Source organism: Chanodichthys erythropterus, chromosome 10 (assembly GCF_024489055.1).
Source record: "Chanodichthys erythropterus isolate Z2021 chromosome 10, ASM2448905v1, whole genome shotgun sequence".
Lineage (NCBI taxonomy): Eukaryota > Metazoa > Chordata > Actinopteri > Cypriniformes > Xenocyprididae > Chanodichthys > Chanodichthys erythropterus.
The window spans coordinates 19,509,854-19,581,942 of NC_090230.1; the positions used below are offsets into that span (position 1 = coordinate 19,509,854).

A 72,089-nucleotide genomic window follows, 5' to 3' on the forward strand; every position below is an offset into this window, starting at 1 on the left:
TAATATTGAACCACTAATATTTTGAAGAATACGGAAAGTGGAAGCATGTGCAAGACTAGCATTTTTTCGAAAATGGCGGATCGTTTCACTATAAGACCCTTATTCCTCGTCTGGTATCGTTTAAAGCCCTTTGAAGCTGCACTGAAACTGTAATTTTGACCTTCAACTGTTTGGGCTCCATTGAAGTCCACTATAAGGAGAATAATCCTGGAATGTTTTCATCAAAAACCTCAATTTCTTTTCGACCGATGAAAGAAAGACATGAACATCTTGGATGACATGGGGGTGAGTAAATTATCAGGAAAAGTTTATTTGAAAGTGAACTAATCCTTTAAGTCTGCTGTGTGTGTGTGTATATATATATATATGTACAGTACAGTCCAAAAGTTTGGAACCACTAAGATTTTTAATGTTTTTAAAAGAAGTTTCGTCTGCTCACCAAGGCTACATTTATTTAATTAAAAATACAGTAAAAAACAGTAATATTGTGAAATATTATTACAATTTAAAATAACTGTGTACTATTTAAATATATTTGACAAAGTAATTTATTCCTGTGATGCAAAGCTGAATTTTCAGCATCGTTACTCCAGTCTTCAGTGTCACATGATCCTTCAGAAATCATTCTAATATGCTGATTTGCTGCTCAATAAACATTTTTGATTATTTTCAATGTTGAAAACAGTTATGTACTTTTTTTTTCAGGATTCCTTGATGAATAGAAAGTTCAAAAGAACAGCATTTATCTGAGATACAAAGCTTCTGTAGCATTATACACTACCGTTCAAAAGTTTGGGGTCAGTAAGAATTTTTATTTTTATTTTTTTGAAAAGAAATTAAAGAAATGAATACTTTTATTCAGCAAGGATGCATTAAATCAATCAAAAGTGGCAGTAAAGACATTTATAATGTTACAAAAGATTAGATTTCAGATAAACACTGTTCTTTTGAACTTTCTATTCATCAAATAATCCTGAAAAAAAATATTGTACACAAATATTTTGTACAATTGTACACATTAAATGTTTCTTGAGCAGCAGATCAGCATATTAGAATGATTTCTGAAGGATCATGTGACACTGAAGACTGGAGTAATGATGCTGAAAATTCAGCTTTGCATCACAGGAATAAATTACTTTGTGAAATACATTCAAATAGAAAACAGTTATTTTAAATTGTAATAATATTTCGCAATATTACTGTTTTTACTGTATTTTTAATTAAATAAATGTAGCCTTGGTGAGCAGACGAAACTTCTTTTAAAAACATTAAAAATCTTAGTGTTTCCAAACTTTTGGACTGTACTATATATATATATATATATATATATATATATATATATATATATATATATATATATATATATATATATACACTAAGTACAATAAAATATGTGTGAGTCATAGGTTACAATACTATTCTCGTCACAAAATCTGACTGGATTAGCTTCATGTAAATTTGTTTTTGTTGCCTATTTGTAAAATGTGACGATATTAGTTATGATAATCATAAACTATCCTATCACCTGATGGAGCTGTTTATTGCGAGTAAATGAGGTAAAATCAGTATATAGGTTCTGGGATTATTGCTTTAGTGTTGTTTATAGCTTTGTTCGACCATTTAGTGAGCAATAAACACGATTTGATCTTCTGCAAGCTTATGACTGACTTTATATATCAGGAGATTGTTATCTGATGAACACTTTAAGTGTCTTGCTAAAAGGGTTAAACCTATAACTTTTAAATCGGAATAAAGGCTATCTCTTTCACAGTCATTTACAAACCGTTTCTTGCATCTGTATGCACGTGAGTGCTTGACATTGTTGACAGTGCAAACATCGTGTGGATTTCCCGCGCTTCAAGAACACTGTGAAATTTCGACACCATTTCTCGTCAGCAGTTCAGCGAAAACAAGTTTTCATCTCCTTCTAAAAATTCTGAAAAAGTGGTTATGTGTAATATATTAGCTAATGTTGGTAAATAAATAAAAGGGGAGGAGGATTGAGAGACTATAGTTGTCCGGGGCAAGTTAGCACACTTTTAATCCAGTGAATAGGCCAATTCTTCAAGGTAGGTTTATTTTTGAACGTCAGTTTCTTTAGTCACAAACATAAGTCTTGACTACAAAAAGCTATTGAACATTTTTACCATTGTTGCCCGCGGGTAAACATGCTTTCTTGCAGTACGGAAATCACCATCAAAAACCTGTTATAGGCATTTCATCAGGCGGTGTCCCCTATAAAACAAGTATCCTGTGAACACCTGCAATTTTTTCAGGTCTATTAAAGTTTCAAAGCAAAGCACTAGATAAGTGTGTGTTTACAGTCCGCTTCTGTCCGGATTATGTTACGTCGTAGTTTCTCTTTGGCGACCTCGAGTTGTGCGTGATTTATGTACGCTTATTACGACTCAGTTGAAATCTTGTCAAATAAAACAATTAATCAAATTATAATAATAATGCTGAAAATAGTGAATCAATCAATGCAGAGCACATTTAAGCTAAGCAAAACTGCTCTCTATTCTATTCACGCGTGACGTTATGTTGTCCATGTCTTCGTTGTTATTACAAGAGACCCTGCGGGCTTTAAATACACAATCAGCAGTCTGGATCGACAGTGTCACGCGCACACACACACACACACACACACACACACACACACACACACACACACACACACACACACAAACACACATTTGCATGAACATGCAAAAGGGGAGTGAAAAGGTCACAGACAGGTTTTAACTCTTTAATAACCACAAGTGCACAGAGAGGTTACGATGAGGTCATATAATGGAAAACGCTTAGTTCAAACCATGTAGACAACGTTTAACACAAAACTTCCTCTCCAGTCCAGCCTGAACATTGAAACTAACCTACAAAAACAAGCATAATGGATGTTGGACCCTGTTTGCATAACACATATTTAGTATTTAGCTACTGATGAGTCTGTGTTATGCTGGTGCGGAGCTCATTTACATAGCTGCAAGTCTTGAAGGTATAAAGTGACACAAAAAGCCTCACATTGAGGACTGAAGAAAGTGTTAAATATGGTCTTAAAAAAACTAAATTACGCACGCAACCTTGTTAACATTATAAATGTATAATATTTCCTCTTTTAAAGATTAACACCTTGTGTAAGAATAATGACAACAACGTTTAAAGCTTTACACATTACCTCTTTGTTTTGATGTTAAGATTAACCATTTAAAGGGTTCATGAGAAATCAAATTTGATCTTTTGACATGTAAGACGTCATGGTACTGTAAAAACATCCTGTAAGTTTCAGAACTCAAAACTTCCTTGTTAGTCCAAAAGATCAAAGATGACTTGTTTTGGATTTTGTCACATTATGATGTAACAGTGCGACGAAAGACTTCCTCTGCAGAATCAACGCTGACTTCTACATAATCACATCTTTGGCCCCGCCCACTGGCGTGTTAGTGAGAACCGTAAGACCTTCGTTCGTCTTCGGAACACAAATTAAGATATTTTTTGATAAAATCCGATGGCTCAGTGAGGCCTCTATTGCCAGCAAGATAATTAACACTTTCAGATGTCCAAAAAGTTACTAAAAACATATTTAAATCAGTTCATGTGACTACAGTGGTTCAACCTTAATGTTATGAAGTGACGAGAATACTTTTTGTGCGCCAAAAAAACTAAATAACGACTTCATGACGTCATCTAGTAATGGGCGATTTCAAAACACTGCTTCGAAGCTTTACGAATCTTTTATTTCGAATCAGTGGTTCGGAGCCCCAAAGTCACATGATTTCAGTAAACGAGGCTTTGTTACGTCATAAATGTGACTTTGGCAGTTTGATACATGATCCGAACTACTGATTCGAAACAAAAGATTCGTAAAGCTTCATGAAGCAGTGTTTTGAAATCACCCATGACTAGATATTGTTGAAAAGTTGTTGTTTTGATTTTTGGTGCATTCTCGTTGCTTTATAATAAGAAGGTTGAACCACTGTAGTCACATGAACTGTTTTAAATGCATCTTTAGTAGCTTTCTGGGCATCTGAAAGTGTTGATTATCTTGCAATAGAGGCCTAACTGAGCCATCGGATTTTATCAAAAATATCTTAATTTGTGTTCTGAAGATGAACGAAGGTCTTACAGGTGTGAAACGACATGAGGGTGAGTAATAAATGACAGAATTTTCATTTTTGGGTGAACTAACCCTTCCAAATGATCCTAACACTAGCCACTGACTAAACGGTCAACTTCACATTGTTTCTTTTAGTAGCATGAAAATAATCTATTATTTAAATGCAGTTCATGGCCCATATTAAAATGGATTCTGATTTTATACTTATAGTAAACACAAGTCATGTGACTGAATGACAGGAATTATGGGTACTTTTTCAGTCCTGCATGTGAGTGCACAAACCACAAGTCTTATGACTGAGTGACAGGAATTATGGGTACTTTTTCAGTCCACCACAGTGGACTGTTAAAAGCAAATTTTCAACACTTCTAATGAGCTGAATCAGGGTTATTGTTCACAAGCCTGCCTGTAACCTTTGACCTCAGGCAATGAATGAACTGATCTGATGTCAGCTTAAATTTGATGCAGCTGTGAGAAACAAAATAGTAAGTGTTTAACAAATTAAAACAGTTATGAATATTGCTTATATGTTTTTATACCTAGTACTAAATACATTTTTTTATTTGATATATATTTAAAAATACAAAAGGTTTTTGTACAAGGAGTTTTAGGGTTTAGGGTATAGCAAATATAGAAAACAGTTAATGTCAATGGAAAGTCTGCACTATGAAACCAAAACAAGACAGAAAACAAGACACTTTGGTTTGAATTCAGTCAGCATGTGTCGAGGCCTCTGGAGAACAATCAGACCAGCATCTGTGTAACACCAGTGTGTGTGCGTGTGTGTGGTGAGAGTTTGAATGTGTGTGATATCTGTACAGATGAAAGTAGTGGAAGTGGCAGATGCAGTGTGTGTGTGTGTGTGTGTGTGTGTGTGTGTGTGTATATGTGCATAAGGTGAGCTTGAGGTTTCTCTGAGCTTCCTGAGTATGTGGAGTCAGTAAAAAGGAGACACAGAGGACGTGGTCTTGTGTGTGTGTGTGTGTCGGGGCACAAACTAAGACCGACAGGATGTGACATCACAACTAAGTCTTTGGTTCTGAACAGAAAAACTAAGATTTAGTGAAATAATTTATATCTAAATGGTACACATATATATGTATATAGGCTACATGCAAAAATGTATATATTATTTACACATTTAAAATAAATGATAAATTATAAACAATTTATGTTATATATTCGGATAAATTTTTATATTTATTCATGACTTTTACACATTTAATTATTTAAAATGTATTAATATTATATATAAGAAGATGGATTTTGGGGGGAAAAATAAGAACCCCCCGCACTTGAGCACTTGAGCGCGCGTCTGTTCGCTGTTTTTCCCGCTCTGACAGCAGGCGCATGTAATGACACGGTGTCGTCGAATCGGATCAAAGGGTCACGCTGACGGAGAGGTCCCGCTCGCTCTCGCGCAAGAGTGTATAATAACAAAATTATACAGCTGTCAGCGCTGTCTATAATACATTGTGGTGTGTTTCTCTGCATCACTCATTTCCCCATAAACACACATCAATCAAGCTCCCGCTCTCTTCCTGATCACACGCTCCGGCTCGGCCTGGTTCCCAAGATAAATAACGCTCCCGGAAAACCGTCAATGAAAGCGGGCAGAGACCAGCGCCGCTCTTATTCCCGAATATTCATAATTTATGCCTCTAACGACGTCTGTGTTTTATGTGATGCAAACTAAACCTCGTCTAGTGCTTTTATCTGCGTTTGTTTAGTTGACTGTTTTATTTATTAGAACGTCTTTCGGTTCTTTTACTAAATGAAAACGGTGTCGAAATTTTTCATCTTTTCTTATGAGTGATACATCGCACAAATGTATCCATTATGTATGATGTTTTTCGCCTGGCTAAAGAAAACAGCCAAAAAAACCCATAGCCTATCACTGTAACTTGAGCCAGTAAGCAATCTAGAACATGTTTGGAATAGAAACCACACAAAACATCTTCTAGGCTATAGCAATTTGATGAAAACACCTAGCTTGCAATAATGTTTTCTAATTCGAGTGGTACTGGTAGGTTTCTGCGGGAAATTCGAGCATGCTGCCGTTCATCTTTGCGTAAATACGTCTGTTTAAGTGAAGAAGGAGTCCCAGCTAGTAGGCTATATCATGTGAGGATGCTGATTGTAGCAGATCATTTATAGCCTTTTCTCACAGCAGCTGGAATAATTAAATTTATAATTTTGATTAGATTGTATGGTATGACAAATGAATGTTAATGTACAGAAATTGAAATCTGCAGGTAACACTAATACACACAGTCACGCAATTCTGATTTTGTTAATATTAACAATTTGAGAACAAAGTACAACAATAATAATAATTTGCACGGTTTGACGTGATCCAAGCCAAGCAATTGTTAGATTGAATCACCATTGGCAGTGCGATTTATTGCAATACTTTTTTTCTCAGTTGGTCAGAACAAAAGTGGCAGATGTGTTACTTACTTGTTCAGATGACATTTTCCGGTGAAAATTCTTATTTTGGTCACATTTCTAAGATGTAGAAACTGTGATTCCGAATTATTCACACCGATGTGTTAGCTGACAGCAAACATTAGATTCATTTGTGCTGAGGAGTCGAGCCGATGCACACATTGCAGTTATTTGTGGAATTATCATCTTTATGTGGTAAAGATGATAATTCCACAAATAACTGCAATTGCAGGTTTCAAACAGAGATGGCGACAAAGAGGTAACTTATGGACCGAGCTTTAATATATAGATAAGGCCAAAATTATTCATACCAGGCCAAAATTTTAATTATGATGAATTTTTATTTGACAGATCTTCTTGGCTGAAAATGACACAAAAGGTGACGAAACAATGTGTTAGAGGTTTTAGTTTTTTTTTTGTTTTTTTTTTCATTTTGACAAAACATACCATGTCCACAATTATTCATACCCTCTCAATAATCAATGACAAAGCCTTTATTTTTCATCACAGCTATCAAACGGTTTTTAGAATTGGTGACAAGTTTTTTTTTGCACATTTCCATTTTGGGCCACTCCTCTTATGCTGATCTCCAGGTCCTTGAGACGTCTTCCTTGCCATGACTCTGGTCTTCAGTTCTCTCCACAAATTCTCAGTTGGATTCCGGTCTGGACTCTGGCTTGGCCCCTCCAACGTTGATATTGGTCTCTGCCAACCATTTCTTTACCACTTTTGTTGTGTGGTTTGGATCGTTATCTTGTTGGAAGGTCCACTGCGCCCACAGGTCAAGTTTTACTTGAATCTTAATCTTATGTAGTCTTCTTTTTTCATGATGCCATTTACATTTACAAGGTTGCCTGGCCCACTGGCTGAAAAACACCCCAAAGCATTATGTTCCCAACACCATGCTTGATTGTGGGGATGGTGTTCTTAGATTTGATTGCTTCCCTTTTTTTTTTCTCCAAACAAAAGCCAAAAACAAATGTCCAGCCAACTCAATTTTTGTCTTGTCAGACCACAAAACAAAGAAGCCTTTTGGTCATTGATTCTGTGGTCTGATGAGACAAAAATTTAGTTGTAACTGTATATCTGTATATCTATATACCTATATATATATATATATATATATATATATATATATATATATATATGAAATATATAAAACTTGATATATTTTAATATATTCTAGAATATATTTTAAAATAAAAGTATATAAATCGTTATTTAATATATTTTAACACAACATCTAATATTTTTAGAATACGTTATTTTAAAATATATAATATTTGAATTTATTAAAAATAAATTGAATAACTATTTCATTATCATTTTTAACATATGGCAGAATTTGTGGGTGCAAAGTTTACGAGGTTCATAAAACAGAAAGAGCTTCCAGTGAATATGGGAACATAGCCAATCAGAGAGCTCGATTCAGGCGTGCATTGGTCGATGTTGTTGTGGTTTATTACAACAGATGTTAATGATGTCTGTTTCAGTGGTCAGTCAGTGCATCGCTAATAATAAACTTTCATCAGATCTGTCAGCGGTTGTTGTATAGCTCTTGTGATTTTTTTTCTGCTTGTGTGGATGAGATCAGTGATTACAGCGAGAAACGAACACACAAACAGACCAACACGTCCTGACCAGAGAAGTGCACGTGCTGTCAAGGATGCTGACAAATTTTCTTGCTACTGCTTTTTTTTGATTGTCATTTTTCTTACATTTCTGAAGAAACTGTGAGCACCACCAGTATTGAAAAACTCATGGGAGATTTTAAACGCATTGCTATGCAGTTGCTAAGGTGCTCTGAGTGGTTTTAAGCACGTTGCCATGTGGTTGCTAAGGTGTTTTGAACAGCCTTTAGCATGTTTCTATGCAGTTGAAGGTGTTTAGAGTAGTTTTTCCCTTTCTTTCATCTGGACATTGTTCAATTCATTCATCTGTTATAAAATTTTATCATATGGAGTTAAAAGCATTAACACCATGAAATATTATGGAGCATTCATGTATTTTTCCCATCTCGTGAACAGAACCTGCGAGAGCTCTGCAGAGATGGATGATGTAACCCGTCGTCACGGTAATGGAATCTCCCTCTGCAGACACTGATGGATCTGTTGCCGTGGCAGCCATTGCCGCCCGCTGACATTCCGGCCTGCCCCTGTCTGACGGCGGGCAGTGCCAAGCACTCTGCCTGCTGTCACAGAGTGGTGTGTGTGTATGTGTGTGTGCGAGAGTGTGTTTGTGTGTGGTCTGGGCCTCCAGCCAGAGCGCTGCCTGACAGGGCCCCCTCACGCAGCTCCACTGAGAGGACCATGCAGTGCTGGAGAATACAGAAGAGTCCTGTGAGTGAGCTCTGCTGTAGGGCAGTGGGTTCATTGTTACCCAGCCTCTACACAATCGCACACCCTGGCCTAACCAGGTTATGTGTTATGTTTAAGAATGTCGCGGTATGGCTAAACATGTTAGGTGTTACCTTACTAGAGTATCTAAAAAGAAGTGGATTTCACATACTCAAGTTTCTTACAGCAGAATGTAGTATGGACTGTATACTATGTGTAGTGTGCTAGTGTGCTATTTCAAACATAGTTAATGTGACAAGAATATATAGCATAATGCTGTTTGCAACATTTAGTGTAGCTCACTTCAAAAGGTTTAGCATGCACTGTTTAATTCAATTTTAATTCAATGTTACTAATTTTCTGTGAAACAGCTTCTACTCAGAATTTGCAAGTAAATTTCACAAATAACTCCAAAGGAAATCCTTTGGCAATTTTTTTCACTGTACTATTACATTTTTTTTGTTTGTTTTAAATCAAATAAAACACCAACGCAGCAACATAAATTCTAAATACTTGTGAATCAGGGTATATTTACACAACAACAATGTACTAAAACCGGAAAAGGTTTTTCTTCGTGTTTTTCATATACAAATGACATTGTCAAAACAGATCCATGAAAAAATGTTTAAAAACGCTGCGTTAAGGCCTGTTCACACCAAGAACGATTACTATAAAGATACACTATAACGATAAATTTGTGTCCACACCAACGAACGATAACAGTCTGTTTATCCTAAGCTCTGCACTGCGGTTTCAAAGTAGGCTACATCCAACGCTATCTCATGACCAATTCGTATGTACGATTTGTCTAACTCTAGGTTTAGGGGCGGGGTTAGGAGTAGGTCATTCGTACGAATTCATACGAATTTGGCAACTTGTAAAATATTTACAATTAAGCAAAAAACGTACTAATTCGTATGAATTTAGTCACCTCGTAAAATACGTACGGATTGCCATGAGATCGGGTTGGCTACAACATGTTTTTGCGGTTTTTGTTGCATTTACACGGCTTTAACCAGCAGATGTCCTCAGCATGCTATGTTTCGAGTGAATATAGTGTAGTGTAATCGATCTAATCTAACAGTGAATTTCGCTGACAAAGTCAATATAGAGGAATAAAAACAACGCCTAGTCTTTTTCACTGCCATGTCAAAGGAAGGAAGACAACGTTGTCGAAACTAGCGCTGGATACCTGAGGTAATTTTATGTTACACTGTTTGCTAGCCTGGCATAATGATCTCATCATTAATACTTCTCGCCATTTTTTTCGAGGGTAAGACCGATTGTTTTCCATATATCCATTTTCTTTAAAGTATCCTTGAAAAGAGGGGTTCACATGTCAAAAACTGGTGGCTTTTTCTGGACTTCTGCGATTAACTTCTCCGCAATGTTGTCTGCCATTTTAAATGCGTGATCCCTTAAATTAGAATGAATTATGATTGGCTGTCAGTGTTTTATCGTTCAACAGCTAGAAAAATTGTTCTGAAAGTGATCCCAACGATATCGTTTCTCTATATCGTTATTGTTTTAGCTGTGGTGTGGACAGTGCTATTCTTTTATATTTAGAATGATTTTTAGAACTATCTTTATTGTTATTTTTATAGTTGTCGTTCTTGGTGTGAACGGGCCTTTATTCATGCAAGGCCAGTAGATGGCGATGTCACTTTGTAAAGAATCACTATGAGCCTATAGAATGAACACGTAATTCGCATGCACATTGTCACCATTTTCACAAATGCATGTTTTTGTAATTTACACAGGATAAAGTTATCATTGCAAACTTTTGAAAAAGTGCAAGTTTTTGACATTTTCAGGCCCCCAAAATGCTGTTGTCGTGTAAATGAACAGCCAAAATTCATAAAATGTTTTCCATTTTTAGTTGAAAACGTTGTGGTGTAAACGGCCCTTTAGAGTTTCTCATTAAATGTTGATGCTCATACAGACGATTCTCGGAAAAACGGATAGTATATGTACGCACCAGCTGCTAGCATTCAGCACATGTTGCTCCTTCCCCAGGAAACATCAGTCATGAAGCCTGAAACATAAAAATAGACAAAAACGATTGACAAAAGCCTCATTGTGCATTTTAGACAAATCAGCCACCAAATAACACTGTCTCCCTGACTTTCTGGCTGTGTAGTGTGTGTTTGGATGTAATAATCACTGCACTCTTTTGGGCAGCATGCTCTAATTCATTCCCACACACACCGTGTACATTTACAGTATTCAGCAGGATTCAGTGGAGGAATGCACACAACTGACCCTCTCATTCTGTCTGGTGCTGCTCTCTAGTTGACATTTAAAGGCTAACAGCTTGCACTGACACTTTAAAACCCCATTGGACAGTTTGTCTGTCAGTCAAATTTGACCAGCCAATAAAAAAGATCTCTTCATGCCACACATAAATACAGGCTGCATGCATACTACTTTACTATATATATTACAGGCTTCATACTACTTACTGCTCAGTGTATATTGTATGTTTACAAAACCCGATTCCAAAAAGGTTTGGACACTGTACAAATTGTGAATAAAAACAGAATGCAATGATGCGGAAGTTTCAAATTTCAATATTTTATTCAGAATACAACATAGATGACATATCGCATGTTTAAACTGAGAAAATGTATAATTTTAAGGGAAAATAAGTTGATTTTAAATTTCATGGCATCAACACATCTCAAAAAAGTTGGGACAAGGCCATGTTTACCACTGTGTGGCATCCTCTCTTCTTTTTATAACAGTCTGCAAACGTCTGGGGACTGAGGAGACAAGTTGCTCAAGTTTAGGAATATGAATGTTGTCTCATTCTTGTCTAATACAGGCTTCTAGTTGCTCAACTGTCTTAGGTCTTCTTTGTCACATCTTCCTCTTTATGATGCACCAAATGTTTTCTATGGGTGAAAGATCTGGACTGCAGGCTGGCCATTTCAGTACCCGGATCCTTCTTCTACGCAGCCATGATGTTGTAATTGATGCAGTATGTGGTCTGGCATTGTCATGTTGGAAAATGCAAGGTCTTCCCTGAAAGAGCCGACGTCTGGATGGGAGCATATGTTGTTCTAGATCTTGGATATACCTTTCAGCATTGATGGTGCCTTTCCAGATGTGTAAGCTGCCCATGCCACACGCACTCATGCAACCCCATACCATCAGAGATGCAGGCTTCTGAACTGAGCGCTGATAACAACTCGGGTTGTCCTTGTTCTCTTTAGTCCGGATGACATGGCGTCCCAGTTTTCCAAACAGAACTTCAAATTTTGATCCGTCTGATCACAGAACAGTTTTCCACTTTGCCACAGTCTATTTTAAATGAGCCTTGGCCCAGTGAAAACGCCTGCGCTTCTGGATCATGTTTAGATATGGCTTCTTTTTTTACCTATAGAGTTTTAGCCGGCAACGGCGAATGGCACGGTGGATTGTGTTCACCGACAATTTTTTCTGGAAGTATTCCTGAGTCCATGTTGTGATTTCCATTACAGTAGCATTCCTGTATGTGATGCAGTGGCGTCTAAGGGCCCGAAGATCACGGGCATCCAGTATGGTTTTCCGGCCTTGACCCTTACGCACAGAGATTGTTCCAGATTCTCTGAATCTTTGGATGATATTATGCACTGTAGATGATGATAACTTCAAACTCTTTGCAATTTTTCTCTGAGAAACTCCTTTCTGATATTGCTACACTATTTTTCACCGCAGCATTGGGGGAATTGGTGATCCTCTGCCCATCTTGACTTCTGAGAGACACTGCCACTCTGAGAGGCTCTTTTTATACCCAATCATGTTGCCAATTGACCTAATAAGTTGCAAATTGGTCCTCCAGCTGTTCCTTATATGTACATTTAACTTTTCCGGCCTACTATTGCTACCTGTCCCAACTTTTTTGGAATGTGTAGCTCTTTCAACATTTGATATGTTATCTATATTCTATTGTGAATAAAATAGAAGTTTATGAGATTTGTAAATATTGCATTCCTTTTTTATTCACAATTTGTACAGTGTCCCAACTTTTTTTGAATCGGGTTTGTACATACTGCTGTGCATAGTGTGCAAATTTCCTGTATGAATGGAAGCAAAATGCCAAAATGTGCATTACACAACAAAGCACAATGGCTGTAATACTGTTTTCCACTATGCAATGTGCAAGACTTCCAGTGTGACAAATGAACAGACAGTAAAACCAACCATGATCAACCGTGATCTTTTTCTTGACTTGCTATTTCACCAGACTAACATAAAAAAAAAAAAAAAGTAAAATAACCATATTTATATCTAAAAGATAACTGGACACTACTGAAATAAATGTGTACTGTAACAATGTAGCAATACTGGGCCTGACCCAAATGGCACCCTAAACCCTCACGGTCTTCCTCTGAGTCCACACTTTCGTGAAGTAACGCTGCTTTGACTGTCAGATACAAGTCGGCTGTGTAGCTCGCAGACTTGCAGCCTTGGCAGAATTACGCATTGAGGTCACATAGCGGCCACAAAGGGGACACTCACGAGCACCCTTCTGAAACCTAAAATGACAAATAGGACACCCTATGGTCTCATGGACTTAACGGATATGCGCACACAGCGGCCATTGTAAGTCCTCAAGACCAAAAGTACACATTATGTGTGCCATTTGGGACAGGGCCACTTTTTGGAATCATAAAATAATGCATAATGTTTCACACAATACTGCTTCTTTTTAAAGAAAGTAGGCAGTAAACAGTATATACTGCACACTAAGTAGTAAGACAGCAATCCATTGAAATAGCATACTAGCATACTACTCTTATTTTTTTATATTTATGTGGCAGAAATTGTAAAGTTGTATGCTATTCTAAAGTATTGCATTATGGTTACAGTGTTTCACGTGGTGTGCTTGAACCAAACGGCAAATGTAGTAGGCCAGCTGGGTGATATATAAATCCCCACGTGGTACACATACATACATATTGCAAAAATAGTACAAGTAGTGTGCTAGTATACTATTCCAAGTAGTGAAACGGTCACCATGAGTAATATCTTTCGTGCCTCAAGAATGCACCATTGTGTGTTTGAGATTAGCCCTGTAATTCTAGCAGGGGATGGAACATTAAAGATGAACAAAAGCGCCTGACAGGTCCAGTTAAACTCTCTCTCTCTCTCTCGTGTGTGTGTGTGTGAATCAGTTGAACTCTAGACCAGTACTGCATGAAATTTGGTATAGCACTTGCCAGTGTGGTTTACCGCAGCATGTGTGTGTGTGTTAGCATGTGTGTATGTGTGTTCGCTGGCGGTAGCAGCCACACGCAAGCCTGGTATTTCCCTTGGGGAAGTTTTTCGCTGCTTGTAAGTCTCATGTCTTTGATTTTGTGTGCTCGAGGCAGAGGAAAGGAAGCAACCGAACGCTGTCTCGCTGCTTCTGTCAACTCGTGGTCCCTTGAAAGAAAGAAAGAAAGAAAGAAAGAAAGAAAGAAAGAAAGAAAGAAAGAAAGAAAGAAAGAAAGAAAGAAAGAAAGAAAGAAAGAAATTCTCCATTAAAGTCAGTTCAGGACAGACAGACAGACAGACAGACAGATAGATAGATAGATAGATAGATAGATAGATAGATAGATAGATAGATAGATAGATAGATAGATAGATAGATAGATAGATAGATAGATAGATAGATAGATAGATAGATAGATAGATTCAGTGACAATTTCTGGTATATTTGGAGAGGGTGGGTGTTTTCTGTGTTGAGCTACATGTGTGGAAGGAAATGAGCGGATTTGACGGTGCGGACGAGCAGCGTGTCCTGCCAGGAATACACACACACACACACACACACACACAAACACACACCAGATCCTGCCAACTGTTTATTTGTCTGCCTGTTCGCAGGAGCCGCAGCACGGCATGCTCTGATCCGCTGCGCCAAGAGTCGACACGCAGACAGCAAAGGAATATAGCGTGTTCCAGGAGTCTGGATCAACATCCGGCCCCCAGAACATGTTCTCTGTCTCTTCATATATATATATATATATATATATATATATATATATATATTGTAATTTAGATTGTATTTTGGTTGTAATCAAGTTTTTTCAAACAAAAGTTCTCTAATTATGTTTTTGAAACATTTAATGTCAAATGTTCAGATTATATTATTACAAACATAAACAAAACGTTCCAGAAACAGTTTGGTCTGGTTTTGGTGTTGTGGTTTTCATTTGAATTGAAGAGAGTTAACTTTGGAAATATTGTCTATTATGTAAGTGAAGCCAATCGATCAGGACACAAGCAATCAAACCTGCATCACCGACACGACACTTTAGTGTGTCACGTTGCAGCGTAAATCGCTGATTAAAGACTGTGATCTAACATAAATACACACAGATCTGCGGTTTTGCCCTGTGAAAATATGTGTGTGTGTGTAAAGACGTGTCATCTGTGTGTGCAGAGCTGGTGTGAATGACGCTGCGAGACTGCTCAGGAGGCCACAAGAGAGAAACGAGAGTGACAGAATGCGAGACAGAGATTATTAACACCAGAGTTCTGCCTGTGAGTTCTGCATGATGCTATAGGGTTTTGCCAAAACTATGCTATCCAGGTGTTCTGAGTGGTTGCTAGCTGGTTTCTTACAGGTGTAAATCAAAGTAGCCCACATATTTATGCTGTATTGTTTTGTTGCTTTATTTGATTTTTAATATTTATTTTACTAACATTCATAATATTTCTTTTTTTAAATAATATTTATTCTTTATTTTATGAGTTTGGGGCAAAACTGAGTGTCCAGAATGCTCAAATGTTCTGTACATTTTCATAATCTATTTTATTGTATCATGTTCAGAATAGTATTACTTTTATTAGCAAACAAAATCAAATAAGTAATCCTCTTCACACTCCACTTTAATACAATAAAAAAAAAAGTTTATATTTTCTAATACTTTTGCATATACAGGTCTTTTACCATGCCATTAAGGTATGTGGTTTCCCAGAAGAGACCCGATCGCGCCGACAGTTGCACTATGAGCCTCTAGGGGGGGCTGCTGTACCACCGTTCTCCGTATCGCCGGGCTCCGAAAGACGCTGCTGCCGCTCGTGTCCCTCTCTCTAATCACGCTCTGCGTCTCTCCCCCTCTCTTTATCATTCTGAGCCACCCCTCCTCCCCCAGTCACTTACCCTGCCCTTCTGAGAGAAGAATCCACGGCGTGTGCGATTTAGAGGGTGTGCGTGTATGTGTGTGCGTGTTAGTTTATGAGCCTGAGCTTCTGTTTGTGTGTGCGTAGAGGTGCTATGAAGGCCGGCGCTATTGTGTGCAGCGCAGTGTTCTGTTACCTGCGCGCGAGTGATTAGAGCGCCGTAATAAACGGAGGGAGAGATAGAGCGCGCGCGAGAGAGAGAGAGAGGGAAGGAGGGGGTGAACGAGGGATAGGTTGAGTGGAAGAGTAATAAAGACCGAGGGAGGAGATGAAATTCCAGCTGCCTGTGAAAGGCTGTTTCCTGCAGCGCTGCCACGAGATTAATGACGAGAGAAAAAAGGGAGAGAGAGAGAGAGACGGAGGCAGGAAGAGTGCCGCGCAAACGACTCAACGAAAGTATCCGGTCCGCTGCGACGGCGTCCCGTTTTAATCTGGTTAAAGTTCTCTCTTATCATTTTAATAGCGTTCTTTCACACGCACAGATCACTGTTGAGGCAGATCGGCAGATATTGCGCGCTCAGAGGGCATGCGGAGACATTCACAGTGCCAGTGCGCCGCGCGCCTGCCAGGCGTTGTTTCGCTCCGCTGCCAGGCCTCTCGCTCTGCTCTGCCTGTGCCTGAGATAAAAGCATTTCATTTTACGTCACGGTTGGACGTATAAGTGAGAAGAAAAGAGAGTTTGCTAGATTGTCCTCATCCTTCCCAGAGATCGATATGCCATTAGCACAGTTAGCTGTGGTTTTTCTGTTGCGCAACTCGTGGTATCTCTCATGGTGGCTCTGAATGTGTGAGTGAGGATGTGTTGGGTATCTCTTGAGCTAATAATTCCTCTGTGCGACTATTTAAGTATTACACTCTTAAAAATAAAGGTTACTAAAGGGGGTTTTCGACGCCAACCCTAATAAAACACACCCGAAGCTCTTCAGGATCTCTTGAAAATACAGGCAGGTGTTTTGAAGCAGGTAGGAAATAAACTTTGAAGGACAGTGTAGGATTGAAGACCTCTGCCATAGAAGAATCATTTCAGGTTCCTCTAAGAACCTTTTAGTTCTTAAAAGAGCAATTTTTATATGAAGAACTTAATCTAAAGAACCCTTTTCTTCTAAAAAGAACATTTTGTGCAATGGCCCACTGAACGGGGAATGTTCTCAACTTTGGCTAACCTGGCAAGGTTCTCTCAACGTTATGAACCAACATTATTCCAATAATGTAAATGTTCATTCTAAGTTTTTAAAGTCTTTAATAACATTCAGAGAACATTCAAATTTTTAAGAAATAATGGGAACATATTTTTTGACCTGGGGAGAAGGTTCCATGGAAGTTAAAGGTTTTTCATGGAACCACAGAAGCCAATAAAGAACCTTTATTTTTAAAAGTGTACTCTTAAAAATAAAGTCTATATATGATAGATATCTATATGACAGCTAAGGCTGGTAATTTGAAGGACAGCAAAGCTATTTCCTTGTTAACTTTGCTAACTGTGCTATCTATGTGCTAACTTTGATAACTGCGCTACCCCTGTGTTAACTTTTCTAACTGTGCTATTTCTGTTAACTTTGATAATTTTGCTACTTTCGTGCTGTCCTATTTCTGTGCTAACTTTGATAACTGTGCTACTTTCGTGCTAATTGTGCCAACTTTGATAACTCCGCTACCCTTGTGTTAACCTTTCTAACTGTGCCATTTCTGTGTTAACTTTGATAACTGTGCTACCTTCGTGTTAACTGTGCTATTTTTGGGTTAACTTTGATAACTTAACTTTTCTAACTGTTATTTCTGTGCTAACTTTGATAACTGTGCTGCTTTCGTGGTAACTGCTATTTCTGTGTTAACTTTGATAACTGTGCTACCTCTGTGCTAATTTTCTAACTGTGCTATTTCTGTGTTAACTTTGATAACTCTGCTACCTCTGTGCTATTTCTGTGCTAACTTTGATAATTATGCTGCTAACTCTGCTACCTCTGTGCTATTTCTGTGCTAACTTTGATAATTGTGCTGCTAACTCTGCTACCTCTGTGCTATTTCTGTGCTAACTTTGATAATTGTGCTGCTAACTCTGCTACCTCTGTGCTATTTCTGTGCTAACTTTGATAATTGTGCTGCTTTCGTGCTAACTGTGCTAGTTCTGTGTTAACTTTGATAACTGTGCTACTTTCGTGCTAACTGTGCTATTTTTGTGTTAACTTTGATAACTGTGCTACTTTCATGCTAACTGTGCTATTTCTGTGTTAACTTTGATAACTGTGCTACCTCTGTACTATTTCTGTGCTACATTTGATAACTGTGCTATTTCTGTGCTAACTTTGATAACTGTGCTACCTTCGTGTTAACTGTGCTATTTCTGTGTTAACTTTGATAACTTAACTTTTCTAACTGTTATTTCTGTGCTAACTTTGATAACTGTGCTACTTTCGTGGTAACTGTGCTATTTCTGTGTTAACTTTGATAACTGTGCTACCTCTGTACTATTTCTGTGCTACATTTGATAACTGTGCTATTTCTGTGCTAACTTTGATAACTGTGCTACCTTTGTGTTAACTGTGCTATTTTTGGGTTAACTTTGATAACTTAACTTTTCTAACTGTTATTTCTGTGCTAACTTTGATAACTGTGCTGTTTTCGTGGTAACTGCTATTTCTGTGTTAACTTTGATAACTGTGCTACCTCTGTGCTAATTTTCTAACTGTGCTATTTCTGTGCTAACTTTGATAATTATGCTGCTAACTCTGCTACCTCTGTGCTATTTCTGTGCTAACTTTGATAATTGTGCTGCTAACTCTGCTACCTCTGTGCTATTTCTGTGCTAACTTTGATAATTGTGCTGCTAACTCTGCTACCTCTGTGCTATTTCTGTGCTAACTTTGATAATTGTGCTGCTTTCGTGCTAACTGTGCTAGTTCTGTGTTAACTTTGATAACTGTGCTACTTTCGTGCTAACTGTGCTATTTTTGTGTTAACTTTGATAACTGTGCTACTTTCATGCTAACTGTGCTATTTCTGTGTTAACTTTGATAACTGTGCTACCTCTGTACTATTTCTGTGCTACATTTGATAACTGTGCTATTTCTGTGCTAACTTTGATAACTGTGCTATTTCTGTGCTAACTTTGATAACTGTGCTAACTGTGCTATTTCTGTGCTAACTTTGCTACTTCTGTGTTAACTTTGCTAATTGTGCTACTTCTCTGCTAAGTTTTCTAACTGTGTTATGTTACTACATTCTACATTCTCTGAGGTAGTTGTCAACTGTGTCTTGTTCTGTGAATTACCTGCATTAACTTCCTTAAGTTCTCTGAGATATTAACTATGTCAGAAGCATCATTCTTTGACTTTTGGATAGCTGTGCTATGTGCTGTGCCATCTAAGATCTACGCAAGAGAGGAAAGAGTGTGAAGCATTAAGGCTGTCTAATCCATATTAGGTTTCCTCAGAGTAGCTTGACGCATATTAAATGCACAGCCATTTAGCCTGTGCTAATGAGTGAAATACTTTACAAACGGTGCAGCCCAATTACTTAATATTGCCTTTAATGTTTGTCTTTCTCAACTTTTTTGAGAGGATGTTTTTGAATCTTACCATGTCGGCCCTCGCTTGTGCGCTACGATCTGTTTTCTATATTTACAGAAATGATCGCAGGGACAAAGCGGAGCGAGCGGTAGAAGTCTACGGCTGCGGGATTTCTCCGGGGAACATCTTGCCGTCACGCTCCACTGCTGTCTGAAGAGCGCCAGGGAAACCCTGACTGCAGAAGCGGGACGAGAGCTGAGACGAGAAAAGAGACAGAGCGTGAGGGAATGAACGCAGTGGCGCGTGTGTGTGCGAGGCTCTGTGGGAGAGAAACAGGTGCTTCCTGTGCTTTTGAAATGCGAGTATGTGTGTGCGCAAGTAGCGCTGCCTGAAAAGCGTGTGCTGTTTGCATGCGATTACCGGCCCTGCTCTGTGTGTGTGTGTGTGTGCGTGTGTGAGATTGTGTGGCAGCTTGCGGTGTGTGTATGTGTGTGTGCGTACCTGGCTCACGCTGAGACAGGACCATTAATCCTGCTTACTGGCCGTTGAGCAGCGTAGAGCAGCGCAGAGATAAAGAGCCAAATCCCTCTCTCTCTCTCTCTCTCTCTCCCTCTCTCTCGCTCGCTCCAGGCGTGATGACTGACTCGGCCTGTCTGTCGTCACCTGTAACGAGCCGACGTGATTTAATTCAATTGCGTTCGATTCAGTGACTCAACTGTAATGTCATAAACTGCGATATGATAATTGTATTGATGATGCGCTTCCTGCGGGTTGAATAGCTCATCCATGACCAGACGTGTTCTGCAGTTGCGTGTGAAATCATTACTAGTGAGGTCAGATCAACACTGACCTGGAGTCACGGGCAGAGAGAGAGAGGGCTGTGTGTCGGGTCAGAGCGCTGGTCACACTTTCTGTAATACACGCGTTCGTCAATAACTGCCTGATCGATACTCTTAACTGTGCATTGATGACCGATACACAGGCCTGCTGGAATAATACACACACAGTTTTTCCCTGCACGGCTTCTCAGACTCTCACCTGCCTCTCTTTCAGCCTGTCTGTCTCTCGGTCTGCCTTTCTTGCTGTCTATATAAGGGGCTTTTGCACCAAATAGTTCTAGGAACTCAGTTATAAGAACTGGCCACTAGGATAGTTCCCCGAGAACTAATTTCTCCCCCGGACTATGTTCCTGGTTGCATTATATCGGTCTACCTCTTTGTATCTTTCTACCAGTCTTTTTTGTCTAATACCTGTCTGTCTTTCCTTTCTATCTATCATTCTCTAACTTTGTCCTTCTCTGTGCCTATCTATGTAGCTGTCTCTCTCTCTCTCTCTCTCTCTCTCTCTCTCTCTCTTGTCAACAGCGACATATTAATAGTTCCAGCCGCCGAGACCCAATTCCCAGAGCCGTGTAAGAATTCATCCTGTCTCTCTCTCTCTCTCTCCAGCGGGAAGGCTGACTCTTACGCATTTGGAAATTTGGCCTGTAAGTACCCTTCAGCTGGGGATCAAAGCTGTACGCGGCACACACTCCGCCTGAGAACGGACGTATGGGCCCATAACGGGAGGAGTGTGTGTGTGAGCAAGGTCAGCAAGCGGTGACTCAGTCTTGAATGCTGCACAATCTCCAGACGGCGATCCCCACCGCACAGGATTGGACCGTGTTTGTGTGGATCCAGGCACTGAGAAACACAGCTTGACATGCCAAATTTCCACACTGCGCTTAAGGGAATAAACTCACCCAGGACGACTGTGGGACTTGTACTGGTTCAAGTTTATTCCCCTGAACCCTTGAATATTTCCACACTGACCTGCAGTCAGTCCTTCCCACAGCTAGTTGCGTCTGATCTGGAATCAGTTCATGACATCACTGTGCTGATCCAAGGGGTCAGGGATTAGCTGGCTAGCATTTAGCCTCTGCTAGTAGATGCCGTAACTACACCACTCTGCGGATAGAAAACTTGTTTTAGCATAACATAAGATGCTATTTAAATGTACATTTAAAAAATAAAGATTCTTAAAAGTGTGAAATGGATCAGTGTTGTCATAACGTAACATTTCCTGTGGTTCATATTCTACAAAACATCACAGAAATGAAGTGACTTAACAAGTTTTTAATTGGTCTTTTATCTAATTAAATGTCTATAATTTATTGTTTATCGTACGTGTTTATCTATATTGAGTTTTTACCCTATATTATGTTATGTACAGCACATTGGTCAACAGCTGTTGTTTTAATTATGCTCTATACATAAAGTGACATCGACATAATTCCTTCAAACAAGATCGCTATCATTACCTGAGAAGTAACAAGGCATGAGATATTATTAATTGTTTTTATATATATTGACACTTTGAATAGAAGCATATTTTGTCTTATTGCACTGGCAGATATTTAATACCCGTTTTCAACTTGTTTCTATTACAAACACACTGTAAAACCCCACTCAGACATAACGGAAACACTTTTAAATTCCAATATAACAACATTAAACCATAACAGATCACCCCAAATATTAATATTGAGCAAAAACACATAAGATAAGGCTTAATTAATGCTGGGAACTAAACATCTGCTGTGACTCATTCCATTTTAGTTCTGCTTAATATAATCAGTTATTGAGTTCACATAACTTTTTTTATATTAACTGAAATGAACTAAGTAATATTTGAGTATAATTAGCTTGTTTCATTCAATAAATTTGATTTAGGTTTCTGCAGTGCATAATGTCATAAGGGGCCCCCAACTGCACTATGGGTCCTGTACATCATTGACTGCATTTTCTAGTTGAGAAAAGGCTGTTCTAGAATCCTCCGTAGACAGACATTCGGGTTTAATAAACGTGCTGTCTGAGGTAACTGGCAGGTAAGACGAGCGCGCTGCTTTGGGAGACAGTCACGGAACGCTTGTGAGTCACGGCGCCCTTCCGCCGGCAAAACCCATTTGATTCTCTCTCTCTCTCTCTCTCTCTCCGTTTGCTCGCTCGTCTCTGCCAGATCTGACGCTTCCTTTAATTCTCTCTCACGCTCGCTTGCCTCTCTCTCTTTATCAGATTCCTTCCCGCGCCCGTGTCTGCCGTCGCACCTATTAAAGACGCTCTGCAAATGGAATTCCTCAATATCGCACTCGGCTCCGCTTTGATGTGGAAGAGAGAGACAGAGAGATGGGGGGGATGTGAGGTGGTAGCATGAAAAAAAGCTGCCAATTGCGTGCTCGTTTTATCAAATGCGGGCTGATGTTTGTCACCGAACGGCTAGGACTCCACAGAGTATTTCAATTAATGCGGAGAAAACGCCGCTGCAGACTCGTTTGCGGTTTACCATGTGATTTATTCCTAATTCTGCTGAAACATGTTCATGAAATATGTTTTCTGTGTTCTCCAAAGTCAAGTCATTTCCAACAGATAAAAAAAAAAACTACCTGTCGCAGCAGGTCGCTTAAATTCACGGGGCCCAGAACCAAAACTTTTCTTAATTTTTTACAAATATTTAACCCTCTATGGTACAGAGTTGCCATATGGCAGCAATTAATTTCTACTCATTTCCTTGTTATTCAGAAAAAAATACAATATATTGTACTTTGGAAATTAAAAGGATAGGCCTTAAGGTTGCCAATGATGTGCTGTTTTTAATTCCCATGACATCTGAATGTCCCTGTAATACTCTCTTTCTCACTGTCACCCTCACACGGAAGACACCTGTTGAAGTGCTCCAGAAATTACTCTATTTACCTCATTTTTAAACATCTCTTCTCAATGGGGATTTTTTTGCAGCATCTTTGATAAAATAAATTAGAACGTTTTATTCACAAATCAACTTTGTCTAACATAGTTTTACTGTAAATTTGGAAAATATCTAGGTTGCCATATGGCAACTCTGTACCATAGTGGAACTGCAGTAATGTATTTCCCCATTGGGATTTTTTATAGATAGTAGCATATGATTGTGGTTATTTATTTATTTTGAATTGTTTATTGTAGTATAGTTGTATTTATGTATAAATAACAAAGTTATTTCTTCTTTTCTGAAAATGAATATAGCAATATTTTATGGAAAGGGCAATGGGAAGAGTGCAGAGTTAGCTCTTCCATGTGATGAGTGTGAGGATGAATAATGATAGGGATCTACTTATTTTTGGTTTGCATGAGTTCCAAGTATATACATCTATCAATTTCTAAAACAAATTTGCATTTAAATAGAAAAGAAAATCATAATTTTATAGAAAAACTACTTTTTTGACCATTTTCCATTGTGGTACAGAGTTGTCATATGGCATCGTTCCCCTAAGTACCCCCCAAAAATCTTTTTTCAAAAATCTTTTTTGATTTGCATAATTGAAGCTATTTCATGTAATAAAAACTTATTTGAAATAATGCGTACCATAGAGGGTTAACCAGTAGGTCATAACTCACAGGTCTGTTCTAATTATATGCAACTAATTCCAAGTACACACTGCACTAGTGTTTTCAAAAGTACCAAGTAACTAGTACCAAGTTGGTACTAAAATTAAAATAAAATGTGAGGCTTTGAGCGCTGTTGAGCGGATTCATAAACACCTCTGATTGGCCATTGTGCTCACACGCTCGACATATATGTCTGCGATTGGCTACAACGATCAACGCACGGGAGAATTTGAAAACACTAAAGTGTTGGGAGCGGGAGCGTTTGAAAGCAACTGTCTCTCAGTGGACCGGTCCGTGTGTATGTAAGCGCTATAGGTGAAGAGCGTCATTGATGTCTATTTACAACATGTTTTTGAGGTGTTGATCTTTGTAGCCAATCACAGACATACCTGATGAGCACGTGAACACAATGGCCAATCAGAGGTGTTTAAGCATCACATTTTTTAAATTTCAGTACCAACATGGTACCGAAGTCGGTACTTTTGACAACACTACACTGTGCGATTTTCATTGACGTCACAAGCACGATTTTCTCACACTACACGACTGTCTGGGGCATCATTTAGTTGCTGTTGTGTGCACATTACATGATGGATCAGTGACGAGTTACACATTACACAACATTTTAATAGGAAGAATCGGCGACAAATCTGTCTGGTCTACAAAGTGTTTCACAACCAAACATATACGCAAGAAGTTATACAGGAAATAACGTAAAATCATGCATGAGAAAGGAGTTCTCACGGTTGAAATCGGTGCCCGCGCGAGACTTGTTATCCAAGTAGTCTGTGTGCTGATTTACAGCGAAAAAGAATATGAAGGAGAGATTGGTTGCTCGCAGAATCCATGCTTGCTGATGTTCTGTTGCAAGTCTATGACTCCTCCCCCTGAACTTTCCCTTGCCCTGCATCTTGCGCTCCCATTGGCTGTTGGTCTTCGCCAATGTAATTTCCAGTTAGTGTTGGCAAATCTGCGTTTTTTTCCGTGGAATTGGGCTACTTTTACAATGTTGTCGCGGGTGGGTTTTTTTGGTCTGTGGGTTGAAGCAACGCATCCCCCGCCTCTGTTTCCAGTCAAAACACATTTCACACTGAATGACTCTGAGTCCCAGACAGATATTTAGAATGTTAAATATTTCACGGGCGTCGTCCATGATCATACACACTATACGATTGTCACTTATGTAGATGAGCACCCACAGATTTTTGGCATTTGAGTGCTAATCGGGGCAAAAATTGTGCAGTGTGTACTCGCATAACCATGTAATCTTGTAAAGTTAAAATAGTAAATGGAAGATAAAAACATATCTTGTTGATGTCAAAAGCTGACAAATCCAATTCTACAGTATTTTGCAGCAATTTCATCTGACGCTTGGCAGAAGTCAAATTAGCCAGATATCAACAGGCATGGGCATGACATGTCACCATCCTCGAAAACCAGCAATAAAACTTTGTAAGATAAAAGAACATGTGACTCAAGTAAATTCTCTTTCTGTCCTATACTAAAAATTCTGACATTTGCATTGGCCTGTCTGCAGGGCACTGATGGCTGACGTGGGCACTGTTGCATTGGCAGGCTGGCACTGATAAGCTGGCATTCACTCAAGCACACTGATCTAATGCAGTGGAAACATTTAGAATACTTCCCTACTGAGACACTCAGTAGTTTGTGGTGCATCAGAGTCTAAAAGCTTTATGTATTTGTATGTGTCAATACTTGGGTTTCTTATCCTAAACACTTAAGTGAAGTCTTATGCATGAAATCTGAGAAATGGAAAAGCAAAAGTGCACCAACAAGATCTAGACTATAATCACAGGAAATTACACATTTCCCAGGATTCCAGTGAGATGTGGCACTCTGTTGTCACCTGTGCATCATTTTCTGTATAGTCATTTTCACTTTTATCTAAGTAAGGCTCCATACTGAAATGGAACCTCTAGTTATTTTAGTGATTTTTTTCTTTCCCACAAGTGGGAAATGTTTTGTAAATTTATGACATTTTTTGCTAGTCATAATACTAGATGACCCTGAGATACTTAGTCCCCCTGTGGTGAAAATCATTTTTTTTTATGTTGTTTATATGTCTATGTGGAGTTTTAATATGCTTTAAAACAAACCCTGTGCAAATCCATAAGTCAACACCATTAATAAATATTTTCCCTTTAAAACTGCAGTGATCTAAAAAAATGCGGTTTGAAATCGCTGGTGTTTGTGACTTCACAAACTACCATGTAACCAATCACTTCAACATGCTGGAGGGCTTTGGCATATCATTACTCTGCTGTGAAGCAAGAGAGTCTCAAGAGAAGCCAGGTTATATTCTGGTATTTTTTTGTTGATATTAAAAATCATGTAGATTTAGCAATATAGTGTTGTGTGATGTATATTACAATGTTATGATAAGCTACATGCCTTTCTCCACTGATGTTCTGAGTTGTTCAAAGCATTTCTAAGGATACTGATTGTTAGAAAGCAGCTGTCTGACTCTGAGCTGGCAAACGGGAACATGGTTTGTGTAACAGTAGCAAAATATTATTAGCTGTTTAATAATGTCAACCAAAAGGCTAATCATATTAATTATCGTTATGTGTCCAACGTTGTAAAGAGCGATACCATTGTGTGCGTTTACCAGCGTTTACCTCTTAGTAAGTTGACTGAGTGAATCTCTGAGCTGGTGTGAGCGAGTGGAGGCGGGGCCAATATGCATATTCATATACCTACGTATATGAAATGAAGCAAGGGTGTAGAGTTACATTCAAGATATTTTAAGGCATGAAGAATTTTGGTGAACAAAGATGAGTTTCAAGGGATTAAGTTTCTAAGTATATTAAGTATAAATCCTGTACTAACTAGAGCACTGCTATTGTACGTTTGACTAAACTGCTTGTGTTTATTTCCTATTTTACTTCTTATACTTTTATGATGGCTATTGTTAATTTAACTACTATTGTTCAACAAATAATATTTTATATAAATAGCATGCTGTATTTTTTGGTATTGAGAAAAAGTCCGTTAGTGATTTTGACTTCAATGAAAGTTACATTAATACGCAATTAGATGGTGGCGAATACTGTCTTTATGAGTGAGTCAGTCAGTCGCAAAGACTTTTATATTGAAATGGACTAAAACAAGGAAACAAGGACGTTGTATTTACTTTAAACAACATCTTACGAGAAGTAACTGACAAATGCATTGACTAGCGCTGTCATGGGAAATCCTCTTGAATGTTATAAGGACAAAGACAAAGATGTCACTTTCCTCAGCAGACATTCAAACTGATTTTTCCATTATGAATATAAGATTGACCTGAAGAATATCAGCTAGATGCAGGTAATGCACTCACTCGGCATCTCTCTCTCATAATTCTCTACATGTTGCAATGAGTTTCAATGAAGCGACTCAACGTTCCTTGAGGTTTTAGAATTAGTAACGGAGGCTTGGACTCAACTTTTAAACTGTCAACTTGACATTTGAATCTGTGGAAGGAAGTAGTTCCTCACAAAAGAGGGTTTTAAAGACAATCCGTTGTTGTTTCTTATTTATATTGATATGTCGCATGGCACGGCTACTTGTGTGAACAAGTATACATCAAGTGTTCCATTAGAACCGGGCCAATGATTCTTTTCTGGTCGTATAAGTTCTCAGTGAATCTTAAAGTGTTTAATTACAGCGAAGGAAAAGAAGCATTAACAGACAACTAGGGGAAAAACAACACAATGAAAATGAGACTGATAGATATTGAAAGGGCGGCCCATGCAGTGGGGACATCTGCCAGCCGACTGACCTCTGCCATTTGTAATGATCAGCCGTGGAAAACACACACGTGCACACAAACGAGAGGATGGACGTGGCCAAAATTAGGGCTAAAAAAGACTTGGCAGAAAGTGAAAGAGAATGTGTGTGTGCGTGTGCCCGGCTTGCCAAGGTTGGCAGGGTCTTTGATTCGCTCTGACAGTCTTTGATGCCCTCCCAGTGCCCGCTGCACCTCTCTACACACGCGCACGCACACACACACACTATGTGCCAGGATCAGACATAGCAGAACAAGGCTGACGTAACGCAGAGGAAAAGATGAGAGCGGGCTGGGAATGAGGCATGAAATGCAGAGGGGAAAAAAGAGGAACGTTGTTGTCATCCTCCGTTAGTGGTCGTACTGAGATTTTTCCCTGGCACGCTTCCCACCGTGAGCTGCAGAACAAGAGCCTGCTGAATGCGAAAACAGGAGCAGATAGTCGAGAACACCAGCAGAGACAGAGCAGTCTGTTAACGTTAGACAGGTACAGACGTGTCCTGCCTCTCGCTCATTTCCTCTAGCAGAGCTAAAGCGCTCCTGTTTTGAGAGTTGAAAGTAATCCTAATCTGAACCTTCATACAGACTCAAACCCTAAAAATTTTATATTTTTTAGATTCCAAAAAGAATTTTAAGAACCAAAACAGTCCTTCTATAAAGACGGTTTCCTTTTCAAGTTTTGAAAATCTCCAGAGACTACCAGGCCGCTGCGGGAAACTCGCATATACACCTGAGCGATTATACAAGTACAGTGTGTTGAGCACTTTAACAAACAACACATCAACGTCTCCTCTGCACATGGGAATAACAGCTCAAAGAAAAAATATGCAGGACATATAACAAGGTCGTCCCTGACGTCAACGCGCTTCAAGACACCGTGCTGACGTCAAACACATCAGAACATTCAGGTATTTGTTGAAACCTTTTTTTCCTGACAATCTTTACATGTTGCATACATTATTAGATGAATTCTGTGTTGTTTATAAATGCTGTTTTTATTTAGATTAATTATTAATAGTTAGTCATATATTCTATAAATGTGGCCATTGAGACAGCTGAAAGAAATCAGGTTTTTGGGGCAGACGGCATCTTAATAAATAGCAAGCAGATTCATAGAAACTGATTCTCACAAACTGTGAATCAAGATTGTTAAGTTTAGTACTTAAGACTTAAGTTTAAACCTTAATGAGTTAAGTTTAAGCTAAACAAAATAATGGATTTTCCTAATTTACAAACTCAAAGTTATACATTAAAAAAATATGTGTTTTGAACAAATTGGTTTAGTCAATGATTCAATGACTCACCCATAAAAAAACAGGCACTTCCTAAAGGAATCTGAGTGTTTGAATAAATTGGTTAAATGAATGACATAATGACTCACTTGTTCAGTTTAGTGTTTTGAACAAATCAGTTTAGTGAATGACTTACTCATGAAGACTATCAGGCTGCATCCGAAATCCCATACTTACCTACTATATACAATCCCCAGAGTTAAATCAACTCTGCTCAGAGTACATATGGTCCCTCTCAAAATAGTGTTAAAGTAACACTGAAGCAGAGTTAAAGTTAATGAGATAATTAAGCAATTAATAAGGCTGTGACTGAAGTCAGTTGTAGTTCTTGTGTTTCTCTTTTCTTCAGTGGTTCTGCTTGTTAACAGCAGGTGTTCATCAGTAATGCACAATCATCACTTAATTAATTGTTTAATTATCTCATTAACTTTAACTCTGCTTCAGTGTTATTGTAACACTATTTAGAGAGGGACCATATGTACTCTGAGCAGAGTTTGATTTAACTCTGGAGATTTTGCTGTCTAGGTGAAAAACAGTATGTGACAAAAGAAGTATGTCTGAATTCACAGTACTCATAAAAGAGTAGGCAAAAAGTAGATGGCCTTCTACTTCCAGCAAGATTCTGAAGTTTGCTTTTTTGATGGAAAAAGCCATGGGAGATGATTTGTGAATGGCAGTGAAGCGACAAAACTGACGCCGGTAGGTCACATGATAATGATGGCAATGGCAAATGTAGCATGTCTGGATTACATTCATATTACACACATTCATACTATGTAGAACATACTTTTTTAGTGGTTGTGAAGTAAATACAAAATAACTACCTTCTCAAGAGATTATGGGATTTCAAGCGCAGCCTCATTAAGTTAGTCACTTGTTCATTTCCTGAATATGTCGCTGCATCCGAAAAAAACCCTCATGAGTAGGTACTTATTTTGAATAAGTAATTACTTTGCACCCACTAAAACGGTATGTTCTATATGGTATGAGTGTGTGTGATATGAATGTAATCTGTACATACTACATTTGCAATGATGTCATTGCCATGTGACCTACCAGCATCAGTTACATCACTGCCATTCATAAATCTTCTCCAAGCGGCAACCTCCCCCTTTCTCTCGTGAAGCCAATGCGGAAGTAACTTAAACTGCGATTCATCGACTGGCCGCTAGGGACAGGCTCCAAAAGAGAGCAGAATCTCATAGAGTCCCATGTTAAATTGGCCAAGTTTATAGCAGAAAAAAACATGTTTACAAGTTGGTACAAATTGTGGTTTTGGTCTATACTGCTATTTTTGCCCTTCATGACAACTGTGAGGGGGATGAATTTTTTTATAACTTATCCGTTTAAATTATATTAAGCCTTAAAGTTCTGCATAATTAAGGGCGTGGTCACTTGAGTGACAGGTAGATTGCGCTGCTGTCTGTGAGCCGTCACTTTACCTCAGCTGCCGCTGAATTTGGCATCTCAGCCGTTTTTGTGCTTTTTTTTCTCGATTATTTTATACAATTATAAAATATGGCTTGCTGCATAATATTCGAGACTGATGTGTGTCTGTGTAGATGTGCATGCATGCGGAAGAGACAGAACACACGTTGTTGGATCGTGGCATTGGCTGAAAGTTTTGATTGCGAGATTTAACGTTACTACAATGACAAAACCAGGAGGATATACAACTCTGACAGCACTGCTTGGATATTATAACTAAAACTGCTGCACTATTTTGAAAAAAATATACTTTGGACACAGGCTCATTTGTTTGTTAGATACGATCGCTGCTCAGATTGCATCCTTTCTTGAAGAACGATGACAGAGAGCAGATCATTCAGAATAAATGTGAAATGTTTTTTTTTTTTTTGTTTTGTTTTGCAATGGACATTTATATTTTACCCAAGTGCCACAGATTGGATTCATCTCGCGATCTCTATTATAAAGGTATGAAGTCTCATTTGATGTTCCATGCTGTTATTTGCGCACCCAACACAAATTACTGGTGTTGGAGCATCTATATCTTAAAAAAATACCGTAAATTGACAGTAAACCTTTATAACTTTCTGATGTTAAAACTTATCTTTATTAATAATTTAGATAGTATCTAGATAGATAGCTTCTTTGCTTGCTAACGTGGTCACGTCGAGCTAGGCGGGCGTGGTTTCAGCAACCAATCACATCAGCTCAAACCACCTCCCCGCCTCTTTGCCCATTTTCAGTTATCCGGGAGTGACGTGCGGTGACGCGCAGCTAAGATGGCCGCGGCCTCATTTTCGCTTCAAAACTGCTGTTCAGAACTCTATGGGTGACGTCACGGACGCTACGTCCATATTTTTTTTACAGTCTATGATCCTCTCCCATGGCCGCATGGGATAGTAAAGCATGCATTGTATGCCCATTTTAGAATCTTTCCAGTGTCATCCAAAAAAAGTTCAAAGGTTATAATTAGTCAAGACATCATGATAACAACAACTTATTTCACTATTGTATGATATTTATTACATTAAGTGCACAAACAACATGCTTGAAAATGAATGCCTACACTCTAAAAAATGCTGGGTTAAAAACAACCCAAGTTGGGTTGAAAATGGACAAACCCAGCAATTGGGTTGTTTTAACCCAGCGGTTGGGTTAAATGTTTGCCCAACCTGCTGGGTAGTTTTATCTATACCAACTATTGTTTAAAAATTGCTATATGGCTAGCTTAAAATGAACCCAAAATAGTTGGGAAATTAAAAACCAGATGCAATTAGAGGCAACAATAATAGACAAAAGGTGAATGTTTATTAATAAGTTTTAATATTTTATTAATATAAATATAATTACTATTAATATAAATTTAATAGTTTAATAGTTTATTAATATAAATGTATTATTTATTTTATTTATTATTTATTTATTGTTTAATAATTATTCATTGAACATTAATAAATGTTCATTTCCATCATACTTTGGGTTAATTTTAATTAAGCAATACAGTAATTTTTAAACAATAGTTGCGTTAAATAAAACTACCCAGCAGGTTGGGCAAACATTTAAAGGGATAGTTCACCCAAAAATGAAAATTTGATGTTTATCTGCTTACCCCCAGTGCATCCAAGATGTAGAGGACTTTTTTTCTTCAGTCGAATGCAAATTATGATTTTTAACTGCAACCGCTGCCGTCTGTCAGTCAAATAATAGCAGTGATTGGGAACTTGAACAATAAGAGTCGAAAAAACGTCCATAGACAAATCCAAATTAAACCCTGCGGCTCGTGACGGCACATTGATGTCCTAAGACACGAAACGATCGGTTTGTGCGAGAAACCGAACAGTATTTATATCATTTTTTACCTCTAATACACCACTATGTCTAACTTCGTTCAACTTCCGGTATCTCTTTAACCCTACCGCTAGGTTAAAACAACCCAATTGCTGGGTTTGTCCATTTTCAACCCAACTTGGGTTGTTTTTAACCCAGCATTTTTTAGAGTGTATGTATTGCAATAATATAAACTGAAAACAGATATTAGAAGCAAAAAACATACCTAATAGGGGTGTGACGAGATTTCCCGAGATTAAAATGTGACAAGATTTCTCGTCAAGGTCTCATGCTACTGCCATGACAGAGTGTGAGGGTGAAACTGGAAAAGAATATGCCACCGCTACGTTTGCATTACGCCTCCACTGTCGTTTTGCTTTTTATTGAAATAAAAACCATTTAATTCAGTTAGATAACGGTCGTCACCACTCCATATTCACAGAGTACGAACGATCGCAAAAGTGAAAGTAAGCGCGAATGCGCATTCAAGCGCGATTTTAATATTTTGAAAGCGGCTCCCTGATGAATGCAGATATCTCCCAATATGAAAGCTATCTTAGGCTGGGATGTGTAGTTGTAACCATCTCTTAGCTTTGTATCATGCCTGAAGAAAAATTTGTTTTTATTTGCACTTTGCATATTGAGAGAGTGCTTTGATTATGGTTGATTATGACAAAAAAAACCCATCCCATTAAAAGTCCGTTGAACCAATGGGATCACTCGGAGTCCTAAAGGAGACCCTGATTCCTGGGGGACTCGATTTACGTGGCAACAATACTCTACTACTCGATTTACGCATTTACCTTTTTTGCCTACTATATATTAGAAAATTATGCAATTTCAGATGCAGCCATCATGAATTGGTGAGTGTTTCGATGGCTCACTTTTCAGTTCGCGAATGAATACGTGTGTTTGAACAAATTGGTTGAATGAATGATTCAATCACTCACTCACAAAGACTTTTCGTTACCTAATCGCATAACAATGTAACCTTCAGAAAGAGTCAGTACTAAGACTTACCAATTAGCCAATCAGATTTGAGGACTGGAACTGGTGTAAGATTCATATTTTATAGTGACCTCTTCTAATTTTCCTGCTGTTGGGAATTTTTTACTCTCATTCTTCCTTCTCTCTCGCTCTTCTGTAGACAGTGCTTTGGGCAGTACAGAAGATGACAGAACGCTCTCGAGAATGACTCACAGATGGAGAATGCAGAGGAAGATGAGGGCTTGGAAAGGGAAAGTGCAGTGCTGGAGCATGTGAGGGCAAGAAGGACTTCAACACACACACACACACACACACACACACACACATTAAGAGCATACCAGCACTGTGTGTGCGTTAAGAGGGTTGGGTTTCTAAATGACAGATCATTATCATGCTAATTAAAGCATTTTGTAGCTGTGACTCGTGCAAAATTTGTGTGTGTGTGTGTGTATGTGTGTGTGTCTAATTAAGGCCGGTTCATCAGCGCCCAACTCATTTACACCGTGCTAGAATGACACCCTGATTCAAACGCACGGACAGTAATGAAGCTACTAATTATTATAACACTTCAACATATTTAGCCTTAACTGAGCCAACCCCGAACAGCTGAACCACCTCAACTGAACCACATGAACCAAACAAAACTTCAACATACCCTAGCACAGCTGAGCCAACCAGACACAATCCAACACAGTTAAATCCAGCAAAGCTGAACTAAACCAACACATCTGAACTACCACAAAACCTTTCATTTTGTCGATAACAGAAAATGTGTTTTGTGAACAAAATCCATTCAGTTTGTCATGAAGTGCATTTCCTCCATAAAATCCATGTTTTTTTTTCTCATTCACAATATACTAACAATAGTTTTGAAAAAATTTATAGTTTTTACATTTTTAATAAATGCACACATTTACTAAAAAAAAAAAGATATATATAAAATAAAATACAAGAACATTAATATAAGCAATTAAGATATTAATCTAAACAAATAAATATAAATTAATATACATTAATACATTAACAAATTAATATAAATTATTATAAACATTAATATAATTAGTAAATTAATATAAACAAATTAATATATAAAATGCTTTAATATTTGGTTTAACTTTGCACTTTCATAACTAATATATGAATATATAAGCAATTAAGATCTAAATCTAAACAAATTAATATGAATTATTATAAACATTAATATAATTAGTAAATTCCAATATAAAATGTTTTAATATTTGGTTTAATTCTGCATTTTCTTGTTAACAAAATTGTTATATTTTGGCACCTAAAATTAGATCATTCACAATATACTAACAATGTTTTGGAAAAATCTAGTCATTAATTTATTTAATATAAATTAATATATTAATAGCAACTAATAGCAATTATTATAAACATTATTAGACAAAATGTGTGTGTATATATATATATATATATATATATATATATATATATATATATACACAAAATTTGTAAATTGTATATATACAATTTACAATTTATATAATATAATATAATACATTTCAATTTATATAATATATATACATTTAAATTTATATAATACACATTTATAACTGATCTCGGAGCAGCACCTTTACTGTGACCCCCGTTAACTCAGTAATGTTGGAGACAGCACGGTCTTCGTTCGGTTCATTGAAGCACTTCCTCATGCTAATGCTAGAAGCTAGAGCAAGAGAGGTTTAATTAGCGACTTAGTATTGATCAGCGCTGAGGTTACCTTTGCTGACAGAGCACAGTTTGAGGGACTGCGTGTGCGAGCTCTTGCGTAAGCCAGTACCAAGAATGTAATTAAGAAATTCAGAAGCCACTGGGGTCCTGCTGGAAATTGGGATCATTTGGTGCGCAGTGTTTGTGTGTGTGTGTGTGTGTGTGTGTGTGTGTGTGTGTGTGTGTGTGTGTGTGTGTGTGTGTGTGTGTGTGTGTGTGTGTGTGTGTGTGTGTGTCGACCAGAGCTTGGGATGTGGCACTCTCTCTCTCATGAACCATCATGACATAATGATCTGTTTACTTATTAACCAAGACAAACTACACTGAGAAAGAAAGAAAGAAAGAAAGAAAGAAAGAAAGAAAGAAAGAAAGAAAGAAAGAAAGAAAGAAAGAAAGAAAGAAAGAAAGAAAGAAAGAAAGAAAGAAAATACTAAGACAAATGTCCAAGAAAACATAGTAATAATACCACATTAAATGTATGAAAAACAAGAATGTATGTTTGGTTGAAGAGAGTATGTATAAATTTGTGCTCCAAAAAGTGAACTATGAATGCAATTGGATGCAATAGTGGAGGTGCCAAGACAGGAAACCATGGAAACCAGAGGTTTTTGATAAATAGTTCAAGTGTGTCCCCACTTGTGTTTGCGTCCTGCGCTTTGTCATGTCTGCTATCTGTAAGTCCTGACAATGTGCTGTGCATGTTTATATGTGTATTCACCTCAACTAATCTACAACTGACAACCTATAGGCAGATGTGCAAGCACTACGGTCATTCTCAACTGGTTTTACGTCAAATGGTGACCCAACACAGAACCAAACCATTTAACATCTGAAAATAAACATAAATGTACTTAAAATCAAACAATGAAATGATTAACGGGGTCCTTGATTATGATTTCACTTTTTTAACTTTAGTTAGTGTGTAATGTTGCTGTTTGAGCATAAACAAAGTTTATGATGCTCAATGTTCAATGCGAAGGGAGATTTTTTTTTTTTACAGAAATCGATTTTTAAGGACTACAACGAGTTTCTTCCTGGGTTGGTGACATCACAAACCCCAAAATTTACATGAACCATGCCCCCGAGAACACGCAACCAAGGGGGCGAAGCCATGTTGGGCTGCTTTAGAGAAGAGGAAGACTTTTGAGTTTTGTTGCCATGCTGTCATTTTATGCTGGACTGCTTCACAAACGAGGGTCAATTCGGTCTAACTTACTGCAGTGTGCAACAAATGTCTCATAGTAGCCGCTGAGCGAACACAGAGTAGCATTATAACAACTTTTAACAAACAAATGTATCTAATATGATGAACAGCGCTGCTTTACCCCACATACGCTTGACCGGAAGAAGCGGAAGCAGCTACTGCGGCATAATAAAAGTTTGGCTGCTCTCAAGCCGTGTGTCGCATTCGTCTCTCATTAGCAGTCCGATTTCTGCCCGAGTCCTGTCAGATTCTATTCCACCGGCTGTAGATGTGAAGACAACACCTCCCATGATTCAGCGAAATCAAGGCATCATCAAGCTACGCCTTTGTTTTGAATAAGCGACCTCTAGCTGCGAAAAACTACATATTGTGCCTTTAAGATATGTCAGTGCAAGTTGCTTTCAGCTAAAACAGCTCAAACATGTATTTTAGTCTGAGACTAGGCTTAAGCTTTGTCTGTGAAACCGGGGGATCAAGAAACGATTACAATTGCGAGAAAAAGTAGCAATAACCTATTTGGAAGAAACTGGCTTTACACATATCCTCATTTCAAGTGATCCCAAATTTAATGTAGTCTGGGTGATATTTTCTTTGACCTTGCATAGTCTCTGTGAGTCAACACTGTGATACATTGTGATTCGGTGTGCGTTTGTGCGTGATTGTTACTACTGTTGCAGTGGCCTCAGCGGGATGTCTGCCTCTCAATCTGTCTGTCTCATATAATTGTTGATGTTTAATTCGGTTAAACTCAGGACAAAGAAACCGCCGATCCTTTCTGCTCTTTCGCTCTGTCATTATTCTCGTCCATTTTTTTACGTTCTTTTTGCCGTCTAATTGGTGGACGGCGGCGCGGCTTAATGGAGGCAGACTCTGCTGAAAGCTTTTCACCGCTCACCCAATTAATCTTCTTCTCTCTTTCCCTCAAACACACATTCAAAAGTTTTCTCTCTGTTCTTTGTAACACACAAGGTTAACTTGGGTGATTTCTCACAAACCCTCTCACGATACCCGTGACGAATATTTATGGATTGTATATCACCACTAAATAAAAGAAAAAAAATTATATGAAAATTAAGTGTATTTTTAGAAGCATTACGATTTTTGCCATTATTTTCATGGCATTTATAGTATGAGTTTTATGGCTTTTAATCCATGTTTATTAGTTTTGAGGCTTATCTACAAACTATTGTATACACTTAAATTCTGTAAAAAAAATAATCCTCATTACCAAAATGTAAAGTATTAGTAATTATCATTACCATAATGAAAAAAAAATAGTGATATATTATTTAAATTACAAAGTTTTTATACATCATGGTAATATTTTTTATACTGAATTTAATGTGTCAATTTTCATGCTGAAAATAATGAATAGAGCAACATAGTTTCCTGGTCTTAGCTGGTATAAACTGGTTGCTGTTGTTAATAATAATAATAATAATAATAATAAAAAAATATATATATATATATAACCTCTAAAGACAAAAGGCATACTTTTGTTGATAAAAAGACACCTTACATTTAACGTGTACCACGATTGAAAACAAATAAAAATGAAACTCAGAAACTTAGAAATCCAGATGCATTACGGTAATGAAAATGTTATTCATTTTCATGAAAATAATTGAATCTTAATGGTTCTAAAAACAGGGTTCGTTATCTTACAACAAAAACAATTTGTGAGTCAGACATGTTTGGTGAGATTCGCTCTCTTTGTGTTTCTATGTTGTTTTTCCTCTATGTTCAACCTCACACACACACACGGTATAACAGATAGCTGTGCGTTTTATAAACGGAGGCCTCCTGCAGTCTCAGCTCTGCACAGACGCTGACAAATAGATGCCTTTCTTGAAAAGCTGCATGGAACGTGTGTGTGTGTGTGTGTGTGTGTGTGTGTGTGTGTGTGTGTGTTTGCTGCAGTGAGGTGTGGAGAGGGAGGGAGAGAGGTGCTGGAGAGCTAGAGTGGGCCGTAATGGGTGTAATTTGAGTTAGAGGGAGAGAGTGAGAAAGAGAGAGAGAGAAAATAAAGAGCGTAACGATTAGGAGAGGAAGACGGGGTTAGCACGAGAATGAGAAATAGAAAAATGGCAGAGCGCAAAAGCTTCTGAGAGCTTCGGCAAGAACGAAATGAGAGCAACATAGAGGGAGAGAGCTAAAGTGAAAATTTAAAGCTGAAGCCTTTCCATGCTACAAATAGTAAGATTCTAAACAAGTTTCCAAAACACAGCAAATGAAACAAATATCTTGATGACATTATACTGCACTACTCAGAATTTTGTCCAATCAAATGGTTTTCAAGCACCAACCTCACAAACTTTGCTGAAACCAGCGACTGGTTCTTGCACAGTAACGCTCATTATATCAGCCCGGGAACATGAAAAAGAGTCGTTTTTCAGCTTCGAGCACCTAAAAGGAAAAAAAATGAATTTGTAACATGACAGTCAATTTAAAACCATCTTGGAAAATTTTTAACACGCCTTTATCATTTATATTCACTACGTTTTAAATACCTTTTATGCATAGATCTTGTTTTTTTACTCTTGTTGGGTGATGACTTATCATAAATCTTAAAATAAAAACATTCATAAAGCTCTTTAAAAAAAATATTTATTAATTTCAAGTGTTAATTAATTTTAAGTGATGAGTTTGAGTGATGTTGATGAGTTTGAGTGATGAGTTTGATTTATGTAAATAAATAAAAAATTTTTTTTATATTTTTTACCTAATTTTTGTGCATCAATTCTATTCAAGCTGTAATTTATTTAAAGGGTAAGTTCACCATAAAATGAAAATTGTGTCATTAATTACTCACCCTCATGTTGTTCCACACCCGTAAGACCTTCGTTCATTTACTGAACACCAAATTAGACTTTTTTGATGAAATCCGATGGCTCAGTGAGGCCTCCATTAGCAGCAAGACAATTAACACTTTCAGATGCTCAGAAAGCTACTAAAGACATATTTAAAACAGTTCATGTGACTACAGTGGTTCGGAGCGCATATCAAACTGCCAAACTCACGCCCCCCCCCAATGGTGAACCATTGAAATTTCGAAACGTTTCGAAACACTTATGGCTTTTGATTTCATTTACTAAAATCACGATACTTTGGCAATTTGCTACGCGATCCGAATCACTGATTTAAAACAAAAGATTCGTAAAGCTTCGAAGCTTCATGAAGCAGTGTTTCAAATTCGCCCATCACTAGATATTGTTAAATAAAGTTTAGTTTTTTTGCTGCACAAAAAGTATTCTTGTCACTTCATAACATAAAGGTTGAACCACTGTAGTCACATGAACTGTTTTAAATATGTCTTTAGTACCTTTCTGGGCATCTTAAAGTGTTAATGATCTCGTTGGAAATGGAGGCCTCACTGAGCCATCGGATTTCATCAAAAATATCTTAATTTGTGTTCCGAAGAGGAACGAAGGTCTTACGGGTGTAGAACGGCATGAGGGTGAGTCATTAATGACAGAATTTTCATTTTGGGGTGAACTAACCCTTTAATTGTAATATAATGTCAAATTATGCAAAAATTGTGAATATATTATTTAATTGTGTGCATTTAGGAGGATACACAAAATGCTAGTTCAGAAAGTCAACAAAGTCAGCCATTTTTTATTCCAAAAACACTCAAAATGTCATTTGCATCACAAAATGTTATTAAACACAATACATCATTTGAGATATGATGGAAATGACAGAAAGAAATGATGAAATGATTCTCCTGTGAGGCATGTGTATTCTCTGATGGATAAATTAAACCAACTAGTGAAGAAGAGTGTTTGGTTTCTAAATGTCCACAGGGCCAAAAGTACCCAAAGTTCAAGAAACACCCATAAATGTGACCATGCAGTCTCAAACATTTGTGTGTTTTGCTGATAAAATGTCTCTAAGTTTTTTAAGACACAAGATTTTTGGAAAATTGGTGCCATGTAACAGTGAAAAGACACACAATAAATGCTTTTGAGGTAAAATGTTCTCAAAAGACGTGGAAGACATACACAAGTCCAATGCAACAAGGACTCGCTTGGCTTTTCTACAAGCACATGCACGTGTGTGTGTGTGATGAGGTTGTGCTTTCCAATGTGTGGTATTAACCTGATAACGTGTCTGGTCCGTCCCCAAGGCAACGGAGGCAACTCCCCCCACCATCCGCATCCCCACAGCAACAGACGCTGCTGTCCCTTTCCATCACCGGCATGCTGACCTTTACAGTGACCTGCCCCGGGACCGCCAGAGAGAGAGACAGATCGACAGAGAGAGAGAGAGAGACGGGCTACACACCTGCTGCCTTCAAAGCTGCAGTGATGCACGAGTGTGTGCGCCAGCTGCATTTGTGTGTACATGAAAAGAAACCCGATCGGAGATTCACATCAAACAGGACTGCCAGAGAGCTGACCAAACACACACACAGAGTAAATCTCCCAGACGCTTATGATTTCTCTCTTCTCTGCTGCACACTCCATTTCTCTTTGTCTGCTCGAGGTTAACGCTTTTACACTGTTGTGAGCAGTTGGTTTGGTTTCTGTGTGTGTGTGTGGGCAATGAAATATCTCAGATGGCACACCCACAGTGTTAACCGAAAACTTTTTAAATAAATAAAAAAGAGGACTCTAGTCTATTACGATTCACTATGTTTCCACAGAAAATGAGGCTAATAGGGATTAGACGTATATAAAAGTGGAGAAAATAAAGTCGTGAGGGAGGATTTGGCGAGCAAGCCAGGAGATTCCAAGTGTAGTCCGGTGGAGTAATCCATTCGATTTTGACCAGAAGCTGGGTGCCCAGATTGCAAGACTGCAGAATAAAAAGAAAAAGCCAGAAAGCTTCAACATAGCTTGGTAAGACTAAAAAAGCTCTTGCTACTGAAGCTATTGTGATGTCAATGTCACATTAAAAACATCTAGCATTACAACAAACAACATGAATTTCAAAAATTACAAACCAGTCTGTCAAACTGACTTGTGTTGCAACCTGAAGATCATTCTCCAACTGCCTTATGAATATTGCAAAATGTGGCAAGCTGACGGCCATAAGAACAGTGCGAGGCCAGTAGCCTGATTGATAATGAGCGTCACCTGCGTGTCGAACCGGTCTCGTATATCTCACGGACGAGCTCTGAAGCATAAAAGGAGGAGCGACGACAGTGAAGGACAAGAGAGGACCAGGCCTGGACTATTTATGTTGTGTTTTTACTTTCATTTTGAGTTTGTTTATTTTATAGGATTAAAGTGTTTGAAACATTCACCAGTTCCAGCCTCCTTCTTCCCTGAACTACTAACTTCGTTACACTGGTGCCGAAACCCAGGAGGAAAGAGGAACGCGCTCTCTAATAGCCCTCGCCATAGTGAGGAATCAGCGGTGGCATCGAGCATGACTGGGCAGAGTCGGCTGCCATGGGTGCTCGAGGCGGTGGCCTGGAGTGAGTTGCCGGGGGGATGCATGAACTCGCTGCTGGCCGCCTGGGTTGTGGAGGGGCGGCTGCCGTCTGTGAGGGAGCGGAGGAGTCATCGCCAATTGCCAAGGCCGGAGCCTACTGAACGGGGGACTCCTCCCGAACCCGGAGGAGCCGTCACTGTCCACCAGGTGAAGGAGGAGTGTCGAGCCATCCACCGAGGGCTATCCAGTGCCACCGCCAGGCATCGTGGACAAGTTCACCCAGCTGGTGGAGGACCGGATGGCCTTGCGTTTTGGGAACTGGACCAAGAATTTTTTTTCTCTCCTCTCTCGTCTCTTTCACTCCTGATGCTTCCATCTCCTTTTCTCTCGCTTCGTCTGTCCTTACCCACAGGAGCTGCGGCCACTGTGATGGGTCCTCCTAGAGGGTGGGAGGGGAGGAGTAGAGCACAGTCTCAAGGGTACCTGCAAGGGACGATGGGGGTATGTGACAAGCAGGACGAGGCTGAGAACTGTGCAAGGCCGGTGGTGTGATTGATAATGAGCGTTACCTGCAGTGTCGCTCCGGTCTCGTATCTCACGGAGGAGCTCGGAAGCATAAAAGGAGGAGCGACGACAGCTTTACTTTCGTTTTGTGTTTGTTTATTTTATAGGATTAAAGTGTTCGCCAGTTCCCGCTTCCTTCTTCCCTGAACTACTAACTTCGTTATACAAACAAAAAAGACAAGAACTTTTTTAAAACTGCAAGATCTAATCTAATTGGCTGGCTTTACACCAGGGTTATTATAGTTAACTAAGGGTACATTTACACAACAACAATGTAATAAAAAGTTTTTCGGTAAAATGTTGTCAAAACGATCCCTGTTCACATGGATCAGCAAAAATGCTGTATTATTCATGCCAGGCGATGTTACTTTGTAAAGAAACACTACGTGCCTGTGCACATACACATTCTTCTTCAGAGCAGTGAATACAAACAGTAAATCTACACTTTGCTTACAGTTTTTAATAGTTTTATTTTTAGGTAACAATAACAATGTTGGTGGTTCTTCGTCGAAATGAGCTGTGATATGGATCAGATGATATGTTGACAGCCAAAAACCTAGGGTGTTTAAACAACACGGTTCATCCTGTAAAACAATCCTGCAAACTTCTGACTTCAATAGAAATGGTTCATTGCAAGGGTGTGAAGGAAAACTTGCTGCGTCCAAAATCAAATACTTCTCTACTATATAGCATGCAAAAAACAGTACACCAAAAGAGTAGTATGTCTGAATACATAGTATTCGAAAAACAGTAGATGAAAAGTTCCCGCATGACGTAGTACTTCCGGCGAGATTCCGGCAACGCAACTGATGCTGGTAGGTCACGTGACAGTAGCAACATGGTGGATGAGGTACGTCCAGATTACATTCATAATGCACACATTAGAACATACTTTTTTAATGGTTGTGAAGTAAGTTCAAATTTAAATGTAGTACCTACTAAGGCAGTAAGTAATTTTGGATGCACTGGTAGCATGCATCTTAAAATTTAGAAAATTGCGTGAAAACACACCAATGGGAATCGTAGAGGGGTTCAACCTGACCTGGGTCTCAAAACACATCTCATCCATCTGTCAGAGCTTTCTCCAGTACCTAACTCCACTAATACGCCACTGCACAGGGAGAGAGAGCTATTATTCCTGGCTGCCTCATTTCCAAGTCCAATTTCTAAGAACGGAGCGATTGAGTGACGCCAACTGAAAGGCCCTTCACCTCCTCTCCCTCCCTCCTCTTCCTCTCTGCCGCAGGAAGTCGGGTGTGTAGAGAGCATCCTGCAGTCGATAGGGGTATCGATCCCACTTGGGTTTGGTAAAGTGATAGATAAAGAAACGAGTGGAGTGACAGAGCGAGGAGAATCATTTAACCCCGCGGGGGGAGCGAAGGAGGGACGGTAATGACAGCGTTTTCCGGAGGGCTTATCTTCGCAGAAAGAGAGAGTGAATGCAAACACCGCCGTGCACAGAAGAGAGGGAAGAAAAGAGATAAGGAGAGAGAGAGAAGGAGAGCGACGTGCCTCATTTTCTAAGAAGTGATTTGAATAATGAGGAAGTGTAATTTTCTCTTTTTCTCGTCTGTGGTCGTGGGTCTCTAATTGCTCGGGCTGAATGTAGAGTGGGCTTGTCTGTGATCTGGCTCTCCTGTACTCACATAATCGCACACGTTTTTCCCCTGTCGTGTTTTTTCCCTGCTTCTTTATGCTTTTTTCTCTCTTGTGGTCTTTGTACCTTCTCTTTCCTGACATTTTCTGCCTCACCCCTCAAATTTCAAAGCCTGGCGGCCCATTTCAGACTTACCCGTCTCTCTACACTCGTAGAAGAAAAGGTAGAACCTTCTGTAAGGTGCTTCATATATAGAACATTTTAGGAGTTCCCAACATTTTAAGGATGTAATTAGGGCCCGAGCACCGATGGTGTGAGGACCCTATTGGAATTGCTCAGCCAATTATTCTTCTTCTCCAAAATGATTCTTCTTTTTCTCCAAAATGAATTGCGTTTTTGAGGGCCTAAACGTTCTCAAAAACTCATGAAACTTTGCACACGCGTCAGAAGTGGTGAAAATTTACATCTGATATGGGTTTCAGAATTAGGTGTGGCAAAATGGCTCGATAGCGCCACCTACAAAATTTCAATTAAGCTCCGTTTGGCCAACAGGTGGCAGTGAGCCCGGGTGCGAGGGCCCTTTCATCGCTGCTTGCAGCTTTAATTCCTTTTGTTTTTACTCACTTTTAATTTTAACTAAATTTTATGAATACACAGCTTGTAAACATACTTTAGCACTAGAAAATTGAATATAAAAGAATTGTAATAATCCAATAAATGTGAAAGTATTATGATTCATTTAAGACATTTCTCCTAATATAGAACCTTTTTGGCACAAAGGGTTCTTTTAAAATTATTTCTTTTAGAACCCCATTAAACCTTTTTTCTAAGAGTGTATGTTTCTGTCTAGCTCTTTTCCTCAATTAAACTCTCATTGCTGGAAGACAAATCTTCCTGCATAAAAATACACAACATACAATTAACTAGTATGATGAAAACAAAAGTAAAGATATGGTAGTTACTGTAAAACACTATGGTGAATGTTAGAAATTACACATAAAAGTGCCCCATTATGCTTTTTCAGATATTACCTTTCATGTACTCTGTTATAAAGCTGTTTGTGAAAGTAAAAGGTCTGCAAAGTTTCAAAGAGTAGACAAATTAAGTTATTGTCCCCCAAAAGAAAGAACCGATTCTGAACTGCTAAAATGAGTCGTCAGTAATTCCAGTCGTACTTCCTGCACTAACCTATGTGGTTGGTAACAAATTTGCATAATGCCAGCCTATGGACTTCATTAGCTGCCCGTGAACAATGACGTCATCTTTACTGTTCAGTCACTGTGTATCAAGTGCTGAGGAAGATCCAGAGCTGAAATTCAGATATGGTAATGGACGTTTGCTTTCTGACACGCAGTGTAAGTGGTAGACCAATCACAACAGACTGGGTCATCTGACTAATCAGTGAAGAGTAGACCAATCACAACAGAATGGGTCATCTGACCAATCAGAGCAGAGTAGGCTCTTGGAAAGGACGGGTTTAGAGAGACTGAATTCTTTTTCGAACCATTTAAGACACTGTGAAAAAAGAGGTGATGCTACAACATATATTATGAGAAAATTAAAGTGTTTTTTTGGATGCATGTAAACCTGATGTAGGAGACTCCAAAACAAAATTAGGAGCCTTTACAATAACATAATAGGGGCACATTAAAACATAATGAAGGAGAAAACAACAACAAAATGTTCCTGTTAATCTTGTCTATAGTAACGTCTAGAAAATTATGTACATGTAAATGTGCATTTATGTTGGTGGGAAGCAAATTCAAGGTGGCAGAAGTTCTTCATGGAAACAATACAGCCAGAATGTGAATGTACATATTTCACTCGTTTGCATTCACCTCTGATTTGCTGTGAATCGAAAGCCAAACCATGTGCTCAAATTACTTAATATGTGTATGTGTGTGTGTGTGTGTAGATGTATACACCTCTTTGAATTGAGGTGTGTGTGTCCAGGCCATGGAGTGCTACTCCTGAGTGGCAAATACAATAATTGTACGTTACGCTGGAGCAAAGCAATCAGACATGAATGAAGAAATTAATTGGCCGATCTCTGGAGTCTAAAATAGAGTCCCTCCCTCCCCGACACGCACACACATACACACTCTAATCAGCCGTGGCTGACAGCCCCTCCCTGTGAGCGCTAGCGGGCAGAGGATCAGAGAGGGGCATTATGGGAGATGAAAGAGGTGCGCCGGCCGCTGCAGAGGTTGCCGGGGTGTGTTACGCACCATGAACTTGCTGGGCAAGAGCAGACAGAACTACCACACACGCACACACACAGAGAGAGAGAAAGAGAGAGAGAGAACCCTAGTGTTCTTGACTCAATTTTAAAGAACCCTTTAGGCCAAAAAGGTTCTATTTAAAAAGAAATGTCTTAAATGATAGCATGTTTAATGGGTTATTTAATTTTTTAAAGTATGTTTACGAGCTGTTTAAGTTGTAACATTTTATTAAAATTGTAAAAAAAAATTAAAACAAATGAATTAAAACTATATATAAAACTACATCTATATAATGATCCCAAAATGAAACCTCTAAAAGGTTCAATATATGAAACGTCTGACAGAACACTTTAAGTTTCTATAGGTTTACGTTTCTAGGTACAAAAAAATGTGCATTTGCAATAGCCGTACAACCACTAGCTTTCTTGTATATAGTTGTTTATGGTACTAAATGCATAACAGAGAAACAGAAAAAAATAGTGGATTGGATAAAAACTAAAACGATAATATCATCCAAAGATTCAGAGAATCTGGAACAATCTCTGTGCGTAAGGGTCAAGGCCGGAAAACCATACTGGATGCCCGTGATCTTCAGGTCCTTAGACGGCGCTGCATCACATACAGGGATGCTACTGTAATGGAAATCACAACATGGGCTCAGGAATACTTCCAGAAAACATTGTCTTTGAACACAATCCACCGTGCCATTCTCCATTGCCAGCTAAAACTCTATAAACTCTATTAAAAAAGAAGCCATATCTAAACATGATCCAGAAGCGCAGGCGTTTTCTCTGGGCCAAGGCTCATTTCAAATGGACTGTGGCAAAGTGGAAAACTGTTCTGTGGTCAGACGAATCAAAATTTGAAGTTCTTTTTGGAAAACTGGGACGCCATGTCACCCGGACTAAAGAGGACAAGGACAACCCGAGTTGTTATCAGCGCTCAGTTCAGAAGCCTGCATCTCTGATGGTATGGGGTTGCATGAGTGCGTGTGGCATGGGCAGCTTACACATCTGGAAAGGCACCATCAATGCTGAAAGGTATATCCAAGTTCTAGAACAACATATGCTCCCATCCAGACGTCGGCACTTTCAGGGAAGACCTTGCATTTTCCAACATGACAATGCCAGACCACATACTGCATCAATTACAACATCATGGCTGCGTAGAAGAAGGATCCAGGTACTGAAATGGCCAGCCTGCAGTCCAGATCTTTCACCCATAGAAAACATTTGGCGCATCATAAAGAGGAAGATGTGACAAAGAAGACCTAAGACAGTTGAGCAACTAGAAGCCTGTATTAGACAAGAATGGGGCAACATTCCTATTCCTAAACTTGACAACTTGTCTCCTCAGTCCCCAGACGTTTGCAGACTGTTATAAAAAGAAGAGGGGATGCCACACAGTGGTAAACATGGCCTTGTCCCAACTTTTTTGAGATGTGTTGATGCCATGAATTTAAAATCTACTTATTTTTCCCTTAAAATGATACATTTTCTCAGTTTAAACATTTGATATGTCATCTATGTTGTATTCTGAATAAAATATTGAAATTTGAAACTTCCACATGCATTCTGTTTTTATTCACAATTTGTACAGTGTCCCAACTTTTTTGAAATGTATATATTTAAGAAAAATGTTAGATTTATATATAAAATGTATATATATATTTCATATAAAATATATATAAATATATATATTTATTTAAACATGCATATATTTCTTAGATTTATACATGTGTCTGTATTATATATATATATATATATATATATATATATATATATATATATATAATTATTATACACAGAACACACACATATATTACGTAAACACAGACTTTTATTTTGCAAACGATTAATCGCGATTAATCGTTGCACATCCCTAAAACATAGTAATCTAGCTTTCTTGGTAGCCTTCAGTAAATTAACTTCTTCTCTAAGAAAATGATTCATAAAACATCAGTTGACCATATGTTTACTTTCAATTTCATATTTCTATATTGATAAAAATAAATAAATGAATAAAAATCTAAATGTAGTTCACCCTAAATGAATCATTTGCTCATCCTCATGGTCCAAAAGTTTGTGTAATAAAAAATAAATGTTGAATCAAATAAAATATTTCTTTCTGAATCTACTTTTTGTAATGTCTATTTGATGCTTTACACAATAATGACTTCAAATTATCTTTTGGGATCATTTCTCAGCCAAATTCGATGTACGCTAAATTTGTGATTAATTAATCGCCACATCATGTAATTAATTATATTAAAAATGTTTATCGCTTCCCAGCCCTAGAATAAATATAAATTGTAAAAATTAAGTGCTAGCTACATATAAACTTGGAGTAATTTTATTTTGTTAAAGTATTGTATATAATACATACTGCTACAAAAATAAACTGCTTTGGTGTCCGTTAAACAAATAAGGGTACATTTAAAAAAGAAACGTAAATATAATATACATCTGGTTTTATGTTTATCGTACACAAATTAACATAACAGTCACGCCCTCTCAGACAGGTAATTTCCTATATGACGGTTGAAGAGTTTAAGCCCCTGTGTGGCAGCGCGATGACTCATATTCAATTTTCCTTCTAATTGCCCCAACTACCGCCCCAACCCCCTTCCCCTCCATCTACGCCGCATTACCGTTGGCGTAACCAGACTGTTTAATGAACGTACCTTCTCCCCTGGGGCATGTGCGTGTGTGTGTGTGCGCGTGGCTCTCGGAGGCGGTATTCAGAGGTGAAGGGGTCATACAAATGGTTTGTGTTTCTTGCGACGTGGGGCTTGTCTTTGACAGGCCGCTCACTCATGCATACCAAATGCACGCACATGCTGACTGATAATCTCAGCCGTGTGATGTGGGAAAGACACTTTGCGACTTTAAACGCAGATCTGAGGCCAGGTGTTCCGTGCGCGGTATAAACACTTTTGTGATTCCGAGCTTTCATCCTAGACACAAAGAGAGAGAGAGACAGCGGGGGGTATACGCAGGAAGGAGGATGGACAGGAATGGCAGGGAGAACGAGGAGGAAAACACGAGAGGAAGAGAGAACAGAATCCGCATGTCGAAGGAAAGAAACGCCTGCGGATCGCATTGTCTGCTGCGCTGAAATTACCGGCTCTGCCTCTCTCAAAAACATCCCAGCGGGAAACCGCTCTTAGTCTGGAAGAGAGAGAAAGACACAGGGAAAGTACAAGAAAAAAGCACTTCCTTTCCCTGAAAGAACATTTTTAAAAGAGCATTTGCGTGACTTCATTAGTTTGTAGCGCAACAAGGAGGAACGTTTTGCATTTGTTTATGGGATAAACAAGAGAGAGAGACCTTTCCAAATGTTTAGCACGCACGAACGCGGAATCTCAATTAGCAAGAGCGTCTCTCGCGCCGAACGAGACGGCAGGCCCTCTGCACGTGCCGAATCGATCAATTAATTAGCCGGCGGTGTGCGGATACGCCGGAGGTCTTCAATCAAACGCACACACATGCGGGGGCAAAAAAAACTGTGTGCAGGGAAACAGACGAACTGGCAATCTACCTCTCTCTCTCGTTCCTGTCCGTACGGCACAAGGGCCCCCTGGACGGCATATTATTCATCCGACAGACAAGTGAGAGAGCGAGAGAGAGAGCATGCAATAAAAGCACGTCCTCGCAGGCGCACGCTGACTCAGGAGCTGCATATATCAAAATAAGAGGAAAAAGTGGAATTATCCGGTGTGCTGCGGAGAACGTGGAAGGAATACAAATACCACACACACGCACGCACGCACGCACACGCTCAATCTCGGTTCTTCTCAGACTGATTTCCGTCTCTCTCTCTCTGTGGCGGTCTCGGCGCAGAGCGGTTTCCTCTTTAGAAACAGACTGTGGGCAATTTCCTGCACTGATTAGTCAGATTACATGCATTAGACAAGTGAAGTATTTAAATCGCAATAAAATAACAGGAAAAGAGGCCTGAGACTCAGGGAGATCACCACACACTGTCTCTCGCTCGCGCTCTCTGTGATGCGATACACACACACACACATACGCATGGTGGAAAATTAATTCAGGCACTGAAGGGAAGCGCTGTCTGTGAATACTAATGCCAGCGTGCTGAAAGACCCCGGCAGCGCTGCGCTCACACACACACAACTTGCGTCGCTCTATATGTGCGCGCACATGTTGGACAGGTGAATTGTGGGTGTCTGTGCACATTAGACAGGTAAAGTGTGTGTGAGAGACAGGGAACTTTGCCTTTGTTGGACAGGTGAATGCAGAGTGTGTGAATGACAGGTAAAGTGTCTATATGTTATGTATCGGACAGCTTTTATGTCCATATAGGAGACAAGTTGTATAAATGTGTATGTTTTTGTTAGATGCATGAATTATGTGTTTTTGTATATTAGAAATGTGAAATGTGTGTGTGTCCTCACATAACTCAAATGTGTTTAACACTCTTTTAAAAAAAGAGGGTTTTCACACAGACGCCATAGAAGAACTATTTTTGGTTCTACAAAGAACCTTTCAGTTTAGAACTCTTAAAAGAACCATTTTTTCTTAATTTAAAGAACATTTTAACGGAATGAAAACGTTCCATGGATGTTAAAGGTTCTTAATGGAAAGATAGATGCCAATAAAGAACCTTTTAAGAGTGAAGTAAAGTGCACGCGAGTGCGTTAGACAGGTGAAATGTGTGTGCGCGAGTACTGTAAAAAGGTGTGTATGTGTGTGTCTGCGTTTTGCTCTTAACTGCTCTTTAATATCCTCCGTCTCGTGCTTCCTAACGAGCCTCTAACGATCCGCGCGTCATTATGGCTCCGCTCTTCCGTTCCCGTTAATGTTTACCGGCCACACACACACACACACACACACACACACACACACGAGCGCTGCGCGGCTCATCTGCATGCTAAAGGTCACGCGGCTGCTGCAGTAATTGGCCTCTGTCGCTCGGAGCGACGGCGACGGAACAAACGAATGTCAGATATTCATGCCGCGCGCGGGAGTCGGCCATCTTACTGCTGTTTGTTTTCGCGGTTGTCGGGTCGTTAGCTGGCGTATGACTACACACAGCAGAGGACGCATAGAGGGAGAGAGAATTGTGACGCAACTTGCACTTAAAATAATTCATATCTTAACTAGGCCTATATAAAAACAACTTTTATCATAGATCTGCGCAGGGGTGGATTGTAAAGCTTGACATTATTCCATGATAATTGCATTGCATGCAGAGTTTATGTGTGAACTGCTCTCAGAAAAATCAAATTTGAGAAATATTCAGAGAATTCAGAGAATTACTTAGAAAAGTTTGCAATGGAAACCATAGTTTGAAATAACATGCAACATATTGATAATCATACTGTAAAAACATAGAATGAGATCTTTAAAGTAGCCTTAGTAGCTGTCTAAGGTGGTGGCAAATAATGTAAAATGCTTTGCAGACATCCCACCTTTCCCAGAAGTTCCAGTCAGTGGATCTCTGATGCCCACAATTGACAATATTCTGGAAATCAAGCTAGTGTGGGAGAAGTCCTGTTTCTACTTGGTATTAAGATTTTTTTTTTGGGTGATCCGACCACAAGTGGTTAGCCAAGACACATTACACCATAACACGCATTTCAAATGTACGGAGCCCCTAAAGGGATGTGGTGGTGGAAAAAATTAGGAAGGAAGGAAATTTTAAGTGCTGGTGGAAAAAAATTTTTGGGTCTTTTGCGTTACCCCGAGAAACTTTGCGTTCCCTCACAAAACGTTTGCATTCCCACGCAAAGATGTTTTGCGTTCCCTTGCAAAGTTATAATCGTTCCCTTGCTGTGAGCTCGACAAACACAACCTCTTTAATGTCCCGCTGGCTGGCAGTAGTGTTTCAGTTAGTAACATACGTTAATAATGCACACAAATAATGCCCAGCTCTTAGAGTTTGAACTTATTGGACTCAAATATAAAGAAATGCAGTCAGTGCTTATGTCAAGCAGTTCAGTAAAGTTGGCAATATATTCACAGATTCGAGCTTCCCGGATCAATAACTCGTGAGCTAAACGTTGTTAAAACACAAATGCAGCTACTTCCAATCATAGTAAACTAGACAACAAGCTACAACAACCCAATTTTTCTCAAATATGCTTTATAATAAATTGGTCTCTATGAGCAGGCGACACGTCTGAAGGGACTGTCTGAAAAGTGCAAAACCCAAAACCCTTTTGCTCATTTTATATTATGAAAAATACTCAATAACTTCACTGTAACACAAATTCGGTTCATGCATCACTGCTCTCCTGCTGGTTAGGTACTACAACACTTAACGCAAATATCTTTGCGAGGGAACGCAAAGTTTCTCGGGGGAACACAAAAGTTTTGCGAGGGGAACGCAAAAGATTTTGAAAAAAAAAAAAAAAAAAATCCTCCCATCCCAAATTTTTTTCCACCAGCACTTAAAATTTCCTTCCTTCCTAATTTTTTTTTCCACCACCACGTCCCTTTAGGGGCTCCGTACAAATGTGATCACTTGTGTTGGAATTTGTTGAGAATCCCCACTTACTTCATGAGACTCTAGCCTACATCACTACATCACTTTCACTTTCTGTGGAAAAATACTATTAAATGAACAAACTCATGTTACACGGCTTATGCAATATAATATTATATATAATCTGATTCAGGTAAAGTGGGGCAACCTTTAACCTTCAGTAATTATATTCAAATTCATGAAATAAACTGACATTCATTGATTATTTTATAGTTGACATGTATAATCGTTTAGAAAACAGAAGCGAGTGTGTCATTAGGAAATTCAAGTCAAGAGATGGAAGAAAGGAAAGAGCAAAAAAGTGAGACGATTCATTAAGTTCAATCTTTGGAGTGAAGAAAGGATGAGAGGAGCAAAATGTAGATGCAGAATATACTACTTTAAAATATGGACACAATTTAAGTTAATTTAAAGTGTTTAGAGAAAACTTAGAAAAATATGATTTACAATATGGTTACCATTTTAAATGTTCCTCATTCAATTTTTGTTAGCCCATTTGTTCTAGTCCCATTTTTAATATGTTGTAGAATTCATTATCATTCATCATCCATATTCTGATTTCTGAATGTACTGATATTCCGATTTAATCAAATTTAATGTCAACACAACATTTTCTATCAGTTGTTTTGAATTTTACACATTTGTTAAATATGTTGTTGAATATGTTTGTTTGATAATATGTGTTAATAAATCATGCGTTTTAATTAATATACAGGATAATTTTTGATAAATCATGGATGGCTCACTTTACCAGACCAGCTGGCCCACTTTACCTGAAAAGAAATTTGTCAGGAGAGCATGACGTCAAAATGTCTATTGGTATATACCTCGCAAATAACACATTATATCAACTGTATTCAAATTGAAATATTATAGCAGGACCCTAAAGTTAACAAAAGTAATAAATAAAAGAAAAGAAAAAAAAACATCTATGTATCTAAATTACGTTTAACAAAAAGTGGCCCACTTTACCTGCATTCACCCAGGGACATAATCTATGAGGTTAGATTTGAGTCAGAAGTATTAAATGTAACTTTTCAGGTATCAAGCATTAATATAAAATTATGTGCTTTAAGTACATACATGGGAAATGACACTGTCATTTGGGACAAATGTGTAGAAATATTTACCAAGAATTTCAGACAGGGGAGTCCAGTTGTGCTTTCGGAAATCCAATTATCTGTATTCCCTCTGTCATTGGTCGAAACTGACAGCCCTGCCCCAAACACACACCGATGCCACTTTTCAGGAAATCAACCTACAAATGATGAGGAGAAAAGTATATTAATAACAGAACTACACATTTAACCTTGAGTGTTTTGGTCCTTTTCAGTGATCAGCATTTACAAATGAGCTGCCAGTTATTCCATTTATTCCACTTTAAAATATTTAATTCTGTATTGCTGTAAAACATTACACTGCAAATTATGTGTGTGTGTGTGTGTGTGTGTGTGTGTGTGTGTGTGTGAGATAGTGTGCGCGATTTTGTGACATATCAGGACACAAATTTGTATAATGACATGGGTATGACATACACTGTAAAAAAAAAATCCCAGCAAAATTTACGGTAAAAAAACGGCAGCTGTGGTTGCCAGAACTTTACCGTAAAAAATACAGTAGCAACGTAAAAAAAACATCTGTTAAATTTATGGTAAAATAATGTATTTCATTAACTGATATAATGTTAAATTACCAACCTATTGAAGTACTTATATCTGTTTTGTACCTTTATAATACACTGACAGTCACCAAACACAGTGGTGATAAGAGTCACATGATGAATCAAAGTTCATCACAAGCAGATTTTCCACAAGCTGAGAAGGACAACACTAACGTATAGAAGGCGCACACAGTGTCATTCACACACACACTAAACACCATCATGGTAACATGCATGAAACTTTAAAAATGCAATAAACATGAATTTAACAGCATTAGATGTAACATAAAACCCTAATGTACATAACTGATTAGAAAAAAATGAGAAAAACTAAAAAGAAAGTTATTTCAACGAAAATATATGAAATGTGAAGTGTCACGCAGGGAATTGTGAGAATGTCAATTCACGGTTTTTCACTGTAAATTTTACAATGAATTGTTATTTGTCACTTCCAAAAAAAAAAGTGAATTTAACAGTATTTTACCGTAAAATTACATTAAATGTACCATTAGATCTATTACAGTTATTCACCATATATAGTACGGAAACTTTCTGTAAACTAATTGACAGTTTTTCACCGCAGCATTTTTACAGTCTTTTACTGTTAAAATCACGGTCATTTTTTACAGTGTAGGTATTACAAGGAGAGGGTGACTTATGAGGACATTACCCCATGTCCCCATTTTTCAAAAGGCTTATAAATCATACAGAATGAGTTTTTTTGAGAAAGTAAAAATGTGCACAGTTTCCTGTGATGGGTATGTTTAGGTGCAGGGTTGGTGTAGGGCGATAGAAAATACGGTTTGTACAGTATAAAAACCATTACGCCAATGGAATGTCCCCACAATTCACAAAAACAAACGTGTGTGTGATAGTGTGTGTGTGTGTGTGTGTGTGAGAGAGTGAGAGTGTGTGTGTGTGAACTCACAGGTGGTTCAGCGGAGTTGAACGTAACTAGCGCTCTCTTATCTACAGAGAGGCCACATTTCCACCAGTAAATCTTAATTATTGAGACTTAGTTACCAGGTCTTCTACACATCTTCCACGAAGCATTACAAACTGTCAGAAAGGCCTCACTCGAACGCAGTGAAGAATCTACAACTCACGTTATGAATATGCAGTCGCTACTCTGATTTTAAACGAAAGTTGTACAGTCATTTCAATCTAAAGGGATTTTTACACTTTTTTGGTATAAGTAACAAGTATGAAATCACAACCACATATCCACAATAACTACTAAACTGAAGGCTGACACAGTGATCCAAATCTTCAGATTTAGGAGGGTGTATGACATGAAAACAAAAACAATCAAATGATTTTGGAATGCACTTCCCAACAATAATATACACCAGCCCTTGAGATGCCACACAAATCCAGCAAAATGAAGACCAGCCCATATCCTTCAAAATCCTCCACATTTTCACCCTCAGACTCGAGGAATTGAGAAGATGATCCCAAGATGATTGAGATCAGGAGACATTACTCATCCTTACTCATGAACCGCATGATTTGAAGCTTTCCGACAAGCGTCACAAAGTGATGACCTCAGGAAGAAGGTAAAAATATGAACTCTGACAGCGTTTAATCAGCTCCAGCAAGATGCTGTCATTACCTGGGACTGTGGCTGAATACAGGCAGTGAATGACCTCGTTGAGTTCCATAAAGGTCAACTTTTTGTCTGTTTAGTCAATAATGGGCAGGATCATGATGGTGTCAAGGGTTGAGTTGATGGCAGCACATTCTCTGTTGTCCAGAAGAGAATGACATTGCCAAGGCCGCCTTGTAACCGATATCTGGCACAGACCTTCCTAGACAGGATGATAATGCATTTTTATTATATTAACAATTACTCATTTAGCACACACTTATCCACAGTCATTTACAAATTAGAATAATGTAAGCCAGTCAGTCAAATATAAACCAATACTTATTTCCCATTTCGATAAAAAATTTGCAAGGCGATTGGTAAAATCTCAAGTTTGAAAGAAAAAAATCTGAAAGAAAAAAAAATCTGAAGTAGATAAATATAGGTAAATATTTGCGGTATATATCTGGTAAATCTGATGTACACTCTGAAGACTACACTAAACATCTTTGAGGTGAACTCTGGGGTAAAATCTGAAGTAAAAGTTGAGTTGAACTTTGTTGTAAATGGAGTTAATTTCCGTGGTAAAAAAAAAAAAAAAACTCATAGTACGGTATGCACTAATCTGAGGTGAACTGCAGGGTACATTTTATCCAGTTTGAAAACTTTAAAACATCCATTATGATTTTTTTGCAAACATGTTAATGGATGTCTTTCTTCAGAACATGAAATAAGAGGAAACATTGTCCAGTCCAGGGTCTTACAAAATACACAAAATCTTTTTTATTCTATCATGGTTTTAAATCCAAAATATCTAGAAATTGGAGTCTACACTGTATAAAAAATAAATAAATAAATAAATAAATAAAAAATAATGGATAAAATACTGGCAGAAAATTACCAGGACATTATCCAGTTATTTACGTTAACCCTAAAACACAATGCAACAAAGTTCAAAATTCGAAATACGGGTAAAACACCTGTAAAAAATCAAATCAATACAATACATTGTGCCCTATTTTTACGGATTTTAAAGTGTATTTTACAACTGAAAAGACCACAAGACATTCAAACTATAGATATAAATTATATAATAAAAATGTACATTGTGTCAGAGAATGCTGGAAGTGCACTGATGTCATTGGGGATGGTGTGTCAAAAAAAAAGGCAATCCTGCTTTAACAAGCTTGAGAATTTAAAGTCGACATGAAGTTGCGACAATAGTCTTTTATTCCCTATTGTCATGTATAATGGCTTGTTCGAGGATGGGGCAACCTGTCACTCATATGCACGGCAATGGCTAACCACAACAATCCAATCAATTCCCGATGAACATAATCAAGTCCCGTCCTACAGTTTTTCTTGTTTGAGAAGCCGTTAGGGGCCATACACACAGAACACGTTTTTTTTTTCCAATGCGCTACTTTTCCATTGTTTTTCTATGTAAACACAAGTTAGACAGACCTGTATGACCGTTGTGCTCACGTCTCTCACATGACACGGTATTCTAAAAACTCGGCGCTCAAGTTAAAATCAGTTCAACTTTTAAAAAACTTGTCACGAGAACTTGCACTTTTTCCGCATTCCGCTGCCCAAGTCTCGCGTTCTTCAAAGCAAAACGTGTTCAGTGTGAATGGCCCCTAACGGCTTCTCAAACAAGAAAAACTGTAGGACGGGACTTGATTATGTTCATCGGGAATTGATTGGATTGTTGTGGTTTGCCATTGCCGTGCATATGAGTGACAGGTTGCCCCATCCTCGTGCCGAAGATTATTCAGGCACATTATTTTTTGTGCACAGATAAATACAGAGCCCCGGACATGCAGGAAAAAAATTGTAGGCTAAATCGTGCGCACGATTTACTATTTCGTTCCGTTGATTTTCTAAAACATGTGCGCGATTTACTATTTTATTACTGCGATTTAGTAAATCGAGGAAACGAAATAGTAAATCGTGTGCACGATTTAATTTTTTTCTTGCATGTCATGCGTGGGGCTCCGTAGATGAATCATTTATAGGCCTAATAAATATTCCAAAAAATATGAATTGTCAATTTTGATTTCATGGTGACTTTAAAACGGTGTAGACTGGAGAAAGATATTGGTGTGGACGCTAATATATTAATCGATTTTTGGTGTGAGCTGTGAACGGGCCTTACGTCTGTTTCCCATTTGTTTTTACTCGAAATTCATAACGATAAGTGGAAAAACAACATGAAATTTTCTAAAAGTGGGGGTCTATTTTTGTGTTTTTGTGCTGTTTACACACACACACATGAAGTGGGCCGATGTTGCTGTGACTCGAGGGAATATATGTTCCTCTCCTTCTGCAGGTGAACTGCACATAAACTCTCTCTCTTCATCTCACCATCCTCCTCCTCGTGAAACCATCCAACCTGTCCACGAGTTTCCTCCGTCCGTGTCTCTTGTGTGTCTGTTTCTACGGTCCTTTTTTTCCTCTCCGTTGCTCTCGCCTGACAGCCTGTCTCCCTCCCTCTCTCCCCTCTTCCGCACTCTACTTCCCTCTCCGGCTTGCGGCAGTCTTTCATTCCGTTAACTGCCTCCCTCTCTCTCGCTCTCTCTCTCTGACTGATACGAGGCCGACAGGGTAAGTGTGACGTACATTGGAAGTGTTCGCAGGCTGCCTCACATACACACACGCACGTTGAGCGTGACGTGCGCTGGCAGAATTTGCAGCCTGCCTCACCGCTTATCAGAGCTGTCAATCACGGGCTGGTGACAGCGCCTGGCAGGCAGCGCCACGGGGAGCCCGACACGCAAATACACACACAAACGCTTGTTCCCAGCTGATCAACGCTCGCGCTTCCCCTACAGACACACATATATGTGCGCACTGTAACGTACATAAAACTCTTAGTATTTGCATAACGAGAGGCGCTTTTTAATAAACACACCCTGCATGCTCATGTATAACATCATCTTGGATGGAAAAAAAGAAATATATGCCGTAAATAATATATTATAAGTAATCATATAGATTTATAATACATAAATGAATTCATAATGAATAATAATAAAAATGTATAACAATATATAATTAAATTAATAAACAATTACATTAAGTAATTAATATATGTTAATCTATTATAAAAATATTATGATATAATATATCTAATAAATAAGTTACATAAATTAAAATGCTTTCTCAAGGTAAACCTGTTTGGTAATAATCATTCTTTTACCAATTCCATTTCCCTCTTCATCTTTAAGGTTATGATCATTTCTATTCGTTTAGAACAAGTACACTAATCTCTGTGGTAATCAGCAGCATGGCATAAACGTGGTCCACAATAGAAAAAAATAGAAAGATATTAGAAAAATATTCTTTCGGAAGTCTGATGAATGTGTGGTTTTGTGAGGTACTTTTGGTCTGGCTGGTAAACGCGAGTAGGAAAACAGACAGACATAAACACGTTTTCGTGCCGCTGCATGCATGTTCTGCCAGAGAAAACCTGGAGTAAACAAAGGTACTTGGGCAAACAAATTCCGAAGTCTCAGCAGCTCCGCTTAAGCTGAAACACACTTCTACTTGAAAAAGTCTCGGGCGAAAGTCTTTCTGCTATGCTTTAGCTTAATGGGTTTCAATGGACAACGTACTTTGTTTTGACAGTTCCTCTGTCAAACTTTGGAATCGTTTGGGAAAACTAAAGAGTGAAAGCCCAGGCCTGCCATACCCTGAAAGAAAACCCTTTGTGCATATGGATGTCTTAGGAGTTGAAACCATGTGCTTGCTTCAAAGACAACGATCAAAACGACTCCTTTCGTATATAAAGCAAATGTTTTTTCTATTAAATAAGCCACTTGTGTGATTTTACCATTGTTTAAGGTTAATCACACACAGCTTTTAATGTCTTAATATTTTAGAAATAATGGCAAATATCAATTGGATTACAGATCAATAAATGATCAAATGTATTATTATTATTATTATTTAGTTGTTTTATTTTTTAATAATTCTATATAATAATAATAAACAATATTGTTTTAATATTAATGAATGTTGTAGGTATTAATAGAGAATTTAAAAGAAGTGCAGTCAACGTTGTATGTACTTTTTTCATCCAATCAAATTTTAGAGCCATAACTACCTATTGTTGTATAAATACAGACTGTGTTCAAGTTTGATCTCAGGAAGACGGGTCTTTCCATTTGTTCATGAGGGAACAGGAAGGTTGTTTCTGGTTCAGAGAGCTGTAAGACCTGACCAAACACTCCTTAAAGTCTGGTTGTATTAATCGATTGTCTAAAATGTCAATGTCTGCCGGCCAAAGATGACTCAAACGGTTACTTCTCATCCTTGATTTCTCTCACTGCAGTGTAAAATTGGCTAGTAAGCAGATGTCTTTTGATACAGAATGAACTAAAAAGTGCTTTCTGCTTTCAGGTGGATTCTGGGAAAATAGACAACCGAAAGGAGCTTTTTTCATCTCTGTGTTAAAAGGGGGGACGGCAGGGAGAAATCAAGAAAAAGTCATTTTCAACAACCACTCAAAACGCAACATTTGAAGGCAGATTACAGTCAGTTACATCACTGTTCGACTTTCAAGTCAGTTGAAATGAAGCCGGTTCTGAGAGAGGTTCACCAGATATGTCTTCATGCTATAGTTCAGTTCCAGAGACCAGAAAGAGACAAAAGTCAAGGTCACTTTGTGTTTCTCAACTCCACTAATAAATGCAATACATGTAATGACGTTCTTTACCACGTGACACTAAGGCTATGCTCACACTTGTGCGTTTTCATTTTAACACAGCGTTTTAAAATGTAAACGATCCTCGTCCATACTGTCGTTTCAACTGCTTTTCAGAAAAGATCTCTGTCCACACTACATGACCGAAAACACGTCACATGTTGCCGATTTTTCTAATAACAGATTGCCTATTGCGCATAGGCATCTGCAGTATTATAAAATGCAGAGTTTAACTGTACAATGGCTTCTAAAAAGAACAACAAAGCTTGCAGTTCCGTCTCTATGTTATTGTTTACACAGTTGTCGAGGCTGGTGTGTTATTGTCGTCTTCCAGTAGCGGAATGGTCATATGATAGAGGCTTGGCGAATCAGAGAAGGATATGCAATGATCCAGAAGACCCAATCAGGGAGCGAATGTGGGCAGCCACGCCTTCGTTTTCAAAAGTCTCCATTTCGAAGGTCGAAAACTTCGGAGTAGTGCGGACGCCAGCAAAACTGAAGCAATAGTTATGCATTTTAAAAACAAATCGCACTAGTGTGCCTAAGACACATCTTAAGCTTAAATATTCCTGAAATATTCCCCTGGAAAAGTCACACTTTTCACACTTTTGATTTTTTTCCTCCTCCAGTTTAAGCCTGTTTGCTATATTGCGCTGTCATTTTTTCATTCCTTTCACCTACTATCGTCTTTCGGACCTCATCAATCCTTCCTTTCCTTTCTCTCTGCTGGAAGTCTCCGCTAGTGAAACACACGGATTCCATGAACAGCTTGATGAACAGCCTCAAAGGTTTTTTCCCCCAGCCGACGCTAGTGTTTCCCAGCCTTTTCAGGAAACACACACGCACGCACACACACACATAGTGGCGTTTCCTCTCCCCGGCCCACAGTCGCCTACGCTCTGCCAGCAGACCTGCCGTGACCATGATGTCATTATTTCCCCCATAGCGCGGCCGTATGCTTGTGAGCGTGTGGCTGTTTATCGGAAAATTCCTGTCTGGGGGCTTTCACGGAACGTCTGAGTTTACCACGGTCTCGACTCTTGTGCATGTGTATGTAATCGGCATAAAAAGTCTGGTTTTCTTATTTTGTCATTTGTAGGTGAACAAACAGAGGTTTTTCAGAAGGTTTCATTAATAAATGGATTGCTGATTTTACTCTTCATTTTAGCCCAACATTCATTGTATCACCACACTGCAGAATTAAAGTATTCCATGTTTTAAAGACGTTTTTTTGGGGGGGTAATTCACACACAAAAAAAAGCATTTAAATAGACTAATATAGTTCATGCGACGTGACACGTAGCCAAGTATGGTGTCTCATACTCGGAATTTGTGCTCTGCATTTACCCCCTCCAAGTGCACACATACAGCAATGAGTATTGAATACACACACTCAGAGCAGTGGGCATCCATTTTGGGGGGGAGCGACTCGAGGTGCCTTAGTTGTGGGTATATGAGAGCGGAAGAGAGTGCTGTTCATTCACTCCCCCACCTACATTTCCTGCCGGTACTGAGACTTGAACCTGTGACCTTCAGGTTACAAGTCCTACTCTCTAACCATTAGGCCACAACTGCCCCTGCATATTTAACAAATATTGATTCACAAAGGGAATAAACTGCATTTTATTCGTGAAAACTCATATTTGCATAAAAATGTACGTAATCACAGCATGTTTTCACTAGCTCAAACGTTACATTACAGTGTGGCGATAGCAATGCTAAGGTCATGGGTTCGATTCCCAGGGAAAGCAAGAACTGATAAAATGTAAATGCATTTGCATAAAAGTGTCTGCCAAATACATAAAAGATACAAATCACTCATACAATTTTTTCGGATATTTTTGAGACAAAATAAGAATTTTTATGAATAAATAAGCTTATCCTTAAAGGGATAGTTCACCCAAAAATGAAAATTTGATGTTTATCTGCTTACCCCCAGCGCATCCAAGATGTAGGTGACTTTGTTTCTTCAGTCGAACACAAATGATGATTTTTAACCCCAACCATTGCCGTCTGTCAGTCAAATAATGCTAGTGGTTGGGAACTTCTACTATAAGAGTAAATAAAACATGCACAGACAAATCCAAATTAAACCCTGCGGATCGTGACGACACACTGATGTCCTAAGACACGAAATGGTCGGTTTGTGCGAGAAACCGAACAGTATTTATATCATTTTTACCTCTAAAACACCACTATGTCCAACCGCGTGCAGCACTCGTTAGTAAGGTCTGATTGCGCTCTGACAGCGGCATTGATGTCTCGCTCTCATTGAAGTATATGCGCAAGACATCACTGCCGCTGTCAGAGCACGATCAGACCTTACTAACGAGTGCTGAACGCAGTTTGACATAGTGGTGTATTAGAGGTAAAAAATGATATAAATACTGTTTGGTTTATCGCACAAACCGATCGTTTCGTGTCTCAGGACATTAATGTGTCGTCACAAGCCGCAGGGTTTAATTTGGATTTGTCTAAGCAAGTTTTATTTACTCTTATAGTAGAAGTTCCCATCCACTCGCATTATCTGACTGACAGACGGCAACGGTTGCAGTTAAAAATCATCATTTGTGTTCTACTGAAGAAACAAAGTCACCAATATCTTGGATGCGCTGGGGGTAAGCAGATAAACATTAAATTTTCATTTTTGGGTGAACTATCCCTTTAAATGTTTATCTTCTTCACAAATCAAATTAAACTACATTAAATGTAGTACATTTTCACAAGAACAAAAACTTGAGTTTTCGGCAAAGTTTGGATTATTATTCTTCATGTTTAAACATTTATGTTTTTTGTTTGTTTGTTTCCAAACTCTTTGTGTTTATAAAATACAAAATCTGAGTGTTTCTTACTCTGTTCTGCATAAGAAAACTGATTTTATACATTTGAGGCAAACACAAAGATTTTACGATTTTTTTTTTTTTTTGCAAATCAATATAAACTACATTTGCACAAGAAAGAACTACAACTTTAACTTTGAGGGGGATTTTTTTTGGGGGGGGGGGGGGGGGGCTATTCTAATTTTGGAGTATTTTTCCAAAGTCTTTGTCTTTATGTAATTTGCATAAAAAAATTGAAGCATTCATAAGGAAATAACAGTTTTTTTGCACATTCTTGAGTTTTTCACAAATCAAAACAAACTCTACACAAGGTCAAAAATGTATAACCGCTCAAGCTTTGGTTGAAATCAAAGACATCAAGGTTTCTGTGAGAGTTCAGATTGTTATTCTCCATGTTGGTAGCTCAGCCAGTATTCGCTGCCTCGCTGTACTGCTGTATTAGTGTCGTGCCGCGGTTGCTGAGGGCGTTCCAAGCTGCTCTGCTGTCTGTGTGTGTGTGTGTGTGTGTGTGTGTGTGTGTGTGTGTGTGTGAGCGCGCATTTGTGTGTGCTGTCAGCTGGTGAGTAATAGCAGTCTCGGGTCTCTAAATCTCGACGGACCGCTGCACTGTGGAACGGCGTAGCAGGCGGCCACCAGGGACGGGGTCTGTACACACGCGCACACACGCTGAATATTAATGTGTGTGTGTGCGCGCTCTGGAGAGTGTCAGCCCCCCCTGTGGATTTGACTGGCAGGCAGGAGTGTTGCGAGCGTTTAGCCCCGCTGGATCCGTGCATGTCGGCCGGTGACTATGAGGACAGGGTCAATTAGAGGGTCAATGCGTCCCAAAGGGCAGCCACGCCCACACGCGCACACACACACACACGCTCCCTGACACATTTACACACTTTTTCCATCCTCTCAAGAGGGAAAATTGATAAAATGGTACATCCACCCTCTACCTACCGCTCCCTCTCTTTCAATCTCTTTCTATTCTTCCACGTCTGTGTGACTCGTGTGCAGATTTATAATGAATAATGCATTTTCTAATCAGCACTGGAAGGCTGCGTGTGTGTGTGTGTGTGTGTGTGTGTGTGTGTGTGTGTGTGTGTGTGTGTGAACTCATATAAAAGACGTATCGTGCCTCTCAAGCAGAGCAGAGATTTGCAGGATGGTTTGCGAATTGCTTCAGGATGCAGGTTTTAGTTTGGCCATCAAGTGTCAATCCAAAGCATGTCCTTAAAACGCTGAAATTTATTAAAGATGCAGCATGTGATGTCAAAATGGAAATGGCGGGGTGTGTGGTCATGTTTTCGGGAGGAAAAGGTTTGAAGATGTTATGCTTTCCAGGACTTAACGTTCCTAATCTCTGCTTTGCGCTCAGTGAAAAATGTTGTTATATCCATTTTTTTTTTCTTTTGCTAGTTAGTGATTTATGGTTGATGGGCAGAGATTGCTTTCCCTATTCTGTCATCCGTCTCCCTACCTCTCTCTCTCTCTCTAACTGCCCGGAGCGGAAGAAAAGCACGCAATTGAAATTTATTGCCTACATTTTGCCTCCTGCCCCGCTTGGTCTTATCCTCCGATTCAATTCATTGTTCTCACTAAACAGGGGGCTCTCTCCCCAAAGACTCACTCGCACTCACACAATGTCAATGCTCAACAGATCGCTGGGTTTGATTTTGGCCACTTGTTTGTGCACGCGGCAAACACACACACACACGCACACACACACCCATCCCCTAAGCTCCTCCATCTCCCAGGCCGTTCAAACACACCCCGTGACAGCTGTTGGCTCCATTGTTTCCATATGTGCTGTGTTGAGGTGAACGCTTACAGGCTTACAGCTTTTTACCGCCACATGCGAAAGACAGACACAACATAGAGAACATGCAATATATGTGATATATGCATATATGTCACAGACACAACACAGACAACTGTATGAGACATACCTAAAATGGACACAGCAAGCAACTGGAATACAGATAGAACAAAGAACTGAAACACAGACAAATGGAATACAGATAATGTAGATTCTAGTTGTCTGTGTCTCGTCCGTTTCATTGTTTCAATATTCTGTATTCTAGTTTTCTGGCATTCCTTTTGTTTAGGTATCTGTGTTAGAACTGATGTGGCTCAAGACTGAAACACAGATGAGGCATGGACAACTAGAATAAAGAAACATCAGAGAGAAGTTAAATAGAGACATGACACAGAACTGAAGCACAGATGAGACACAGAAAACTACAGATGACGCAGAACTGAGGCACAGATACATCAAAAAACTAGAATACAGACAACAGAAACAGACATGACAAAAAACTAGAATACAGACACCACAGACAGAACTGAAGTACAGACACAACAGAGAGAACTAAAATACAGACACAAAAAAACAAAATAAAGACAACAGAGAAACAAACACAAAAAAGAAACAGACATGATAAAAAAAAATAGAATACAGACGCAACAGACAGAACTACGGAAGAGGATTAGGGCCAAGCAATAATAAAAAAATAAATCCATCTCGAGATTAAAGTTGTTAAATTTCAAGAAAAAAAGTCGATAAATTTCGAGAAAAAAGTCGAGATAAAATGTTGAGAATGAACTCGATAAATTTCGAGAAAAAAATCGAGATAAAATGTTGAGAATGAACTCGCTAAATTTCAAGAAAAAAATCGTTAAATTTCGAGAAAAAAGTCGATAAATTTCGAGAAAAAATGTTGAGAATAAACTCGTTAAATTTCGAGAAAAAAATTGTTAAATTTCGAGAACAAAATGGGGATAAAATGTTGAGAATAAACTCGTTAAATTTAAAGAAAAAACTCGTTAAATTCGAGAAAAAAAGTCGAGATAAAATGTTGAGAATAAACTTGTTAAATTTCAAGAAAAAACTCGTTAAATTTCGAGAAAAAAGTCGAGATAAAATGTTGAGAATAAAGTCATTAAATTACGAGAAAAAAGTTGTTAAATTACAAGAACAAATTCGTTAAATTACGAGAAAAAAGTAGTTAAATTACAAGAACAAATTCGTTAAATTACGAATTTGTTCTTATAATTTAACAACTTTTATCTCGTAATTTAATGACTTTATTGTCATAATTTAATGACTTTATTCTCAACATTTTATCTCGACTTTTTTCCTCGAAATTTAACATTTTTCTCATAATTTAACGAATTTGTTCTCGTAATTTAACAACTTTTTTCTCGTAATTTAATGACTTTATTCTCAACATTTTATTTAGACTTTTTTCTCGAAATTTAACGAGTTTTTCTCAAAATTTAACAACTTTAATCTCGAGATGGTTTTATTTTTTTACTATTGCTTGGCCCTAATCCTCTTCCGTACAGAACTGAAACACAGACACAACAAAAACAAACAGGGTTTCTTTATTTCGATGGTCCACTTTAGACATTCTACTAACTATAAGTAACTTGTTAGACTGTTAGAAGACAGGGTTAGTAGAATAAGTTGACATGTAGTTGAAAATTTACTTATAATAGTCAGTAGAACGTCTGTTGGGGGACCATGAAAAAAAGTGTTAGCAGATATCAAGCAGACAGTCTACTAATACTCTAGTAGTTGACATGTAGTTGCAAAGTTACTTGTTATAATGTATAAGTGGACCATCAAAATAAAGTGAAACACAGACACAACAACAACAACAAAAAACTAGAATACAGACATGACAGACAGAACTGAAACGGACAAGACAAAATAGAATACACAACAGAGAGAAATAGAATACACAAAAAATAAAGACATGACAGAGAAACAGACACAACAGAAGGGCTTTTCTCACGTGAAATAGACCTGGTCGAAACCAAAGGTAAACGGATTCCTGGGTTATCTTTATTCCCGTTTCACACTGCTCATAATTTACCCGGGGTTATCAGTTAATCCTGGGTATTCATAAATTGCCGTTTCACACTGCACATTCCTAAACCACGGGTTAAAGTCCTTGTTTGAATATTCGCGGTGTCAGTGTTTCTGATTGGACAAACGCAGCACATGACCTGTTTACATAAAGGCTCTAGCATTGCGTGTCCTCATATTACGCTGAGTCATGCTGACTGTAATATAAAGTTTTTCTGAATGAACGTTTCGAATTATAAAGGTAAGAATGAAACAGTCTCTTCTTCACTCTAAATGTTACGTTTTCCATTGCCGTTTGACATTTTTCCTATCATACGCAGAAACGACTGTTTATATAGCCTACATTGCGCAGTGTAGCTGCCCAAAGCACGTGAATATAAGGCAAGCAATTGGTTGTCGGTTGCTAAGCACCTAGCTGTAAATGCTGCGTTCCAGACGAGGTCGGATGTGGGAATATCCCAAATGAAATGTCCCACTTCAGACCTCAGTGCGTTCCAGTCACAATACGTCACATTCACATGTTGACCACTTGATGTCGCCATGACCCATGAGAGTATATCGTGTTTTTGTGTCAATTATGGCAAAACAGAATAAAAATGACATAAAATCAATTTGAAAAATCGATTTTGGTTAGTTCACCCAAAACTGAAAATAATATCATTAATTACTCACCCTCATGCCGTTCCACATTCGTAAGAACTTTGTTAATCTTTGGAACGCAAATTAAGATATTTTAGTTGAAATCCGATGGCTCCGTGAGGCCTGCATAGACAGCAGTGATATTTCTTCTCTCAAGATCCATTAATATACTAAAAACATATTTAAATAGTTCATGTGAGTACAGTGGTTCAATATTAATATTATAAAGCAACGAGAATATTTTTGGTGCGCCAAAAAAAAACAAAATAACGACTTATTTAGTGATGCCGATTTCAAAAGCATTATGAATCAGCGTGTCAAATCATGATTCGGATCGCTTGTCAAACTGGCAAACTGCTGAAATCACGTGACTTTGGTGCTCCGAATTGCTGATTCAACACGCTGATTCATTATGCTCCGAAGCTTCCTGAAGCAGTGTTTTGAAATCGGCCATCACTAAATAAGTCGTTATTTTGTTTTTTTTGGCGCACCAAAAATATTCTCGTCGCTTTATAATATTGAACCACTGTACTCACATGAACTGATTTAAATATGTTTTTAGTACATTAATAGATCTTGAGAGAGGAAATATCATTGCTGGCTATGCAGGCCTCACTGAGCCATCGGATTTCAACAAAAATATCTTAATTTGTGTTCTGAAGATTAACAAAGGTCTTACAGGTGTGGAACGACATGAGGGTGAGTAATAAATTACATTATTTTCATTTTTTGGTAAACTAACCCTTTAACATCTAATGTTAAAGTTTGTTTTTACGTTCATATTCATTGGAAGAAGTACGCACGGACATCTTGGAAGTGACGTCAAATGATGCGTCTCGCTGAGGTCAGGGTTGATCGATGTACCCCAAGTTCACACAACGAATATCCGACTTTGAGCGGCATTTCATACGTTATTTCCTAGAAGGATGTGGAGAGAATCTAAAATCCGATCCGTCTGGAACGCAGCATAACATAATTTTACACTGTACAAGTTTGGCACCGCAAAGAGCAGGGTTTCACAACCCTGGGTAAAAAGCGGTGCTAACCCCGGTTCTAAATTACAAGTGTGAAACGCTCCGGGGTTAAAAGCGATGTTTAGAATGATGATAACCTGGGATTAAGTGCAGTGTGAAAAGCCCAAGAGAGATCTGAAACAGACACAATAGAATACAGACAGAACTGAAACAGACACGACAGAGAACTGAAATACAAACACCAACAACTACAAAAACCTAAAAATACAGACAACATGAACAGTATAGCCTATGTTTTAAGATACAGCTTTTTCTTTACGAAACAGGCAGCAAAGGTGATCGAGCTACACAAACCTAAACAATGCAGAGATGCCATTACAGAAAAAAAAAAATCAGAAGAGGGGAAAAAGTTAAGCACAGGGAAAAACGACTCTCTGAATCTCTGTGCAGCGCAGTCTCACGAGCGGCATCAAAGATCCAGATAAGAAGCCAGCGGGAACGCTGCGCCCTGCGCTGTGCTAAAACAGCCCTTCTTAATCTCCCACCAGGCTGGTTCCCTCCTCCCCTCTCTTTCCCTCCTCTACGGCTTCCCTCCTGCGCTCGCTCGCTCGCTCGATCTCTCCGCACAAAGCTTGTCACTCCTCTGTTCTCCTACTGCGCAGACACACGCCCGTTCTCTCACTCCCGCCTCCCGTTTTCCTACGCACACACGCGCTTTCTTATCTCCGCTCGCTCGCTGATGAAATCTCTCCCCCGCACCTCCCCCTTCGGAGTTTTTCCCTCGCCTTTCTTGAGATCCAGTCATCCGCTTAATGAGGCTAATTCATTACTTTGAAACACAATCATTTATCAGAAATGTATTACAGGGACGTCAGGGGTTCAAAATGAGAAATCCTCGGCTCCGTCTCTCACCGTCATAATCCAATATGTTGCGTGCGTGAGTGTGAACGTGCGCTTATGTGTTTTACGACAGAGCGCCGAACACTCTTGACCCATTTCAGACCCCTTCTGTTGGGTCTCCTCTCTCTCGGGCGCACGCTTTCTCCTCTGCGCGGAATTAATTTTCCCTTCCTCTCGCCGCTGGAAACCGGAGGCAGAGTTAATGCTGCTCAGGAAGTACACACACACACACACACACACACACACACGACTGTCAGACGCGAACACACACACACACTCGTCGTGCTGCGCTCAGAAAAGCGCGAGGTTTTGAAAAATGAGAGAGGACTCGAAAAGATAGTGATTATTCATTAGGCCAAGTTGACGACAAACATCTCTCTTTCTTCGCATACACATTCTCAGAGCGAAATCTGTCTCTGCGTGTGCGCGCGCTCGTGTTTTCACTCTCACTCACGTTTTCTCGTTCTTGCTCACTGCCAGCTCCTCAGTCTCGATATGAGTCAATCCGTCCCTCCATGTAGGCGCAAACACACACACACCTGTATAAAGGGGAAAACCCTGTTGTAAAGGCTTGTGGTCGAACAGCTAACCGTTACACACATCATTTTCATACACGGCTCATTTAACCTCAGAGAAACTCCGCGGAGCGTCAGCAGCTGTAAACAGTGTTTAGGAATCTTAAAGTAAATGCATAACATTATTAAAACTAAATAATAAGTTACTTTTCAACACTTTCTCTTCCAGAATGGTATAGCACCCAGTTATTTTCCACTTTGTCTCATGTAGCCTAAGCCGGTTTCTCCATACTTTTTGAAGGAAGTAAAGCATTATTCCTTTTTTCCTCACTGACTGGGCTGGTAATTGTCCTGTTAGTAAAATCTATGGTTTTGTGGTCATAAATCAAAGCAATCACAATCACTACAAAATGATTTTAATCCTCCCTCACAACTGATTGGTTAATTCTGGGGGGAAAACATCTGACATCCTGTAAAGTCGGTTTACTTTGTGAAACTAAGTAACACTGGATTTTGATAATTCATCCAGGAGAATTTTAACACAAACATTTGACTAAAACATTGAGCTATAAACCAAGATAATGAAAATAAATAAGAAAACTGATATGGTTACCCAGCTAACAGAATTTTGTTATAAGAACATTCTCTAAGTAAGTGTTGGTTCTGGGAATGTAAAAAATGTCCAGTTTTCTTGATGTTTTTATAAGGTATAATGTTCCTCAAACGTTCTTTCAACTTAATTTTGAGTTATAATTCAACATTCTAGGAATGTTGATTTGTAACATTCCAAGAACATAAAATGTACAGTTTCCTTAATGTTAGTAGAATGTTATTTAAAGGTTAGTATGATGTTCCTGAAACATTCTTTCAATCATTCAAACACCTGCTGTCAACAAACACTGAAAGAAAGAGAAATAAGAACACAAACTACAACTTTCTCTTAGCTGGGAAGACATTACGTATCCGCAGAGGATTTTCAATGTGCATATTTTAAGTTGTTCTCAAAATAAATATTCATTAATGTTTATGTTGACCAAATGAAATAAACAGAAAAGTAACATTCGCACATTTGATCATACTGCGACCTGCACATGCTCCGATTAGCCTTCGCTTTTGTGAGTGTTTGGATGTGCGTTTGTGGTCCGGTTGCTCGGGTGATGGTTCTCTTTTCATCAGGGCTGGATGGAGAGATTAATAATGGATGTATAATGGATCTATAAATAGACGCAGGGCTTGCAGTCCCTCAGACCAAACAGAAGACAGCGCAGGGTGACACACACACACACACACACACACACACACACACTGCTCTGCCATTTCACCTCGTCCTGGCCCTGGCTCTGTGTACACAGCCAATCTATTCATCTCTCTCTCTCCGCCGGCATTAATAAATGATCCTAGCCCCACACACACACACACACACACAGGCTTTAAATATTCATTGGCCGGGCGGCGCTGTTGGTCTTGGGCAGCTCTGGGCGGCAGTAAACGCAGACTCAGGCTCTCACTGGCACATTAGTCATGCAAAAAGCTGTCACAGACGCGCACACACAGTCTCTGCTAAATACTGCAGAGGTGTCTACTTGCCCGTCGCTTCTTCAGCACCTCTCCATCACTTTTGCCAGATTCCCGCTCTTTCTCCTCCTTTTTCTTCCTCAGTATCATCTCTTTTTAATTTTTGTGGCATCATTCTCCAATATCTCTTTATGCAATCTTTTTTCTTTCTTTCTCACAGCTTCCTTTCTCTATTCGGTCTCTTCTTTTTCCTTCCGTTTCATCGTTCTCATCACTGTCTCAGATCATTACCTCATGTCTTTCTCATCAAGGATTAGTTCACTTCAGAATTAAGATTTCCTGATAATTTACTCATTCCC

The 72,089-nt window shown here is 38.7% G+C and overlaps 1 long non-coding RNA gene across 1 annotated transcript; it reads right to left on the reverse strand.

Annotated features, from left to right (window-relative positions):
- Window positions 1-7,870: 7,870 nt before the first annotated feature.
- Window positions 7,871-38,645, reverse strand: LOC137027844 (uncharacterized). The gene is made up of 4 exons (XR_010896090.1): window positions 38,567-38,645; window positions 19,629-21,505; window positions 10,877-10,933; window positions 7,871-8,879 (listed from the first exon to the last, which is right to left on the reverse strand). It is a non-coding gene; the product is annotated as an uncharacterized lncRNA (long non-coding RNA).
- Between the last annotated feature and the right edge of the window lie 33,444 nt (window positions 38,646-72,089).